Source organism: Barbus barbus, assembly GCF_936440315.1.
Source record: "Barbus barbus genome assembly, chromosome: 11".
Classification (NCBI taxonomy): Eukaryota; Metazoa; Chordata; class Actinopteri; order Cypriniformes; family Cyprinidae; genus Barbus; species Barbus barbus.
The window spans coordinates 9,498,106-9,570,194 of NC_136739.1; the positions used below are offsets into that span (position 1 = coordinate 9,498,106).

At 36.6% G+C, this 72,089-nt stretch overlaps 2 protein-coding genes across 3 annotated transcripts; both read left to right on the forward strand.

Moving 5' to 3' along the window:
- Nucleotides 1-1,270: 1,270 nt before the first annotated feature.
- On the forward strand, nt 1,271-23,242 carry LOC306877274 (histone acetyltransferase type B catalytic subunit-like). Of its 2 annotated transcripts, XM_079428932.1 has the most exons (11): nt 1,271-1,614; nt 2,493-2,564; nt 2,951-3,026; nt 3,149-3,269; nt 8,514-8,693; nt 9,124-9,245; nt 11,124-11,228; nt 12,753-12,859; nt 14,249-14,400; nt 16,358-16,474; nt 21,438-23,242. In XM_079428932.1, the coding sequence occupies exons 1-11, from the start codon at nt 1,608-1,610 to the stop codon at nt 21,603-21,605; spliced, it is 1,227 nt and encodes a 408-aa protein (XP_079285058.1). In that variant the 5' UTR covers nt 1,271-1,607; the 3' UTR covers nt 21,606-23,242. The 2 variants fall into 2 exon arrangements, with proteins under 2 accessions (XP_079285058.1, XP_079285059.1); XM_079428933.1 differs by lacking the exon at nt 2,493-2,564 and having other exon boundaries at nt 1,545-1,614; nt 21,438-22,384.
- Nucleotides 23,243-66,687: 43,445 nt separating this feature from the next.
- LOC306876772 (homeobox protein Dlx1a-like) lies at nt 66,688-69,656 on the forward strand. Its single transcript, XM_079428175.1, has 3 exons — nt 66,688-67,454; nt 67,711-67,910; nt 68,172-69,656. Exons 1-3 carry the CDS (start codon nt 67,142-67,144, stop codon nt 68,415-68,417), a joined length of 759 nt encoding a protein of 252 aa, XP_079284301.1. The 5' UTR covers nt 66,688-67,141; the 3' UTR covers nt 68,418-69,656.
- The last annotated feature ends 2,433 nt before the right edge of the window (nt 69,657-72,089 follow it).

Below are 72,089 nucleotides of genomic sequence, written 5' to 3' on the forward strand. Positions count from 1 at the left end.
AAAAAGTTTGAAATGTTTAAAAAGTCCAAGAAGTTTGATGGTTTTCAGTATGAAATAGTTTGAAGTTTAAAGTAGTTTTACAAGCTTAAGGCAATACAGTCTGTCAGAGATAGATAGATAGATAGATAGATAGATAGATAGATAGATAGATAGATAGATAGATAGATAGATAGATAGATAGATAGATAGATAGATAGATAGATAGATAGATAGATAGATAGATAGATAGATAAATATAGATAGATAGATAGATAGATAGATAGATAGATAGATAGATAGATAAATATAGATAGATAGATAGATAGATATAGATAGATAGATAGATAGATAGATAGATAGATAGATAGATAGATAGATAGACAGGTAAATATAGATAGATAGATAGATAGATAGATAGATAGATAGATAGATAGATAGATAGATAGATAGATAGATAGATAGATAGATAGATAGATAAATATAGATAGATAGATAGATAGATAGATAGACAGATAAATATAGATAGATAGATAGATAGATAGATAGATAGATAGATAGATAGATAGATAGATAGATAGATAGATAGATAGATAGATAGACAGGTAAATATATGATAGATAGATAGATAGACAGATAAATATAGATAGATAGATAGATAGATAAATATAGATAGATAGATAGATAGATAGATAGATAGATAGATAGATAAATATATGATAGATAGATAGATAGATAGATAGATAGATATAGATAGATAGATAGATAGATAGATAGATAGATAGATAGATAGATAGATAGATAGACAGATAAATATAGATAGATAGATAGATAGATAGATAGATAGATAGATAGATAGATAGATAGATAGATAGATAGATAGGTAAATATAGATAGATAGATAGATAGATAGATAGATAGATAGATAGATAGATAGATAGATAGATAGATAGATAGATAGATAGATAGACAGATAAATATAGATAGATAGATAGATAGATAGATAGATAGACAGATATAGATAGATAGATAGATAGATAGATAGATAGACAGATAAATATAGATAGATAGATAGATAGATAGACAGATAAATATAGATAGATAGATAGATAGATAGATAGATAGATAGATAGATAGATAGATAGATAGATAGACAGATAAATATATGATAGATAGATAGATAGATAGACAGATAAATATATGATAGATAGATAGATAGATAGATAGATAGATAGATAGATAGATAGATAGATAGATAGATAGATAGATAGATAGATAGATAGATAGATAGAAAATCAGTTAGAAAAGATATAGCACACTCGGTCAGATCAGTCTGAAGATCAGGGCTGAGTTTGTAGAGTTAAAGCTCTAGGAGGAGTTAGAGTTGATAGTTTAGCCTCAGAAGAATAATAATAAAAAGTTTAAATACAATTTCAGTATTCAGCTTTCTCAAGCCAACTTAATAAACGCCCCGAGGAGGTAACGTTGAGAGTACAGGGGTGCTGCTGTCAATCTGATGCTGCTTCGATGAGAAAAACAACGCGGTGAGATTTCTTCCAATGGCGGAAGCACATGGGTAAACAGGAAGTAGTTTCGGCATTTGGCGGATTGAGCGGAGAAGACGTGCAAAAATGGCGGGTGAGTGTGAACACCCTCTATAATAGCGACTGCGTTTTATTACTTCTGCTGTTACAAAGCGTGTGTGTTTGTGTGATGTTATTACTCGAGCGGTGCTGTGCGCTGATGTCTGGGAGCAGATAGATTAGAGAAGAGAGAGTTTTAGCTGCGGCTAAATGCTAATCATCACACAGATGAGCAGCACATGTTTGTTTACATGGTTATGTGTTTATGTTTAATGTCACATATACTAACACACACGAACTCACAATATCACACAGATAAAATATTGTACACTAGGATGATCAGACGGGTTGCAGCTGCAAGGTAACTCGCTGGATGCAGTGTAATAGTGCTGTGTCAATGTGAGCTGTCAGTGTGGCGAGCATTAGATATGTTCATGCCTGTATATCTGCCAAATAGAAGTAAATATGCATATGTTAAAAGATGTATTCATTACTAGATAGTGATATGCCTGCAGACACCGGGGTCCAATGTAGATGCTGCTATTTAGCATTTTGGTACATTTTTGTCATTGCAAATTATACAAATTATATCATCACTATAGCAAGTCTTAGTTGAACAACTCAATTGTGTAAAGCACTGAAAACCTGATGATCCTGTTTTCCAGCATGATTTGAGATGTTTCAAGCACTAGAAGAAAATTTCATTTTCTGTACAAAGAAGTTTAAATTTGTTACATTTGATTAGTTATGTTATTTTAGGCAGTAAGATTTAAACGCCACTACATTCATATTGTATTAATTTGTGAAATTGTAGTCCAGCAGCAGCCGCATTATTGTATTTTATCATATCGTATCTTCATGTCCGAGTTGTGTAACTAATGACAGAAATTTACGCTGTTTTGATAGACATGTTTCTCTGTGCCTTTCCTCCAGCTATGAATGACATGGAGAAGAAACTTGCAGAGTATAAATGTGACACTAATGAAGCTGTATGTCTGAAATTAGGTAAATCATTAATCATCACTTAAAAAGAAAAATGTCTAACATTATAAATAAAGCAGTAGGCTGAATCTTTTGTTGTATGATCATTTGTTTATATTCAGAATACTTTTATCCTGCAGAATAATAGATATCAACATTTATTTGATTTATTTATTATATTATTACATATTACTGGATGTAGTTGTGAACGATTCATCAATGAATGTTATTCCAAATCTTAAAAATGTTTGTCTTTGTCATCTTACATAAAAAAAATAATAAAACTTTTTTTTTACTTGTTTTTCATCTGAGACAACTTTCCTTTTCTTGTGAATGGATAATACTTTGGATCCATTTTATTATGTAATGTCCACCTTTTATTGATAAAATGATTATTTTGTCTGATGTAGTGCGGTTCCCGGAGGATATAGATGATGAAAGCACAACGTTTCACCCTGAGTACAGTCATCAGCTGTATGGAGATGAGTATGTATCACACACCATTGCATACTAGACTCTTATTATATATGTAACAATTGTGAGTGTTTTTTTTCGTGGCACCACTATTTTGACCCATTTCTTCAATCTTGTATTTTGTTTTTGCACAGTGAAGTGGCGTTTGGCTACAAAGGTCTTCAGATCCAGCTGTACTACAGTGCAGGGAACCTGAGCATCCTGTTCAAAGTCAAGTACACGGCCAGGGTCACAGACAAGTTTGACTGTGTGGAGGTACAACTCAGTCATTTTATGTCATACATGTCCATCTCACTGACTGTGTTGACATGCACAATTTTCATGTGCATGCAGTCTAGTGAAAATATACATTTGCATCACATTCTGAACAAAATCTGCACAGGTGGAGAGCAGCATTTAGTGTTGTAACGGAGAGGAATGCTGTCAGAGAAAGCCACTGTGTCAGCTGACTAGAATCAGGCAGTTATACATCGCACTCCATACATGCACACCATTTGCCTTTCCAGCATACGCAGGACTCAACAGTAAGCATTGGTAGGAGCCAGTCAATGCAGACTTTATGCAAACTCTAAATATTTTATTTCTGATCATTTAAACATGTCAAGTCGATAATGTTATCCAGCTGCCTAATATAGATTTAATGTATAGGTTAATATAGTTTTTATTTTATTTTTTTAATTGTGAGAATGATTTGTGGTAGTCTTGAATTAATTACAGCTGATTATTATGTTATAATTGTAAGCCAGTCAATAATGTTTTGCATTGTTTTTGTTATGTAGGAATTACAAATTAAAAATCCAGTTATTTTATGATACAAAAACAGTCCGTTATGCTGCTTTATTGCAAACAGGTATTTGTTTTTGTAACATTCAAATTTATTATATTTTTAATATTTATTATTTTTATTTATAATAATAAAAACACTGGTTTGTTGCACAAATAGGTTTGCAGTTTAGTTTATTTAATATTTCAAGTTGCGAAAGTTAGTAGAAACAGATATTTTTCTATATTGTGATGTACATCAGGGTTGTTATAGTTAATTACATCTAAAAGCTTTACTTAAAAAATTTTTCACTTTCATTAAAATAAATATTAACTGAAATAAAATATAAAAGAGTAAAACTTTTTTTTTTTTTTTTTTTTTACACATTTTGCCTGTAGTTGCCCAGGCAGCATTTCTCATTTAAATTTATTTACACTAAAATATCTACATCTGAAATAAAAATAAACAACAATATACAAACGCTAAAAAAGGTAAATGACAAAAACATACAACAAAATTACTGAAACTTTATTACTAAAAATAAAATGAAAAAGAAATTCTAAAAACAAAAAGTAATTAAAATATTCATAAAAACTATAACAGCATCTCAATGAATACTAATGAACTTCAGATTACAGAATATCAGAAAATAAAAAAAAACATTAGGATGGGACTCGGTTCTATCTAAATGTAACTTGCAGCCAATTGCAACAAAGGGGAATTAAAGAAGTCAAGCATTGTTATTATTGTTGTTATTATTATTAGACCTTGCATGTAACTATATTATATAGGCCTATTATGCTTTGTTGCCATTGGAAGCAAATTTAGGCTTGTTTTCTGTGGTCCTTTAGAAAAACACGTCACACCATGGTCCAAGTCTGGAGTGCTTGTACCTGTGCTGCGGTCAAGCGCACAGACAGCCAAGCAAAAGGCAAAACTGACATTTACATGGATTTATAATAAATATCCCTCATTAAATGAAAAGCTGTCTTTAGGATTTTTTTTTACAGGATTGGCATGGTGGGCATCTTTTATTAGCATTAGTTTTAGCAGTGCAGTGGTGAGTGTGTGTTCTTATTGTTTACATGTTGCTGACGTGTAGGCTTGCCATGCCAAGTTAAGCTCAGTACTCTCTTTGAGATATTAGTCCGATTTACAGAGAGGGAGTGATTTGATGAACCCATTTAAAAATGAGAAATTCTCTCCAAATGTTGCACAAAACCTGTTGTGGATACTCTTTCTAGTGCTTCTTAATTAGATTTTAAAATATCACAAATTCATCATGGTTCCAAACCCATACGACTTTTTCTTCTGTTATTTGACACGAGAAATGTTCTGGCTGCCCAAAATCATGCACTTCATTCCAAGTCATCTGTCATACTTCGTGGTAGGAATAGACCGAAATTTATGTTTTGGCACGTTGGTGCCATTTTATAGCAAAAATCATTGGTTTTTATTTGACGTCATGGCTTATTTCACTCTTAATTCAATCACAAAGGGGAAACTTTCAGTGAATAATGAAAATTTCATTATGTTCTTTACATAAAGCTGTCATATGACTTAGCAGTGGTTCTCAGCCTTTTTCACTCCAACGCCTCCCACAGCAATATTCGAAAGTCTGAGACTCCTAGTCTCTGGAAATTAAATTTCAGGATACAAAAAGCTTTAAGAGATTCTTCAAGGTTCTCATGCTTTTTAACCAATAAAGTTAAAATTATTTTCCAGTCATTTGTGAATAAGGTTTAAGAAAAATATTTTCTTAATTTACACTTTCAAAATTAGGCTAACTTCTATATCCAGGTTATTCTGCACAGTGGGAACAGTGTAAAAAAGGTTGTTGAGGGATGAATTTAAATAAGAAATATCTTGATTCTTAGTTGTTTTAGCTCTTATGTTAAGTCATGTAAGTAATCGAATAAGTTTGCTGAGGCTCCATTTTTGAGAACCGCTGGTTTAGACGCATGGAATATACATTTACGTTTATGCGTTTTGGCAGGTAGGTACACATTTTACATTTGATCAGTTTTTGCTCTCCTTGGGAATCAAACCCATGTCCTTGACGTTAGCGTCATGCTCTACTCTTTGAGTTACAGGAAAGCCCTTGTAGCACAAACCGGTTCGTTTTATTGTCAAGAGAATAATTAGAAAACACCTTTTGTATTCCACGGAAGAGAGGACGTTTGTATTTGTGTTTTTATGAGGACTATTCCCTTAAATTTCATTCACCTGTGTTGAGCAGGTGTATGATTTGCTAGATCTCTATTCTACTACTGCACACACACACAGTTTATAGCCCTAACTCGCACCATCCCAGACACTCATTCCAGCTAATAAAACCCTTTACAGAGAGCAAATGTGTTTAACAGACACACTGACCTATATTGCAGCTCATCCTTTCAACAGTATTAGAACAAGCTTGCTTGTCTGTGTGAATGATTTAGGTAGTTGAATAAAATCATACCTGAACTTATTAGTATTAGACCTAATTATATATTGTGTGCTGATCCCACGTGACTGTGTTTAGTGGCATTTCTGAATGTCTTCCACCTTTAAGCGTGGCATGTAGTTATAGCCGCTAAACATACTTAAGATGTTTATTGTTTGAGGATAGTTGATTTTATTGTCTTTTATTTACAGAGCTTCACCGTTGCTCATACTGTGTTCTTTTTTCATCTTTTTTCCTCGTAGATGAAGATGTCTTTGATTAAAAGGTTGTTTTTTTTTTCAGTGTAATTGGATTCAATGCTGTTGTTGAACCCCATCGTATAAAGAAGATGTATTCTCAAAACTCTGAAGAGTCTAGGATCCTTAAGCGGTGTTAGTTAATACGGTAACACCACAATGGTGTGCTTTCATTTGTGCGATTGAGCAATTTGCCTGAGAAACTGTCTGTTTTTACCATTTTCTGTCTGCTCCGTTCTTGTCGTCCTCTCTTCGCTCCCATAACGCAGTGGTACAATAGTGAGTGTTACTGAGCTGCAGGTGCACCGATCCCCTTCTGATATTAGCTGATGTCTGAATGAGCAGGAATTAGCGGCGTGTTGCATTAGCCTTTTGTCGTGTGTTTTGTGGCCGTTGTGAATGAAGAGTCCCGCGACACAAGCGAAGCCCATCACGCGGCCAAAGGGCCCTGCTTAGCAACTTAATACAAAGTGTTCTCATGTCAGCCCCGCTGGAAATGGATACAATGCAAACATGGGTGCACATTCTGCTGGGTAAAAAAATCCCAGAGAGGGGGAAGGAGGGGGGCGGTGCTATTGTCTGCCCCAGAGCCCGTGAATGGAGAGGGCAAACTCGTTTGATTGAGTTCGCTCACTAGCCTCAGAACACAGGGGCCTATTATACATGTCCGGGATTTTTTTTTTTTTTTTTTTTGTTAAGTCGAGATCAATTCATTAAATTTGATTGCCCGGTGAGAAGCTGGGACACATTACGGTGGGGGGAACTTCATCTGATATTCATGGTTTAAGATAAGTAGTAAATGTATTCAATTAAGTGGTCTTTCAGAGAAGGCACAGGAAGAGGGGGCTGGAAACTCCTCAGCTGACATTGCTAATTGCCTAATGGGTCTCCTTTTTGTGCCACAAAAATATGTATTTTTTTCCTTTAATTCCTTTTTGCGCTGTGCCAATCACAGCTGAAGTATAGCTTAATGACAGAACAATAGGGAATTACTCTGTTAGGGCTCTTTTGTGATTATATGTAAGGCCAAGCGCCAGGGGAATAGACGCATAACTCATAAATGTGCCACTTCAGTTTATATGATTAAATTCAGCTGCTTTCACTGTATACTAGACACAGGTGAGTTAACCGCTCTCGCTCTATGGGAGCTTGAAACGTGCTTTAGATTAAGATGAATGTGTGTTACCTCTTATAGAGATGCACACATTCTGTCTCGTGTGCTGATCTTTGCCTTTAAACGTGTAGTTTGGCGCAATATTCTGTGATCATTTAAGCCGCTTTTTTATGTGCATTGAAATCTGACAGTGACCAGTGGCTATTTAGCTCCTAAAAGGACAAAAGACACTATTAAAGTAACCCGTATTGACATATTCTTCATATGTAAGTGATATTTAAAATAGATGTACTTTATTCAACAAGGATGCATTAAATTGATCAAAATTGACAGTAAAAACATAATTTCTTAAGATTTTTCTTTTTTTTAATAAATGCTCAAACAAATCCTAATAAAATGCATCAGTTTCCAAAAAATATGAAGCAGCACAACTGTTTTCATTGTTAATAATCTGAAATATTTCTTGAGCAGCAAATTAGCATATTAGAGTAATATCTGAAGGATCATGTGTCACTGAAGACTGGAGTAATGATGCTGAAAATTCAGCTTTGCATCACAGAAATAAATGACATTTTACAATATATTTAAATAGAAATCGGTTATTTTGAACTGTAATAAAATTTCACAATATTGCAATTTTTATTTTTGATCAAATAAATGCAGCCTTGGAGGGCAAAAGAAATCAGTTAATGTTAACACAGTTGTTTTCCACATATACACTCTTTTTTCTTTAAACTGAGTAAATTCAGCGTGCCTTAAAATTCACACTGTTCTTTTCTTGTGATTCTTAGAAGTTTAAATATTGACTTTGCTTGGTTTCTTTTGTTTGAAGTGTAATATACACTCTGGTCTCTTGCATAAATGTAAGTTAGTCATTTGTTGAAATGCTGGTAGTTAGTCATTTAAAAGCAGCTCGCTCTTTCTCTGTGTTTGTTCTCAGCCAGATGATGTGGAGGGCAAGATCAGAGCGATCATTCCTGCTGGTTTCTGCTGTAACACAGATGACTTCATCTCTCTCCTGGAGAAACAGGCCAACTTCAAACCTTTCGGCAGCCTGCTGCACACCTACAAAGTTCACAATGTGGAGGCAGGAGAAGATCTCACCTACCAGATACACAAGGTACAGAGTTTCCCGCAGCATGTTGAGTCACCGCTTTGACAGCTGGCAATGTCATTCAACATTCAAACTGGAGTATGATCGAGCTCTCAGGCAATTGTACCAGCTTTGGCAGTGTGGATGGTGAATAGTGTAAAGTATTAGGCTATGGTTTTACTGATTCTTGTTATTTTTCTTGCTCACGTAAACTTTGTTACCTGCAGAAAATGAAACGTTTCAGAAATGGAGAAAGTTGAATGAAAGATTATTGTATTTATAGCTTTTTATTAATAAATTTTATTGCTGCATCTTATTAGACTGACTTTTTCAATGTACCATGTTATGCAAAAGTTTTGTTAGGAAATGTTGACTTTGCCACTGCACATTTTAATTATGTTCTAGCATATTTCCTTGTGAACACACCATGGAGTTCATCTGCTGTTTATCATTTCAGGTGGATATCTCGTGTCCAGGGTTCAGAGAGTACCATGAGCGCTTGCAGACATTTCTCATGTGGTTCATTGAGACAGCCAGTTTCATCGATGTGGATGATGATCGCTGGGATTTCTTCCTCGTGTGAGTGTCTAATCCAGATCAGATTCAAATTCAGGCTATATCAGCATTGAAGGATTCTTATATTTGTCACATTTCGTCATAATAAAAGAACAGTCTAGATTCAGGGGAGACTATTGACAGCATGTATGGCCTTCCGTTCATTACCACAGAAAATAATTCCTCATTTCTCAATTTGAGAACATTTGCAAAGACTGTTTTTTGTTTTGTTTAGTAATGCTCTTCCTGTCTAAAAGGCAAGACACAATCCGTTTAAAATACAGACCCTTTCAATAATATAACCGCAAGTCTTCATATGTTAAAAATACTTAAAAGTTTGCATCATACATGCAAGGATGTCAGAACATGTTTACATCTGCCCACAAAAATGTCTGTCTGTAACTCATAACCAGCTGTAAAGTCCCTCTAGATCAGTAATCCCACCACTAAACGGATCATTTGGACATCTGTACAGGTCAAATAACACATTTTTGAGTGGTGTATATGAATTAAAAAAAATTAAACAAACTTCACATTTCTGTTTTGAAACCTGCTGAAACGTCTTGCCCCATAGACATCCATTTTATGTCCATTATTGTATGTGCAATTTTTGCTTATTTTTACAGTCAACTAAAATCTAAATTATTAGCTGTGGTAATTGACATGTCACAGATACTGTCTCAGATACACAGTGTACTTTCCACTTACAGGGATAGTTTGTCTCAAAAAGAACATTTTGTCATTTGCTCATCATGTTGTTCCAAATGTATGACTGACTGACTTCTAATCCATATAAGTCACTGGTAACTGGAATGGTTTGGTTACCAACATTATTCAAAATATCTTTTGTGTTCTGCTGCAGAAAGTTTGCATACAGTTTTGGAAGGGCATGAGTACCAGTAAATGATGCCAAAATGTTCATTTTTGAGTGAACTATCCCTTGTATTGGACCCCAGATAATACTTTTAATTAGATATTATGTTATAAAATGCAACATTCCATTTTTTGGCTCAGTATCCAATGTATTTAACATATGGCATGTTAATAACATACTTTTTACATATTGTTAGTCCATGCAGATCATGGTAAGACTATTATACTATTGTTTTCCACTTCATTTGAATGTAAAATCGGTGTCCAGAAACAAAACCAATTGACAACCACTGACAGACAAATGCTAAATAAAGAGTCTCTCAGGTATTTCCCAGTGTTTGAACAAATGTAAATTGTTGGCAAAAACTCATGACTCGTGTTGATAACAAAAAAATAGAAATCAAGTGCTCTCACAAAGCCAGCGAGTGCAGATAAGAAGGTAGTGTCAATTAATAGTGAACAGTAACTTTCTGAACAGTCTCTCTCACACAGCACGCGTGTAAAGCGTCCGAACGGGACGTCTCTCCTGCCTTTGTGGGGCCTGTGGGGCCAATTATCAGGCTGCTTTAATTATTTTCTCCTGCATTGAGGCAAATTGTTGATCTGGCAAGAGTTTCCTTTGTGCTGTTTGTCTGGTTTCTTTGCTCTTGTGTTTCTTTCTTTCTTGAGTCAGGCCAAGAGGCTGAATTGAATGTTGTTGTCTTTTGAAACGCTGAATGAAGTCTCCAGCGGTAGTGAAGGGGACTCTGCCTGTGTTTTCTTTGCTTTGGCACCTATTAAAACAGACAATGGGCAAATGGACTGGAGTGATGTGAAGAGGCTAGATGCCTGCCTCTCTGCTCTAAGTTGCAGTGCACCAATTAAGTGCATAATGCATTCAGTGTCTCCAGCAGGTGCAGCGACAGGCCACTAGCCCTCCGCAGCGAGTTCGCAGTGATGGCGGGGGGGGGGGTCCGGTGCATGGGAGCGTGCCTACGATTGACCTGCCCGCTTTTGTCATCTCTCTCTATCTCTCTGTCTTTCTTACAGATTCGAGAAGTACAATAAGGATGGAGAGACCCTCTATGCGACGGTTGGCTACATGACAGTGTATAATTACTACGTATACCCAGACAAAACCAGACCACGTGTCAGGTAATTACTAAGGAAGCACGTGCCCACTATCTGCTTTATTCTACGAAAAAAGGAAAAGAAAATTACACATCTCTCTCTCCCTTGTCCCTAAAACTCCCAAATTACCGTCTTGCGTCTCTTGTGTGCCAGCCCCTCTCTGGGTATTATAAGACCCACAAATTCAGCATCACCCGCCCGAAAGCTCGTTTTGAAAATTAGTCTAATGTATTGATTGGCAAGACGTGCTAACGTTTCATTACATTGGCCACTGCTGAATGAACACGTATAACCTTTTGAAAACTGATGATATCATTGCTTACTGTATTTGAGAAATTTTTTTTCGCAGCTAAAACGAGGCGGATGGAATTGTGACGGTCTGTATTAGTAATTCTCAACTGGTGGGTCGCAACCCAAAATGAGTTCTGATAGCAGGGGAAAAACCTAAATGCTAAATGCAAATAATAAATTGCAACTAAGTGCATAATCGTGTGTAGAATGAATAGTAGAATAACTAGGCTTATCAACTTTTAACGGCAGGAAAAAACACTTCCATTTATTTTGTTGTTGATGTCAAAAGTAATGCATCCAGTCGCTCTTTCCCTTGGTAATATGACACATATAATGCAATATTTGGTAATAATGCAATATTTAGCCCTGTTTTATCATATCACACTTCTGCTGTTTATGCATTTATCAAATTGTCATAGCCTATTAACCCTTTAGAGCCAGCTTTTTCATATTACGCCAATTTCTAAGGTCTCTAAATTATCAACATGATCAGAACTTTGCTGTTGAACCTTTTTGTACACAATCTCTTACATGCCTTCTGTCATCTGATTGGTAGTATATCATTTTTTTAGCAAGTAAAAGTTCTTTTTAAATTGTAAAAACATGCCCCTTCGGGTTGATTTTTGTAAATTGAGCAGAAGATTAACTTTTATGTTGCTAGTAATATTTAAAGATGAGCACTTGCGGACTTGAACACCCTAAGCAGCTTAGGGTTGCTTGATTATTCATACAATCATTATATTGCATTGTATGTTTTGTACCGATAATAAAAACTACAGAGCTTTGATCATGAAACGCATTTAAATATCAAATTACTAAGACATTATTGTGAGATATCAAGTGACAATTTTATATGCATTAATAAAATTGTATTGATTTACATTACAAGCTGAATTGAATCTTTTTGGCCATGTAAATAGCAGAAACTGCACCAAAATGCATATATTTGCTAAGTTTAGGCCTCTGAATAAAATTAAGGTATTTTTTCCAGTGTTGTGCCCCACTTGATGTTCAATGTAAAATGTTGGTCTTTAAGCAAAACCTCTGGCCTGTAGTGTCAGTTTCAGTAGATTCTGTAAAGTCAGTAGTGTAGCATGTGTCTGAAGGGTGCTGGAGGTTTAACAGACCTCTGTTTTTGCAGAACCATTGCTCAAAGGCTCAAGAGCTCTAACCTTAAATTGGTATTGTGCCTACGCATCTTCTCTTCTGTGCAGCATCACTAAAGCTTTTGTACTCTCTCTCTCTCTGTGTGTGTAGCCAGATGCTGATCTTGCCACCGTTCCAGGGAGAAGGACACGGGGCTCAGCTCTTAGAGACAGTCCACCGATACTACTGCACTTCTGCTAAAGTACAGGACATCACAGGTATAAGCCGACACTGAGGCCTAGATTAAACAGTTAGGAGTCCTATTTGAGGTTTTTACTAGTAAGTTTTATTAGTAGTGGTATTTGTCAGGATCACTATTACTGTTTCTCATAATTAAAGGTTAAAGATTTGAACCTAACCATTAATGCTAAGTATTATCAGTTGGCTTGTAACTTGTCCCTCACGGTGATACCCCTGTAGGACAATAAATGTGCAATCAGTATATTGTTTAAAAACAGTCATTAACAATACAGTATAGATTTATAATATAAGCTATCAAATTAGTTTCTGGACCTAACATCATTTAAATATCCATTATATATATAATCTTATTTAATAATTATTACACGGCTCACTGGGTTATTAAAGTTCCAATACAGTCAATTATAATTTGGCTTGTTGCATTCTTGATTTTGATCTTGGAAATCCTTTTCAAATGGTTTTATCTGAATAAAACTAAATTAATTATAGCCTTTCACCATTAGAGTGTGTGTTCAGAAAGCCAACCTGTATGGTCACATATCCATTCTAGCGATATTCTGTGAAAGGGAGAGAGGGCAAAGTGTTGTGAATTTCCTTTGCTAAGGCAGTTGTTGCTGTTGCTGTTGAGTTGCTCTGCCTTCAGTTTTATGGAGGTGAAGGGATGTGATGTTAATTGCCGGCAGTTTGCTGCTGAAATGTGCTGGCCACATGCTGCCACTCACTCACCCCCTCAACAAAGACACAATTATTCATAGAGAGAGAGAGAGAGAGAGAGAGTGGGGGTGACTACACTACCAGATCTACCCAGCACTCGCTGTTTTACTATTTCTGTTTATTTCTCTCTCTCCCTCTCTCTCTTTCTCTCCGTGTATAGAGAAATAAATTAAAATGTATTTATTTATTTTACTGTGAAATAACTTTTAATCCCTTAAAGTGTGTAATTCAAGAAGTATTCAAGAACACCGTCAAAATGTAGTTACTGTGATAGTGAAATAAATCAAACTTAGCAATTCTATCAATTTGTTAAACTTTAGTATAATAGTGCAGTCTTTTTTAAGTGCATTAAAATAATTTGATCTTGTTGCCATTTTTTTATATCGCCAGCATCAGCAGCAATACATTGTAAATATTAAATGTATCACCCTGCCCCAAACTAGGTCTTTTCTTTTCTGTCTCTCTCTTCAGTCAGTGACTAAATACTAGTCAGTAGTTTAGTAAGTCTTTGTTTCCCCTGACTCCCAGAGTAAACTTGCATTTAGCTTAATTTCACCACTGATGCATTCAGCATATGTAATCAGTGTTTTTGTGAAGGTTTGTCTGGCGTCAGTGTCTTCATACTGTATTTTACCAATTGAAAACTTTCAAGAATCTCATGAGTTGACCTTTTGTAATTGTCTGCTCTGCAGCGGAGGACCCGTCTGAAAACTATGTGAAGCTGAGAGATTTTGTGCTGGTGAAGCTGTGCTTGACTCTGCCATCCTTCTCCAGTGAGAAACTCTCTCAGGGCTTCAGTGAAGAGATGGTGTCTGAGGCCAGAGAGAAACTCAAGATCAACAAGGTAACATCTCTTGCAGGTTTACTTGCTTTATTATTTCTGTCAAATTTTATTAATAGCTATAGTCAAGAAAATACATTAAGGAGAACAGATGGGAATTAAATTGTTGGGAGTTAAAAGTCACAAGCTGGATTCAAACCTGCATTGCCCACGTGAGCACCACAGCTCAGTGTGTTATACATTGAATAGATATTTTAGAGTTTTAATGATTTAATGTTTTATTTTGCCATTAAGTTTCCTGAAGACCATCCCAGTAGGCTAGCTTCACAAGAGTGTGACGACCAAGATATTTAAATAGCCCCTGTTTTCAAACCTCATTAAATAGTTTGATTAATTTCAATGAATTTTGAACTGTTTGTTTCAGTTAAAGTAGTGGTTTGTGATTATCACGAAAAATGTTCTCAAAACTTCCTGAAAGCATGTTTTTTTTTTTTTTTTTTTTTTTTTTTTTTTTTTTTACTTTTTGTATTTTTATTAGCTATTTTACCCAGCCCTATTTTTGAAGCTTTACTGTTGCTGTATACTGTAGATTAAAAGACAAGCAATTATACAGTTAATTCTTCAAAGAGTTTGTGCATTTATATATAGAGGTAATGACTTTGTTCTTATGGGTTTTCAACTTGTAATGCCCCTAAAGGTAGGAGTGTACATCCGTTTCCTCTGGGGGCCGCTGGCCATTAGCAGGTAGTGAGTGGGAGTGGGCCTAACAGTGACCCCTGGGGGACTCCTCTCTCTTGCCACTCCGGCCACTCTTTAACTGCTCCAATTATAACCCAGCATCTCCTTTTATGCCCCACAATCCCCTCTGTTCATGTTGTTTGTGAGTGATTTTCTCAGGGTGATGCCTATGGCATGGCCAGGCAAAATGCTTGGCTCTCCATACTACCCTAGTGGGAACTGCATGAGGTATGGTGGACCTCTCGGAGTCATGGTTACTGAAGGAGGCATGGTTACTGATTGAGAATAGCACGGGAATCCCAGAGCAAGATGCTTTTAACCCAGAAAAATGGACAAGGTTAAAGAGCCTGTAATTGCTGCTTTTTGCGGTTGCAAAACTGCATTATTCTCCACTGAGAGTTAGCATATGGACATTTAATTCATTACTTTTATATAGCGCTTTTCTAAGCACTCAAAGCGCTTTACATTGTGAGGGGGGAGCTCCTCATCCACCACCAAAAATTATTTGACGTTACACCTTATTGTAATGTGACATGCAACGTAAGATTTCATGTTCGATCCATTAGAAACAAATAATTTCTCATCAGTATAAAAAACACTTCCAACAAAACTTAAGGAAGTTACCTACATAACACAGTGAACATTATTTCATATGATTAATGATGCATGATGTTCTTCTTTTGATTCCGGGTTTGATTTTTGCATTTGTGATTGTCACAGCTTATGCTTTATGGATGGCATCTGGGGCACACTGACAGTTTTTACGCATTTCTTATGTAGCTGTGCTAGTTCTTAGGTCTTAGGTTTTATTTTCACATGAAATCATTTAAAACCAATTCAATACTTTGTCCATGTTTTATTTGTTTGGGAAAACAGCATAATTGAATGAATATTTCACAGTCAGCTGGTCATTATCATAAAATAAACCCCCTCAGGGTGATAGAAGACCCCTCAGCTTTGTCTCCTAATCGCCCTACCTATCTTTATTTTGCAAAAATGATGGGCTTCCTGAACTCTACTCACTGCAATTACATTGGTAACACATAACCAGACTTTCAACTGAAAGTAGTTCCACTTCTAAAGTACTGTATTGACAGTTCACAATTTGAATAAAACATTTTACTAAAGAATCCATGCAAGTGCAAGAAAATCTGAACCTCACATATTCTGCTCAAGATGTCTCACAGATGCTGTCTCCAAACTTTAACTTGAAAAAGCTAAAATATTTGTTAAAAGAAACAAAGCTTTACAATATGTCTCTTGTATGCTGTCTAACTTTCAGAAACATGCACGCCGTGTTTATGAAATTCTGCGTCTCAGAAACACAGACATGAGCGATGAAGAAAAAGCCAGAGAATTTCGTTTGGAGGTGAAAAAAAGACTCTATGGACCCTACAGAGTAAGTGTGTGTTTTATCTGCTCATGTTAGCTGTAGGTCCATCCCTGTTTGTCTGCATTGACTGACTGCTTTTAAGAAGCAGAATGATTGCAATCTGACTTAGTACACGGAGTGCATTACCCATTAGGCGTAACTGCTACAACTCCCATGCAATGATTAGCTAGTCATAAAGCACAGAGAGCAGAGCCTGAGCTTCATGTGCTGAACATGGATTTCAAGAAACAACAAAACAAGTAAAGTCTTGCCAAAACAAACCCTGGTCGCGACTGCCAAGATCAGCCTGCTTGTATAACGTTCTCCAAACCGCACAGCTCAAACTACAACATGTGAAATGAAGCATTTCTGAACTTCAAAGAGAGCTGCACATTTCTAGCTGTGTTTATATGTGCTGTATAAAAATGAACAGAAACAAAACTCTTTCAGTGCTGCTGTTCTGATATTCTGCAGTCTTTGTCTGGTATAATTTATTCATTGAGTGGCGTGAATAGTTTGCGCCGTTTCCTGTGTGATCCTCTCACGCGGTGTTAAGAGCGAGAGGGACCCGAGGCCTCGGTCTGGGTTTGTTTGAGGGTATAATGGCTCACACCGGGCGGCAGCCGCAGTCTCCACATCCACACCACGAGCTCCATTCACAACAAGTGTCATTATTACAGATTTGCATCTGATTTAAGCGGAGCCATTTAGCAGGGAGAATGCAGCACCCAGTCACCTGCACACGGACAGACTCTCTCTAATCCGCTCTCTCTGCATGAAGACACGCTACAGTTGGGTATCTCCGGACTGGAGCTGTGGAGTATCACTAAATACTTTTGACCTCAATAGTCATCTTTCTGCAGGCTTGTGTATGTGTTATAGTTATAATTATCTTTAAGCTCGCACAGCCTCTGCACTGAATATCGGAGCAACAAAATCTATGCATTATCATACTGGCCAAAATATTTAAAGAAATACACTACTGTTTAAAAGTTTGGGCTCAGTAAGATTTTTTTTTTATAAATTAAAACTTTTATTCAGAAACAATGCATTAATTAATCCGACGTGACAGTGTAATGACTTTTGTAATGTTACAAAATATTTCAAATAAATGCTGTTTTTATATTTTTTTATAAAAAGAAGTTTGTGTTGCTGTAGTAAAAAAGAGAATTATCATTTCAAATATCATTGTTTTGTTCAATGTTTGAATTTTTCTTCTTTGAAACACAAAAGGAATTATTTTTCAGAATTTTTCTATTCTGAAAGCATATTGTGGCTAATAACTGTCATGTAAAAAAAAAATTGCAATTTATTAAATTTTCTACTGTGGAACTCAAAATGAGAATTTTTTTTTTATCATAATCCTCACACAAGACTTGTGTATCATGTTTCTTCAGAAGTCTTGGAATATAGTATATGACGTAGGGGTGTGCGATATGACGATTTTTGATCGTGGACGATAAAAATGTCTCCACGATCTGCTTTTTAAGAAATATCGTAGTATCGTGCTACAGCACACATTCTGTCAAATACAGTTCTGGCGCCGCCGTCTCTATATACTGTACAACAGGACATACAGCAGTAGAGTTACTCTGACAGGACACTGCACTTATTCGCGATCGCAAAAGTACATTATTTGCATACAAGCCTTGCTGGTTAAATGTTTCATTCGCGCGCTGGTCTGACGTGCGCTTGTTCTGAGCACATATAACGTACACCTGAAGCACGCGCACTAAAACGCCTGTCTAACAGCGCCTGATTACTCAACTAAGTTATATTTTGCGCTAATACTGTCAAAACACACAAGGTTTACATACAGACTGAGTTGGTTATCTCTAAAATGAAAGTAAATAGTTAAGAGAGAAACGGATGCGTGCCTGTACTGTATATTAGATGCGTGCAGCTCTTAAAGGGACAGGACACTAAACATGCTGTCGACTGTCATTAAAGGGATAGTTCACCCTAAAATTGAATTTCTGTCATTATTTACTCAGTGGAAAACCAAACAGTTGCTGGTCTACATTGACTTTGATAGTAGGAAAGAAAAATCCTATGGAAGTCACTGAGGACCAGCAACTGTTTGGTTTTCCACCTTCTTCAAAATGGCATTTATAAATGTTCAGCAGAAGAAAGAAACTCATTCCGGTTTAAAACAACTTTTGAGTAAATGATGATATAAAAATACAACATTATGACAGAATTGACAGACAGATGACAGAATATTAATTTGTGGGGGAACTATTCATTTAACGTTAACAAAACAACAAAACACAAAGAGAAAAATCACTCACTATTCTTGACTGAAAAACTTTAATACAGTTGCTTTAGGAATCAGTCTATATAGTGTTTTATTTTTATATTTGTTCATTCAATTTCATTGAATGCTCTGCTAAATACACCTATTGTACCTGGAAATAAAGCACTGTTTGTTTTATTTGTATATTATGTGTATTTGTAATGTGTATCTTTGTTCTTATTTTTTAATAAGAAAAATAAAATAATGACAAAGATTTTTTATCTTCACCCACTTTGGCCTAAATATCTGCCATGCATCTTTGTCTTTCTAGTTTGGCTGTAATGCTCAGACAACTTGTAAAACCAAAATAGTAAAACTAACAAAGAATCGGGATAAAAATCGTGAATCGTGATATTTCTATAAAAAATCGTGATATGATATTTTTCCCATATCGCCCACCCCTAATATGACGTACTTCTAGAATTCTTTTATGACATTTTATTGTTATTATTTTAAGATGTTGTAGCTACAGTATGTTTTCATTGTATGGAAAAGTGCAGAATGAACATGCTGCTGAATTTCTTTTTTTGAGTTTCACAGTGGAATGAATGTCAAACGGGTTTTGGAACTTTCCAGTTCTCTGGAGGTTTTTGCTAAATTCTGTTGCCAAAGATTTTGTGCAATGGTCTTTATCTTATTTCACTTGTATTTTAACTCTATTAGCTGTTTCTTTTCGCTGCATGTGTCTTAATTCTTCTTGGAGGTTGTGGTGATATAAGTTGATATGTTGCAGATAATATGGTTTGATATGATATGTGCTTTGGTGCTGGTAATGTGTTGGAATCAGAACCACTCTCATGATGACACTGTCCAGGACAGAGAACTCTGACAGCAGAATAACCACATACACACCAGATGAAAGAGACAGAGCCAAAGAAAGAGTGAAAAACATGAGGCAGAAAAGGAAATAGAGCAGGATCTGCAGACCACATGCCTCTTTCTCTCTTCTAGAGGTCTCTTTACTCCGAATGTGTTGCAGATTTTCCTGTCTTCACAACATCTTGTCTGTGTGTATGTAGGTAGGGATGTAGGAGGTGATCCATTAATAATGAACTTTGCCCAACATTTCAATACACACTTGCTTGAAGGTCTCACAATATCAGTAAATTGTTGTTTGATTAATATTATTGATAAAGATGGATTAACATTGCGAGACCTAATGCACAGATCTGATATTTTGCCTGTTTGCCTTAACTTTAGACATTCATATCTCTTAAATAGGCATTTAGACCAAGAACATTGATGGTCACACTCATTGTGTAGACCGCACACACATAGTGTGAAGGCAGATGCTTGTGGCAGGTAGACGTAGTTTTATTTTTAAGTACAATTGTATGTATCCATTTAGCACTAAAGTACTAGATTCATTAAAATCCTCTTGAGACGTTTAAAATAAATTCTGAGAAGTTTAGAAGAATGTGTAATTCCTGAAAAATATATTTTCATTTATATATTTTATATAATTTTTTTAATATCTCCTTTGTTATTATCTAAATGTATAGCGGTTCTTTCTAAAGACATGCTGAATAACTCAGTGTAGAAAAGACTGTCTTTTTGTAGTCCCTGCTTCCAGTAAATTCATTAAACACCTTACATTTTTGGATATTCAAGACAAGTTGGAGGCTATCATAACTTTAAAAGGTTATATATATGATGATTTTTAATAACTTTTATCATTTTTTTTCAGGATTTTAAATTCTGTTTTTAAACCAATCTTGAAAAACATTCTCTTTAAAACATTCTTGAAAAATGTTTTGGGGACACAAATATTCTTAACTTAATTAATCTTAAAAGAAAAATGAAGAAGAATTTTGTTCTGAAGAATGTTGTGAATCCAGCCTCAATACTTTTGACATCTCTAGATTTGCACACAGTCTCACTAAAGAAATTGCACAACAGAGCTGTTCAGTCGTGATATCAGTTTGTAGACCAATCCGACAGGCTGATTCACCATGGCTTCTCTCTGGAATTTCCCATAGGTTTTCAATAGTGGTTTTCGATTTATGAGTAAAATAAGGTCTGTGGCAACATTTTGACATTTGTGTATCATAAATGACACACAGAAATACCTCAGATGCAATATTAAAAAAAAAAAAAATGTAAATGCAAGTTGTTATATAAGGACAACAGTGGTCGGCTGATTTGTCATACATATAAACTCCCTGTGGAAGCTGTGCCTCTGTTAGCAAATTGTGTTTTAGAAGAAGTAGATTAAGAGGGAAATCAGCTGATTGATGGCTTGCTTATAGTTGTCACTGCTTTTGAAGCTGAAATAGAAGTATTTTAATAGAAGTTTAGAAACAATACATGCAGAAAAAATAATGTTTTTCAACTGTTTAGTATATATTTAATATATTATATTTAGCGAATGTGTTTGAATGCTAAATCGGTATACGTTCTATGTGTGTGTGCGCTTTCTTTTGAATTCATGTTTCATGAGTCTTGGTTCGGTGCCAAAGCCTCTCAACAACCTTACAGACTCAAATTTTGTTCACAGCTCTTTTCTTTCTGCTCTCTTTCTCTCACTGTGTTTTTATACATGAAGTTTAGTTGTGATGAAATCAGATTTGCCCTGGGGTTTCTGTTCAATGGCAGGTTTTGGATGGGATTGGGTGAGCTGCTTTGCATCTTATTTTCTCCTGCGCCATACTGACACCTGCGTATTTTCTCCCAACGCTTTTGCCTTGTGTGTAGAAAAACCAGCGTGAGCTGACTAAGATGCAGAAATGTTTGAGGCCAGAGGAGTTGGCGTCCCACATCAGCCAGATGGACACGAGACTGCAACACGAGGAGCTGGAGAAAAGCTACCAGGATGTGCTGGCGGAGTATCGAAGAGTCCTGGAGCGACTGGCTCAGGCGTGAACACATGGAGACTTCTGCTGGAAAGATTTGGAAAAGACTGTCCCAGACACACTCACACACACACACACTGTTCTATTGCATTGTATCCAGTGTTATTAAGGGTTTAAACCTGACACATCTGCATTTGTTACTTGTGTGATAGACAGATGATGGGCAGTTATTCACATAATGAGAGATGAGTGCATTGGTCTACTGTAAAGATGAACTCTGAAGATTTTTGAGTTGTTATTGTTTTTTCCATCAAACATTTTCCTTAAAATGTACAAATGTAGATTTTGAAGCACTTCCTATGAAAAACAAATAAAATGTTTTGTATATTGCTCAAATGTATCTCTTTGGTGATGTGTCTAAAATAAAAACACCTTCATTTTACTTCATTTGACTAACCCTGCACTGCTTGATGTTACGGTGTTTAAAACTTGTATAATACATTGTGTTTGAAGTACACAGCTAAAAGTTTGGGGTACGTTTTTTTTTTGGTAATTTATTTTAAGCTGTCCTTGTTACACATATGTAATTACTATTATAATAACTAACTATGCATAATTATATACAAGTGACCCTAAGCAAAATCCTAACCATATAGTAAGTAGTTAATTTATATGACTCAGTACTTAAATGTATAACTACACTAACAAGGAACACCTTAAAATAGTGTAACTTTTTTTTTAAAGAAATTTTTTTTCTTCAGAAAAGATGCATTAAATTGATCAAAATTTACAGTAAAAAACAAATTGTAAAGATTTTTTATTTGAAAATAAATGCTATTTTGAACCTTCTATTCCAAGAAATTAAATTCTTATTTATTTATTATTTTTACACTTTGGTTTCATAAGAAAAGCTTGTTAAAGGCTGCTTCATTTGTGGGTGTCTCTGAAACTCCCAAGTGTGCTAAGCTAATGTGCAGACAGTCGCTGATCTATGGGCTGAGATCTGAAGATTAGCTGGTGATACACTGGATGAAATGCATAGAAGAGTTTTAGCTGACAATACTGCACAATGATACAGAATTTAAACCTCTGATCATTCACTCATTTCAAGTCAAATCAATTTGCACACAGAAATGTGCTGTAAAATTTCCTCCCTCACTTTTGCAGCTAATGCATCTTCTGATTGCATTTAGCATTGAGTGCTTCACTAATGACCGTAACGCTGAAGCCCTTCCTGTCGCCACACCCCGACCACTCACACTGATTCCATGGATGAATTACCATCTCTTCCCTTTTACTCGACACAGTTAAAATATGAAGGTCTGGAGGTTAATTTTCATTTGTCATCCTCTTCAAATGTGAGAAGTTGAGCACAGAACTCTTGACCATGTCAGATATTAATTGTATCCTCTCATGTTCCTCTGGCTCCTGAGTTCATATCAAGGCCTCTCGTTTAAATCCAAATAGAGAGGAATAATTAATGTGGCTGGAGTATCTGGAGTGTTAAAGAGGATTTCCATTGTAGGATGGAAAGATTTTGACAGTAGATATTGTGGTGGAACTATTGATACTAATGGTGCTCCTCCTTTGGGATTTTGAGAAAGATTTGACCCAGATAACTGCTAACCCTTGTATCTCAAGTATTCTAAAGACATTTGCTTTTCAGCTGGTGACCAGATTAAATAACAAATTAAAATGATATACACTTAAAAATAAATGTTCTTTCTTGGCGTCTATAGTTCAATGAATCTTTAACATACATGGAACCTTTCCATTCTTTATAGACCTTATGCTTCAGAGAAACAAACGTGCTGCCATCTTTAGAATTCTGTCTTTGAACTTGAATGTTTTTGCCGTAGTTCTGTTGCATTACATTGGGTTTATTTATTGTTAACAAATATTTTTATGTGCATTGTAATGTTCAACGCGAATGTCATAACAAACGAGAAGATTTTAAAATGAGCGGTTCATTCATAAATTAGCGTGACTTCACTCTTTGGAAATACAAACGGAAGACAGAAGGCAAGAGCAGTGCTGAAAATGGGTAGAGCTATACATAAGATCTGTAGAGATAAAACGGAAGTTCAAGGACACAATTCTAAAGATGGCTGCATGCTTTTTTCTTTGGGGCCTAAGGTATAGTGGAAAATATGGTGGCCCAGTAGTGTGGAACCCAACGAAATCTCCACAACACAATGGAAACAAGTCGCAACATAATGGAAACAAGCCACAACGAAATTAGCACAACTCAATGGAAACAAGATGCAACACAACGGTAATTAGTCGCAACATAATGAAAACAAGTTGCAACATAATGAAAACAAGTCGCAACACAACGGAAACAAGCCACCACGAAACAAGCACAACACAACGGAAACAAGTCGCAACATAATGGTAACAAGCCACAACGAAATTAGCACAACACAATGGAAACAAGTAGCAACACAACAGAAACAAGTCGCAACACAACGGAAACAAGCCACCACGAAACAAGCACAACACAACGGAAACAAGTCGCAACATAATGGTAACAAGCCACAACGAAATTAGCACAACACAACGGAAACAAGTCGCAACACAACGGAAAACAACAAAAACAACACAACAAAATTAGTCCTTTGCGTTTTGTTGTGGAGAGTTTGTTGTGTTGTGGAGAGTTCGTTGTGTTGTGGAGAGTTCATTGTGTTGTAGCGATTTTGTTGTGTTGTGGACTACTGGGCCACCGTAGGAAAAAGGTTCTTTAGATTATTAAAATGTTCTTCACACTAAGAAATAATGGTTCTTTGAAGAATTTTTACTGAAACTTTCTTTGAGGAACCAAATTGCTGCAAAGAACCCCCTTGAACCTTTCATTTTTAAGAGTAATTGACCATAATATTTGGGCACTTTCACCCAGGGGCGTCGGACAGGGGGTAATAGTGAAACAGAGTAACAGGGGCCCTTGGCAAGGGGAAGCCCATTGCGACAAACTGAACATTATTTTGCGATTGCGGGGGGCCCCATGGCAAGGTCAGTGCACAGGGCCCAGAATTCCCAGCGCCGCCCCTGCTTTCTCCCATCTTGTCTACACTGCTTGGGCTGGTTTTGCTGCAGCAATAAATAGCTTAACTATAGCTTTATAAGCTTTGCAGAGCCGCATTTCCCATATAAACTAGTTAAGACCATCTTGGACTTGAAAGTGGTCTAAACTTACCTAAGCAGGTTTTTCATTAAGTATCTTGGTTCCTCAAGGATTTCTTTCTTGCTTCTGTGTATTCGTTGCTTTTTATTTAACCCACAGCCATTTATTTCCACTGGCCTGCTTGTCATATTTTTAATGTGTGTTATAAAACACGCCACTAAAATTCTTACATTAGTACATAACGCTCACAGGTGAAATGTCTTAAAGCAGCTGACGGTCTATGTATGTGTGTTTTGGGGAAAATAACTGTGTTCTTGGCGGCACCACTCAGAGAGCTGTGTAAACTGTAATATGTGCTTGTATTGCAGGGTTTCCCCCGACTGCAGTCACTCAAACCGCTGAGCCCCTGAGAGCCGAGCACAGGCATCAGAGCTAACGCACACTGCAGACAGAGCCTTTTGTGTTTTATTCTAGAGGATCCATCATCATCACCATCAGAATGGCTGTCAGTCAGTGATCTGAGTTCAGTGCTGTGTGTAGAAAAGGTTAGATTATAGGAATCTCACTGTCTGCACCTCTTTTTTGAGATTAGCAGGGTTTAGCTTTTGATATCCTTGCTTCCCTAAACTGAGACAGCTATAAATGCTTCCATGAATTGGATTGTAAATGTTCAGTATCAATGCTGTAAAAATGAAGGTTCTTTATTGGCATCTATATGTTTCAGTGAAGAAACTTTTTAACATTCATAGAACCTTTCCATTATTTAAAATGTTCTTCACTCACACAAAATGGTTATTTTAAAGAACTGTTCACTGAAAGGTTCTTTGGGGAACTTAAAATGGTTCTTCTGAGGCATCCCCCCCCCCCCCCCCGTTTGGAGCCTTTATTTTTAAGAATGTGAGCTAGATGTCTGATCCAGATCAAATACAAATTAAGGGGACAGTTCATCCAAAATTATGTCGTCAGTACTCACCCTCATAACAATTCAAACCCCATTTCTGGACACTGTAAAAGTAATCCATATGATTTGAGTGTTTTAATCACTTTATATAATGAATTTCAATGTCTTTTAGGCTTTTATTCACATATAAACACTGATTAATGCACACATAGAGCACATCAAATATGGTCAACAGAATCTGTGAGAACAAACCTCTTTTTTTATTCTATTATTATTTTTTATTTTATTTATTTTTTGTCAAGGAAGTCACAGTTCAGCTTCCTTTACCATATTTGATTTGCTCTGTGTGTTGAGCAATGTTTATATTGAAATAAAAGCCTAAATTAAATCTGTTTATCATAAAATGTATCATACAATAAATTATACGATATGTTTTATGAACTGTTATGAAATGTGATTTTTTTATGGCATTTATATTTAATGGAGGAACAAAAAGGTCTCTGATTTCTACAAACCGTGTGAATATAGATCTGGAGTTTTCCTAAAGGAAGGTGTTTTGTGCAGTAGAGTTCTGGATACTGTATATGTTGAGTTGGATGAAACCAGCGAAAGCAGTGTTTCCCTCTGTAATTATGATGGACTGGAGGTTTCAATCTGGGTTTTTGGATCTCTGGTTACGCTTGTTGGCACGTCAACTCCGCGCCTCTCGTTACCTGGTGGCGCCTCCGTATCCCTGGCTTTGGAACTCATCCCAGCCGTCCGCAGCAGCCTTACAAACCTGATACCTCTCCTTCGGAATCCCAGCGTCTCAGTCCCAGAATTCCCAGGGGGCGGGAGAGACAGACATGCCGTCCTTATCGTGTTCCCGGACCATTGTCTCTCTGTGCGTCGTCTCATGCCTGAGGGACAGCAGTTCTCCTCAAACTCACTTTTCCAGACCTCTCTTATTCTGCCTTAATTGAGACCTTCTTTAGATACCCTTTGACATGCTGACAAGTCAAACCCAAACACGGTTAAAGAAACCAGGTTTGACATCTTTTAATTGCGTGTGCCAACAGAAGACTGATTACGGTGGGGAGGATCAGGTGGGCAGGTTGGGCTGTAAACCTGAGCGCTCTGATGTTTGTGTGTGTGTGTGTGTGTAACAGAGCAAGGTTTTCTAGGAGCATGTGGCAAAGCATCACGCTATGCAAACACACACACACCTCTTTCTACTTCAGACAGGTGTTTCTCCTGCTTGAGATTCACTTTAGATTTAAAGATCTACCTGTTTTTATCACAGCTGGAATTTCTAAACCAGATCATCCTTGAGATGATATTTAACCTTATACAGGATCGATGTCACAAAAAGGTCTTTATTTCATTGAAGAATTTCTTCGGAATTCAATCATTAACCTATATTTCGATTATTAGTGGTGTTATAAGACAAGCATCATTATTACTGTTGCTCATATGTGAACAAAGCCATAATCCTACTAACCTATAAACGTCCTATATATCAGACTTTGAGTGACTTTTCTAAGTGATCTAATTTCTAAGTATTTTAGCCTTCTGGACTTTAAAATGGATGCGAGAAATCCCATAGACTTAATTATGTTGAAGGAGAAGCCAGATAGGGGTACAGTAAAAAAATTAAAATAAAAAAAAGCATGCCTTGACCAACTTAGAAACTGCACAAAAAGCACTTAAATAAAGATGGACTTATTGGGAGACACCAACCTCTGCAGCTCTACAACTGAAGAAAGTGTAACGGTCAACCTGAATGTGCTTTGTCACTGAATTTCTGTCAGAGTTGTGTTACTGTTTGTAGATATCATTAGAAATAAATGAGAATTGTCATTAACTGAATCCTACCTGTTGCAAAATTCTTCTTGACTTTTCTATAAAACAGCAGTTTTTTTTTTTTTATAGATCAATCCGATACAATTGTTTTATGACAAACATGGTGAAGATTAGCCGATTGGCTGCTGGTTCATTAAATGATAAGTTGTTTTCACACAAAAGCAGTTTATGTAGCGTAGTGAAGCCAGCTCCATTCAAATCTATTTTTAAAAAACAGCATCTGGTCTTTTTCCTTGTGTACCACATATACTTTTTTGCTAACCTTGGAGTCTTGCCTAGTCTTGAGGCCAGAATACACTATGCAACTCGTCTAGATTGTTGCCTCAATTTGCAATCTGGTTTACTCTGCTGATCTGCAGATTTTGAGCAGTCAGAATTGACAGATCTCACACAAAGTCTTGTAGTGTATGATGAGCTTCAGACTATGATTCCAGTCAGATGATATCAGACATAGTTGATATTTCAGTTGATTCTAGAACACATAATTTCTCATATGTCTCCTAGCAACGAGGTGCATGTTTCTGTGTGAGTTTGTTGCTTTCGGGAATGACTTGAAAGTCAAGTAAAAGTCAATTACAAAAAGGTAGTGTGCAATCCTCAGTTGTTTAGTGTATGGTCCCTAGTGTTTTCAAATCTGTAGCCTTTAGCAACCACCAATAATAACCAAGCTTAATGTTTGCAGCATTTGCACAGGCAAACATCACTCACATTGTTTCAGAAAAAGTGAGCGTTATTTTAGGCTACATACACCAAGGATGAAACAAATATATTGGCCTACACACAGGTGATTTTAGAGTTGCGATGAAACTGAAGTAGCGACAGACCTGTACTTCCTTATTGTGACGTACATGCAAGTGTAACAGAAAAAATGGAGACTTAGTTCTCTGCATCATTTGTTGATTGGATTTTGAGATGTGGCCACTGGAGTCAAAATGAAATTAGTTTTTACCTGAATATTTGAAAAACTTAAACATCAGCTAATTAAAAGCCATTCACATTCAAATCTAGATTGTACTTTAAACAATCTTTATTTTTATTTTTTTGCAAAAGATTTGTTTTCAGTGTTCCAGAATATTGTTTTGAATCATTTTGATGAGACTTCAGTTGTCCTAATATCTAATGGCTTAGCTCAGGCAAAGTCATAGTGAATTGAAATTCTAAATTGTGATTTTGATTTGTTCGATTTTTGCAATTAATATGCATTTGAAAGCAGTAAGAAAGCACTTGTTCGCTGTGCATCTGGTTATAATGATTGACACTGATTGAAAAGTTCCAGTCCTGTGCTTGTTGTTTTTTGTCACTGGTGATGTATGTAAGTAGAGCTGAGACTATAAACAGTTCATCCTGAATGGTGGTTCGGTAACCCCTTCCTGCCAGAGCCGCGTAGCAAAACATTTCAACTTTTTTGTCACCCTCATCTGATGAGCTCATTTGTTACATTGTATTTCTTTCACTCGCTTGTTTAACATTTAGTTTTTTTAATTGACTTGAACAAATGCTAATGGACAGATGCCATTAGGCTGAACGAGCCGTGCTGAGTGGCCTCCTCTCATGGCGACTTTTGTTTCTCCTTCACAGAAAGTGAACATGTCACACTTTCCTAGTTCAGAGTCAGAAAGTGGGAGAGAAAGATTTCTGTTTGAGCTCCTCAGGAGGGGGCTGTCTCGCTACACAGAGCACAATTCAAACAGCAGCACAATGCCAATGTGCTGAAACAAAACCAGTTTCCTTTTAACACCAATTAAGTCGTGAGGCCGGCTTCGCTATAAATTCATAGCTGAGATTCACTCACTGTGCAGCAAACCTACATTTGCATAATTTTTAAACAAGTGACTTTCTTTCTGAAAAGAAAAAGAAACATTTGAAGGAAACTGGAGCTGCTTGGAGAGATTGTTTGTAACTAGCGCAAAGGAATAAATCAGCGCTGTGGTCCAGAGTGGAGACATTAATCTCTGAATCTAATGAGCGGCGGGTGCAGATGACGTCTGGCGTATAGTGCAATTAAGATCAGGAGTGTGACCAAACACACACACACACACAGAGAGAGAGAGAGAGATGAGGGGCTGGACAGAAGCTGTATGGTCAAATGAAGATGGAAACAGAAAGAAAGAGAGATCAGTATCAGGGCATGCAGACAGGAAGTCTATGATGTTGTGAGGTGATGGACCTGTTCTGAGTCTGACTCTTCCACTAATTCAGTTTAAACCCCCAACATACACTATACTGCTAAAAGTAGGGTGAAGTCAGCTAAAATGGGCCACGTTTTGGTAAATGACTTATAATACCATCAAATAAGCTATGCATGAGATCTAATGATATTCTTATAGGCTAAATTGGCATGGGTCTCTTAAATATATTTATATTTTTTAAATGTGAACAAGTATAAAAGTTTGAAAAATTATGAGAGTTAGAGTATCAGCAGGTACCTTCTTGAGCACAACATTCATGTAAAATGGGGCAATATAAAAAGAGTACAACACAGGTAATTTCAGTTTAAATCATTTTATTTTTAACAGTAAATTGAAACTATTGTCTTTAGTGTGCCATAGCAACACTGTAAATGTATTTCATTAAATAGAAAGTTGAATAAATATTTAATTAATCAATGCAATTAAAAATGAACTGATCATGTTGTATAGGTGTGCGTTTCTGTGCATTGCTGTCTTTTGTGTGCATGTATGTGTGTATGCTTGTATTTTTTTAAAGACCGTTAAGATTTTGTATGGATACATATCTACAGTAGGCCTATAATCCTATATTCACCCTCAATTTCTGTGTAAAAGTGTGTGTGTGCGTGTGTGTGTATGCAGCCCATTTTACTGACATCTTCCTTTCTCTCCCTTTCTCTTCTCGTCTCTCTGTTTCCTTTCTTTGCTTGTCCTCCTGCCATAACGTCTGCAATGCATTTTTTTTAAAAGACTGTTAAGATTTTGTATGGATACATATCTAGGCCTATAAACCTATCTGTCTAAAAGTGTGTGTGTATGCAGCCCATGCATTTTAGCTGAAAATTGTGGCCCATTTTAGTTTAACCAGCCATTTCTACCAAAAATGACCTTTTTTCATTTGAAAGAGCATGTCAAAACATTGTTCATAAACCTTTGCTTTGTTGGTAAGCTTACTTATAATTGCTTTCGTACCCTTATTAGTGATTAATGAAATTTTCTATGTCAGGCTCAGTAACCTTACAATTTCTCTGACAAGCTTCATGTTACACCCTGCCCTGCCCGCCTTAAAAAACTCAGACCAATAAGAATTATTGTTACATGTCAACAAGTGTTGAAGAAACCATGCAAGATCAGTTATTGTGATTTTCTGTAAAAATGTAAAGAGATATGATGCTACAACCTTATTTGGCCCATTTGACCTGATAGGCCATCTTAGCTGACTTCACCCTATTGGGACTCACCCCCTTCTAATGAACAGGTTTGACTACTTTAGTCATTTCCTTGAGTATAAATCTTAATGTTTAAGCATATAATGATATTCTTGGGAATTGTGTGCTTTTAATTTGATAAAAAGTCGAAAAATTATGCTAAAGGTTACCTTGAGCGTCAAAATGTGACGGCAAGTGGTCCTGACCAAGCTTCAATATGTGATGAGTAGGGAGTGAGAAGAACGTGTTGGACTTTGAGCCAAAAACTCAACACCAAACACCAATGACTTGTACAAATGGGTACAGTCATTTTAGACACTTCCAAATCTGTTGCAACAGAGATCTAGGTTCTAAAGAAGGGCAGGGCTCAATTGCTAGGCTCAATTGCCCGACCGGACAAGTAACCTGATTAAAACATCAATAACAAACAATAACTAGGGCAGCACCAAAATTTTGGTGAGAATGATTCTGATTTAAAAAAAAAATAAAAAAAAATAAACCAAATTATGTTAAAATACTCAACAGATGTTTACTTCATCCTAATTACAAGCAATATAAACAGCACGATATTTTCCCTTAACCTTTGTTAGATCACATTTATGAATAAAAGTGCTACAGTCATGTGCAGGAATGGCAGGGGCTGAAACACAAAACTCACACTTGCACTCACACTCTCACAGACTCTTTATCTCTCTCTCTCTCTCACACACACACACACACACACACATAAACACACATACACATACTAATAGTAGGCCCAGACAATAGGAGGACAGAGTGAAGGTACACAGGACCTAAAATGTCCACACTTTTATTATCCCCGGGTCCCCAGTGGACACGAACACCCTGTATCTAGCCTAATATAAGTGTGTAGGGGGGGTGTACAGTGTGTGGTCATTGAAAATTTATTCTGATATATGTTCTTCACAGAAAATGAGCCAAGACCAATGAGTATGAGTTTGAAAAAATAATTAATCGTATAATTTTTCTTCTGACAAAAAGTGAAAACGGGTCCCAGAGACCCGAACACCATGCAAGGATTAAGGCAAATATCACAAATATGCAGATTAAAGTAAGACCTCATAGAGCAATGATAAGACTATTGCTTCAGAATGGATTACATTTACGCCAAACAAAAAAAGGCTTTTTTTTTGCCTCGGACAACTAACTTTTTACTCGGATAAGTGAATGACTGATTTACTTGTCAGGAAGGACAAGGACAAGCACATGTCAAGGCTTAATGTCGATCCCAATACTTTTGTCCCAAAAGTGTATGTACAAGTCATTGGTGTTTAGTAAAGAGTTTTATACAGATAGCATTAGGGCAGGCAGACAGGAATTCGGATGGATTTGTTCTGACTCTTCCACTAATTCAGTTTAAACCCGAAACGTACGTCTGCGTTTATTGACGAGCCCTTATTTAATTAATCATCGTGTCATGCAGTGCAGTGGCATGGTTGCAAAAGTTATTATTTTCATATTTATTTTGTTTTATTTGGGAGACTTATCTATAATATTCTCTTTATGGCACAACTTGACCCATTAACTGGGTATGTTGTCACATCACAATATGGGTTAAATTGTCGCAATGTAACTTGGCATTAAAAAGTCTATTTTAGGCTTTACAGCAACCATGAACCATCTGTAATGAATGAATTATGAATGAATGGGGAAAGCGAGCCCTTGTGAAAAATTAAATATACTTAAATATTAAATATTTGACTTGAGCCAGTAAACAACCACCTAGAATACCCTAGCAACCACAATGCATTTAAGTGGCAGCTTTGGCAAGGCGCAAACACATTTTACTCATGCAATCTAACATTTTTGTTGATTGCACTTGTAGTAAGAGAACATCCCCACAAATAGCAGTTTAAATAATCATATATGCATGAAAATAAATAAATAAATAAAGAGTGAATGTCTCCCTGTACGTGCAGCTAATACAGGATCAGGCTTGAATATTTCTAGTCATTCAGTGGTAAAGTCATTCTGTGGAGATGTCTCATCTCGTTCAGGGGCCTGTGGGTCATGACCCTGATTACAGATTGATTTTTAATGTGTTTGTGTTTTTGTTGCAGAGGCCATGTATACATCTGTTTAACAGTTAGCTTGAATTTGTAAAACAATACATACACATTAGTAAGCCCAAATAAGACTTTTCAAATGATCTATTATATTGCATTATATTAGATTAAACATGTTTATTTGTATTATACTGTATACAAAATAATCGAATATACAAGAGATAATACAATGCAGTTCTACAAATCCTCCACCCTGTACATGTTTATTAACTGATTAATATGTACATATTCTACCAGTCAAAAGTTTGAGCACTTGACTCAATTTGTTTATCGTCATTTCTTGTTAAAAAAAAAATAATAAAATAAAATAGTAATTATAGTAATAAATCTAAAACCTGTTTAAATGTTTGAAATTTGGCAGAATACATATGAATTATGGATGCACAATATTATTTCAAAAGCATCCCAGGATGCACCTCATAAAGACTGATTAGCGAATGAGCGAGAAGGAGAAGCAAATGTACAACTAGTTATGATTTGTTAAACTTTATTTGGTCACTACATAAATGTCATACTTCTATTTTTTTGATGACTATTATTTCATAATGTGGAAAATAGCAATAATAAAGAACAAATATGTGTGTGCAAACTTTTGACTGGTAGTTACACTACTAATTTACACTACTACAATTAAAATCACATTGGTTTTCATTTCACATGTATTTTTTGTTCTGGATTTTCATTTCATTTGCCAGCAGAATGTACATTTTATACTTTCACCCTGCAGGATATTTGTGAAAACGAATAATCATATCATGCAGCAATTTCTGGGGTTTCCTTTTTAGTATGGTAATTAAAAAAAAAAATTCATAAGTGATTTTGTAATGAACAGATTTGAAGCATTAATTATTGGGTATTTTTTCAATTATTTACAGAGAAGTTTTAGGGTTTTAGGCAGCATGATCCTACTAAGGGAATAGGAATGTTGCCAATGCCGCGAGGAGACAAGCTGAAGTTTCCCAGATGCAGAGAGCTAATTAAGCCTTGAGTATTCCCATGATGTCGAGTGTGTGAGAAACCAGAGGAGTGTGTGTCCGTGAGAGGAAAACACTAGCAGTACACTCCTGCACCTCAACCTTTAGGACCTGCCTTACAGGCGCAGCGATGTTTACATAATGCAGACACTCCCACTGCAAACAGCTTTTCGGTATTTGCTTTACGACCCATCAGGGAGTTATTTCAGAGAATGAGAAACTGTCATGCTATAATAGGGTTATTCCAGAAAGATGGTTTGTGAAAAGAAAAGTGAGATGAATGCCATGGGAACCTGTTCTCGATGTGAGTCTGTGTGTCTATTCTGTGGGAGTTTCATGTTTTTAATTGACATTTGTCAGACTTTTTTACAGTTACATTTAAATTTCTCTCTGTCCACTTAGGTCTTTTTTCCGCCATCCTCCCTCTCTAAACCTTATGCTGTTTTTCTGAGGGACTGTACTGTAATTACAGGTCTGTACGCTCTGGCATACACGCTCTCTCTCTCCCACACACCTCTCTCTGCCACTCTCCCTGCTGGGCTTTTGTGTTCTCCACAAACCCTACAGTATACACACAACTTTATTTACGAGCCATGGAAGACTCCATCCATCCCGAGCTGTTTGGCTGTAGAGAGCAGTCCAGTCCCTCTGTATTGTGCTCCAGCTGTTTAGAGCGACATCCTGCATCTGTACTCTACTCAACACAAGCTTGAAATGACATAGGCTACCACCACAATATGCATATTTGTTATGCATGAAAAAACCTGAATAGCAATAGTAACAAATTATTCATAATTCCTCTTTTTCATCTTTTAAATTTCCTTTAGCCTACTGCTTATATACATTCAGAAAGTCTTCCAGTTTGCGGACATTCACACAAGGACCAGTCTCTAGTCAGGTGACTGTAATTACACAGACAATTTGGAAGGCTTTTGTCTTTCAAAGACATTTCTTTTTTTGCTTGTAATGCAGGGATTGCCAAACTTATTTTGTCAGCCACAAGATTCCAGTACAAGATTATCCTATTTAAATCAATTTGATAAACCAGTTAGGTCAAAAGTAATCTAAAAGTAATCAAAATGTAGTCTGATTATATTATCTAAAATATGTAATGTAATTGACAATGTTACTAATATGTTATATGCATACTACAATTTTTGTCATGTAATTTGCCATCAGTAATAGACTACAATTTATAAGTAATCCACCCTGCTCTGTTAGCATGATTTCTGAAGGATCATGACAATGATAACCGGTGTTATGATGCTGATTCATCTTTACCATCAATAAATAAATAAATTACATTTTAATATATATTCAAATAGAAAACAGTTATTTTAAATTGTTGTAATATTTCACAATGTTAATGTTTTACTGATTTTTTAACAAAATAAATGCAGCTTTGGTGAGCATAAGGCTTTTTACATTATACGTTATACAAATACATTAAAACTATATTAAACATGCATGCAAGATAATAAGCTAATGTGACACTAATGTAGAATACTACCATTTGAATACTTTATTGATGTATAATACATATTGAAGTTTCAGACTGATGAAGAGTCTTCAGAGTAACATTACTAAAATTTCCAAAATTACATCATCAGCACCAATTCAAGTTGTGTTGGGAGGGTTATTGCTTGGGATCCGTGTAAGGTCTCCTAGCAACAATCCCATCAGTTTAGCACTACAAAAATGTGATATTTGTGCATAAAGACATAGTTTAGAAAAAATCTTTTTAAAAATGCAGCAAGAATCATTGTCTCATAATTACCTCTTGGTATTTATCAGACAGTGATTCTTGCTGCATTTTTATTGGATTTTCTATATTCGCATCTTTAAAAAAGAAAACTAAAACCAAAAAAAACCTCAGAGTTTGTTAAAGCCCATGTACCTTGCCTAAAACCGACTGTAATGAGTGCCTCTCATTAGAAGGTGTCGTTGTTGAGGCCCTTTGGGCTGTTTGTTCGGTTTATTTATAACAGGAAGGACAACAGAGAACAGGAAGGGATGTGAAGCCCTTGTGTTCGTGCTTTGACTGTGGTAACATTTCCTCTCTCTCTCTCTCTCTCTCTCTCTCCAGGCTCTGGCTCCTGTCCAGACCTCATTGCTCTGATGGCGGGTCAAGGCAGTGCTGACCTGCTCTCTGTACGCTGAATGTTGTTATTATTGGTGCGCTGTGCCCTCCGGGCAGCCTGTCGTCCCGAGCAGGGGAGGAAATGCAGAGGGCCGCTGGATCTCATTGCTGGCGAGCAGCTGTGCTGGTCTGGTGGTCTCTACTTTCTGCTCCGCTCTCGAGGGAGAGACCTACTCCAACCGAATCAGGCAGGAAATACTCTAATCCTTAAAACATCTCACTCTGCTTTGAGCTCAAAGAGTCTCAACACATGCTACTATTTTGACCAGCAATTAAGAATAATCATATTTTAAAGGAATAGTTCACCCAAAAATAAAAATTGCCTGCAAATGTACTTGGCCTCATGCCATCCAAGATGTAGATTAGTTTGTATCTTCATCAGAAAAGATTTGAAGAAATGAATCATTCCATCACTTGCTCACCAATGCATCCTCTGCAGTGAATGGGTACCATCAGAATGAGAGTCCAAACAGCTGATAAAAAATATCACAATAATCCACAAGTAATCCACACCACTCCAGTCCATCAATTAATGTCTTGTGAAGTGAAAAGCTGCAAGTTTGTAAGAAACAAATTCATCATTAAGAGGTTTTTAACTTCAATCCGTTGCTTTAAAATATGACTCTTCATGACATAATATTGCTTTTTCCAGGGAAAAAGCTGTCACGTCTGAATCAGGAAAGAAATATACACAGATTAAACACTGTTTACAAATCAAAACAGTCCAAAATAGTTCTAAACAAATATTAGGGTGGATTTTGATGTGAAACTTTTCATTATTATGGATTGCGAGCTACTATTTTGGACAGAAGCAATGGTTCAAATGCCTTAATGATGGATTTGTTTCTTACAAATACACAGCTTTTCGCTTCACAAGACATTAATTGATGGACTGGTGTGGTGTGGATTATTGTGATGTTTTTATCAGCTGTTTAGACTCTCATTCTGACGGCACCCATTCACTGCAGAGGATCCATTGCTGAGAAAGTGATGTTTTACTACATTTATACACATCTGATGAAGACACAAACTCATGTCCATCTTGAATGGCCTGAGGATGAGTAAATTTTCAGCAAATTTCCATTTTTAGATGAGCTATTTCTATGAACTGTGAAACTCCACAAATGTAACGAAACGTAGAAATGAGAAAATACTCTGATTTAAAACTTTGAGTGGTGCACTGAAAGCCCACACGACTGCCTTAGACAGGTGTTGGAAGGATATTATACAGCAGGGGAAGCCTGTTTGCTGTTTAGGTGCCCTCATATGGATTCATTTGGAGGAACGTGCGTGGCGACACCTGTGACTCATGTGTGTTTGTCAACCCAAGCACAGTCACAGGTGTCAGAGAGTCACCACAGTCACCTCTCCACTAACGACACTCACCAGATCCGAATCCCCTGATTTCTGATCACCGCCACCTGTCAGCACTAATCAGCAGCACTATATCCCTGCACTCCTCCCATTCACTCACTGTCTGGTCTCAAACTTTCCATGTTGACTAACCTGACCCACTTACCTTTTGTCTACTTACCAGTTGCTCCAGTTTTCCTAGTCCTGTTCTCTACCGCTCCAGTTCTCCATCGTCTCCACACTTCACTGTTACCTCCGGATCCCCTGGATAAGGAAAAAGGACATTCATACTCCGATAAGCTCCTAGAGACATTTCCATTCCCTGCCTGCTTACCTGGACATTCTGCTCATCTCATTCCCCTCTGCTACTACTCAATAAACCTGTTGATTGTATTGCACTTACCTCTGTGTCCTGTGTCTATGTACTGACAACAGGAGCTCTGTAGCTGAACTCATCTGAGCTCCTGCTGTGACCACATCTTCAGAATATCACATGAAACTGAGTCCTCCGACTGATGTACATTACCACATCATTTGCATGTTCTTCAACCGTTAAAGGGGTCAAGAACTACCTTTTTTATTATTATTTTGTACTGTTCTCTGAGGTCCACTTATGTCATCAATATTTGTACATCAAAAACATCATAAATAAGAAGTTATCGGCTATTTTCTGTCCTGTTTTTGACCCCCTCATCAGAACGCTCTGTTTGAACAGACGTGGAGGCTTGTAGACTCGGAGGTAAATGCTCACTGCTATGATTGGCTAACATTAAAAATAAAGATCATTCACTCTTTCCTAACTTTGAAAACACAGTACTGTTTTTCCACAACTTGGTACTGCATAGCGTCTTGTCTTCAGAGCATCTTTATCAGTTATTTTCTGTGTAGACCTGCATTTGCTTCTCTTTATTTACACCACTTCCGTGAATTGGTGGACAGGGCTAAACAGTCAGAGATGTAGAATCGGCGGTGCTTATCGACACTATTACATCATAGAGTTGAACATTCTAAAAGCTATTGTTTTGGCAGACTGCCTTCATTACAAGCTGTTTTTAGACTAACGACAAAGTTTTAAATTCTGAAACTTACAGAATAATTTACTGGTACAATGACATCTTATGTGTCAACAACAACAACAACAACAAAACCCTTTAATATTTCTTCAACCTTATTCAATCTAATTTTCCCCACTTCTCAAAAGAGTCTTCTGTTTGAGGACTTTTGACTTCCACTGAAACCGAGCCTGTGTTCATTTGGGAGCGTCTGCATCGTCCGATCTCGATTTGTTCTATTCCTGGCAGGGTGGGAGGTACGTACTCCGCTGTGTAAATAGTCTTGCAAATTGTGCATGCCCTTTGACTGAGACTGTAATTGCATGCGTCTTGGAGTATTTTGCTTGGCGGACGGGTGGGTCAGCCCTTGAACTAGCCTTGCTCTCGGGGCCTTCAAACACCTCAAATATCTTCTTCATCTTGGTTTGGTCCAGTGATGGAAACTGGCCGTCCTGACAACTTGATCTTCACGTCATGTAGACATCTAGAAAGATAAGCTCAAATAATGCTTTGCACATGGCACCGCACAGAGTCAATACACGTTTTCCAATATTATTTGATGGCATTGGGAGCTCAAACCTTAGCACTTTCTAAATGCTTCTCATCAGCGAATTCCGCCTTTGACTTCTCAGCTCAGCTACTTTTACAGCCATGGTGCCCGTCTCAAGACTTGAGCCAGTCCTTTTCGCATCTGCATGTGCAGGATTCAGATGTTAATGTTGCAGCTGTATGATGAAATGTGGTTATTTTCAAAATGTTTGGATATATCGAATTTAGGAAAATCTGTCCTAAGATCTCCGTTGCCATATTTTGAGTTTGAGAGGCTAGACCAAAAATGGTTTGCTATTTAAGGGACCCATTCTCAAGAAACAGTCACATGTCACTTGAAAAGGTTATTGCTGATGTTTTAAAAATCATATCTCCAATTTCAATTTCTTTTGGAACCTGTGATACTTTTTTCAGGATTCTCTGATGAATAAAATAGGTTAAAAAAAAAATTTTTTTGATTTATTTATTCACCTAAAACAGAAATCTTTTGTAACAATACCTTTTTTATTATTATTTTGTACTGTTCTCTGAGGTCCACTTATGTCATCAATATTTTTACATCAAAAACATCATAAATAAGAAGTAATCGGCTATTTTCTGTCCTGTTTTTGACCCACGCTCAAAAGTTTGGGGGCAGTTTTTTTTTTTTTTTGAAAGAAATTACTATTATTCAGCTAGGTTGTGTTAAATAGATTTTTTTTAAAAGGTGATAGTAAAGACTTTATTGTTAGAAAAGATTAATATTTTTAATAAATGTTGTTTTATTTATTTATTTATTTTGTATTATTATTATTTTACTTTTTTGTCACAGGTAAAAAAAATTTATAATAATAAAATTATCAATTAAGCAGCACAACTGTTTTTTTTTTTTTTTAAATTTAGGTGTCACAGGACTAAATCAAACTTTTAAATATATTTTAAAAGAAAACTATTATTTTAAATTGTAATAATATATCACACTTTTTTGATCAAATAAATGCAGCATTGATGAGCAGAATTAATTAAAAATAAATTTGCAGTGTGTGTATGTACAGTATATCTAGTGTGTGTGTGTGTGTGTGTATGCCTATATATTTGTAGTTCATAAACTTGAATATAAAATAAACTTATTATATCACCAAAAAAAAAAAAAGATCACAGTGATTTATTTTCCATGACAGAGCTGAAATACTGAAATTGACAAAAGACTGCAAAAGACTTTTACATAATGATTTTTTTCAACTGTAACTTTTACACAATAAAAATAAGCATCCATAACATCATAAACATCCAAAAATGACTTAATATCTAACCGTCCTTTCCTATCAGAGCAAAACAGTAGTTTTTTGTGACTATAATCAGAGCTGTGTGTAGGTGTGGTTGATGGAGAGGCAAGCGTGATTGTGTAAGTGTTCTGCAGATAGGCTGTCCAGCCCACCCTATCTGATGGTGCAGCTCTATGAAATGGTCTGTGAAGATGATGTTTGTTCTGGAATCATGGCAAAAACAGAAAAAACACACACAAAAGAAAAAAGCAAGAGAGCAACATGTGCTTTTCTCTCTGCTCTCTCTACGCTGACTCTTGCAGACCACTTACTAACCTCTCAATTGACTCCACACAGAGAGAAATCACGATTTCAATCCAGTCCTTTGTGTATGAGGAGAAAGTTTTATTTTAACAATGTCCATCCTTTCTGAAGCTTATTTGGAGATGAAAGCTTGCTTAGTTCTCCACGTTAAGTGAGGTAGAAGGCTAAACACCTTCAATGCTGAACAACATCTTTCAAGTCACATCTATGAGTAACGCAATTACTGCATCCTGTATTACAGGAAAAACCATGAATCAAATGCTCTGAACTAGAAAAAGAAAAAAAAACAATCGTGATCTTTGATTTCTATCAATATATATATATATATATATAGAGAGAGAGAGAGAGTAAAATGCCCATTTTCTTTCTCTTGACCAAAGATGGCACAAAATCTCATCTCAGTCCTTTTGTGAAATTTAGCCAATCAAAACTGTTTTGAGGTTAATCTAATTTTGTGTCTTTGGAAAATAGTGATCTATGACATTCGATTACGTTCAGTATAAAAGCGTTTTGTGCCTGTTTGTTATGAGGAATCTGTGGCACATTAATGTTTTTACAATTGTGTAGTAAAAATTATTCAGTTTTATTTTGAAGTAAAAAGATTAAATTAGACCTTTGGAGTGAGATGACCTATTAAACTGGCACAGTAGGCCCCACATATACCTGCATAGCATAGGATGCATTGCAACTAATGCTATTATGTTTAACTTAAATAATTACAATAATTTGTTTATTTTTTTTTAATACTAAAATAATACTTAAGATTACTGTAAGTTATTTTTTTAACATTTCCATGAATTAGATCTACATTTGTACATCTATCTTTGCTTTAATTTAAAACCTATAGGTTAATTGAGTGAAATCATAAAATTTGCATTCATAGTTGCTATTATGATATATCATTCATTAAAATATGGTCATTTATATATATGTAAAGTGATAGAATAATTTTACTTTTAAGATGAATACTTTTTACTGGGATTCTGTTATGTCTGCCATCGGTTATTCAGTAATTGTCAAAATCCAATTTTTTAAAAAGAATAGTTGATTAAGTATTTTACATTAATAACACACGCACACATATATCTACATACAGTCATTGCCAAAAATATTGGCACCCTTGGTAAATATGATCAAAGAAGGCTGTGAACATTAATCTGCATTATTAAAAATGATTAAAAATTCATCATTAATAAATTAAAAAATTATAAAAAAAAATCACAAAAATCTAACCTTTCATTGGATAATAAGAATTTAAAATGGGGGGAAATATCTTTATGAAATAAATGTTTTTCTCTAATATACATTGGCCACAATTAACGGCACCCTTTTATTCAAAACTTTTTGAAACCTCCATTTGCCAGTTTAACAGCTCTAAATTGTCTGCTATAATGCCTGATGAGGTTAGAGAACACGTGCCAAGAGATCAGAGACCATTCCTTCATCCAGAATCACTCCAGACCCTTTAGATTTACAGCTCCATGACGGTGCTTCTTCTCTTCAGTTCACCTCACTCATTTTCTACAGAGTTCAGGTCAGAGGACTGGAATGGCCATAGCATAATCTTGGTTTTGTGCTCAGTGACCCATTTGTGTGTTGTTTTTGAGGTTTGTGTTTGGATTATTGTACGGTTGGAAGATCCAAACATGGCCCATTATAAGATTTCTAACGGAGTCAGTCACTTATTGATTTTTATCTGTTGGTATTTGATAGAATCCATGATGCCATGTGTCTAAACATGATGTCCAGGACCTCCAGCAGAAATATAGGCCCACAACATCAAAAATACAGCAGTATATTTCATTGTACACATGGGGTACTTGTTATCCCTGTGTTCACTAAACCCATCTTGATTGTTTGCTGCTAAAAAGCTAATTTTTTAGTTTCATCTGACCATAGAAGCCAGTCCCATTTGAAGTTCCAGTCGTGTCTGATAACTGAATATGCTGGAGTTTGTTTTTGGATAAGCTAGGAGAATTTTTCTTGAAATCCTCCCAAACAACATGTGGTGATGTAGGTGCTGTTTGACAATTTTGTTTTTAAGGTTTCTGACCCCAAGACTCAACTATTTTCTGCAATTCTCCAGCTGTGGTCCTTGGAGAGTCTTTAGCCACTCAAACTCTCCTTCTCACTGTGCATTTGGACGATATAGACACACGTCCTCTTCCAGGTAGTTTCGTAACATTTTCTGTTGATTGGAAATTCTTAATTATTGCCCTGATGGTGGAAATGGGCATTTTCACTGCTCTAGATCTTTTCTTAAAGCCACTTCACTAATTTGTGAAGCTCAATTATCTTTTGCTGCACATCAGAAATATATTCTTTGTTTTTTCTCATTGTGATGGATGATTAAGGGAATTTGGGCTTTGTTTTCCCTCCTATTTATATTTCTGTGAAAAAGGAAGCCATGGCTGGATAATTTCAGGTTCATAATCACCCTGGAGTGCTCAAAATTGTGAATATGAATGGGAATATACTTCAGAGATATTTTACTCATAAGAATTTCTAGGGGTGCCAATAATTGTGTCCAACGTGTTTTTGAGACAAACATTTATTTCATAATGATATTTCCCCCCATTTTAAATTCTTATTATCCAATGAAAGGTTAGATTTTTGTGAATTTTTTAAATAAAAGATCAAAAGGTTTAACACAGCAATGAATTTTCACAGCCTTCTTTGATCATATTTACCAAGGGTGCCGATATTTTTGGCCATGACTGTATATGTATATATACACACCAACATACAAACATTAAAAAAGTACTTTCCCATAGGGCCGACTGATGGTTACTTGAAACTTTAGGTTCCGAGTTTGATAGGACATATGCAATTTTTATAATATATATTTGACGTATCTGGCATGCTTGACATTAAAAAACTGATTTAAGACGTTTAAATAAGCAATCCTGTTAAATTTGACAAAACGTGACCATTTCTTAGGGTTTTAAAAGAATAGTCCATACCGAATTTCAAATCCGGACATATTTTACTCTCGTTTATGCCGTTACAGACTTTAATTCCTCCGTGAAACACACGGATTGTGAAGGTGATCTTTCTATTTATTGAAAATATTCTTACATAGTTCTCAATATTCATTCACTTATTTTGACTTCAATGACAAGACGTGCAGAACCAATGACATCTCACATTACTGATGCAATGCATTTGACATATCATTTCTTGAACTGAACAAAATAGTGAATGAGATCTGAGAGTGAGTAAAGTGTAACCGTATTTTGGAGTTAATTTAAGATGTCTTTGCAAATGGGTGGAACTTTTCTTACTGATGTGATTGTAGCACAGCTAACTGGCAAAACAGACTGGTTTAGTCTTTCTTCCTAGACAATGGTCTACTGAACGAGGGAGACTGGCTAGATAGATGTGGGTCATGGCCCTTGTCAGCAGTGTAGTAACAGCTGCACAATCAAGGATTCAGTCTTCCCTCCACCTGGACGGAAGAGGTTCATCACATCTTTCTAGATATTGATGAGCTGCTTGCATGTGCAGTCATAAAGGAGTGACCTGATTGGTTGAAAGGGTGGGCCGCACAGGTGTTGGTAATCACAGAGGTTTTAAAAGACACACTCAGCACTGTCTGGAGGACTGCACACACACACACACACACACACACACACACACACAAACCCATCAGATCTAGATATACACGTGCCCTCATCAGTAGGTCTGCATACACACACTTTTTATGTTCTGCTAATCAGTGAAGATGCACGGGGGAGATTTACAGTATTAGATTTAGATTTACCTCTAATGACCTCTTGACCTCAGGGCACCTTAACCTTTAATTCAGGACAGTTTAATTTCTATCAGGCTGTTCTTTAATAGCTCAGGAGACTTAAAGATGTAGTTCAGCCAAAAAAAAATTCTGTCAACAGAATTTCTTCTGTGGAACTTGATATTTTAAAAAAAGAGTCACTCACTCATTCATTCATACATTTATCCATACAATAGAAGTCAATGGTAAGCAAACTAGTTGCTTACCCCAATTCTCCAATTCTTCAAAATATCTTCTTTTGTATTGCACAGAAGAAAGAAAGTCAAACAGATTTGGACTGACATGAGGGTGAATTCCTTTAATAAATTTCCCAGATATGTTTCATTCAGGTAACCAGGGGTTAAATTGGGATTTGTAATGCGAGGGGCTCTGTGGTATCGAACTTGTGTGTGTATATATATATATATATATATATATATATTTACATTTAGTAATTTAGCAGACATGAGGCCATGACATGAGTGAGTCATTGAGTCGTTCATTCAAATGATTCGTTCAAACGGCAGATTCATCAGATGTTTATGCATGGGCTAATGAAACTTTGACTCAACCGATTCGTTCAAAACACTGAATCATTCAGCAATGAATCGGATAGTTGCTTTGGGATGTGCTGTGATTCCGCCAATATTAGTGACCTAATATTATTGTATTTGCTCATTGAACTGTTTATAAAACTATTATGGTGAAAACTAACTGTATTTTAAATATAAAAACTTTCAATTTTGAATTTTTACCTCAGTGTGCTGAGTTTCTTAGTGTTGCTGCTGCATGTTTTGATTTCTCCTGGAGAGGCTGCGTGAACTTATACTGCCAATAGATGCATTATATACAGCTATATCCACTATTCGACACTTATTCTGAATGTAATAAAATCAGAATAGTACTTGCATTTTGGTGTTTACATAGTTATTTTTGGTTAGTGATGTTTTAATCATGTTAATTGTCTGGCATTAATGAAGCGTTAATGTGGAGCCCTGGAGTCTATGTGCCGGGGCCGAGCCCCGGACGACCCCGGCCCAATTGGAGAAATAAAAATAGTATGAAAGTATATATTTTTTTACTTTTTCTGCCGAAAATTTTAGTGGTGCTTGAAACATCTCGATTAAAGTAATTCCTACAATTATTGGTCAAACCTGTTTGGTAAAGGCAAATCATGACCAAAAACAAACAAACAAACAAACAAAAATGGTCTTAAAGGGATAATTCACCCAAAACAATAAAAATTTTGTCATTAGATATAAAAGATTTCCGAATCTCAAAAATATCTGGAGAAATGGGTTTTTTTATCCATACAATGGAAGTCAAAGGGGCTACAACTCTTGTGAAAAAGGTAGCATGCTATTAAAAAGAGTACTGAATACGACAATAAGATACTTTAAAATTATATACTTCAGTGTGAATTTAATGTAATGTTTTCTGACACTTCTGACACTTTTTTATGTTTATTGCAATTAAATGAGTATTATAGTTTAAATTAAATACCTGAACTTCAGAGCCATTTTGACCCCCTTAAGTGCAACTTTATAAGTAATTTCATAAATTAATTGTTAAAGATTTTCTTCAGATCTCTTTAAATCGAATTTTTCAATTAAAAATGTTCACCATCAGTTCTCTATGACATTTTACTGGGAAAGTTGTCAGGCCTCAAACAGTGCCAGTGTGTTTTGATGGCCAAGTGCCACGCATATTTCTCGAGAATGCAATTTCTATCACTGCATTTTTGTCTAGGAAAAACAATTGAGATATCATTTGCGTGCCTCTAAGACTTGAACAAATGACATAAATAATGTGTGTGTGTGTGTGAGTGTGTGAGAGTATAGGAGATTCAATGATAATTGCAGAATTTGTCTGTAAGAGAGAGAAAAAAGGATATGAGATTGTGTGAGAGAAAGTGTGTGTGTGTTTGTGTGTTGAGGTATCTTACTGTGAATGAAGAATGTGAATTTGTGAGTGTATCTGAGAAAGAAAGAGTGTTCTCTATTGGAGGCCCTGCTGAGGCTTGTGGAAGAATATGCCTGTGTGTGTGAGTGATTGTATATTCAGTGACCCACTGATGGCTTTTGAAATGCATGTGAGTGTGTTTTGGGACTCATGCTGTTCTCTCCCAGGAGATGTCTGTGTCGAAGAGCGTTTGTGTGTGTGTGTGTCTTCCCGCTGGGTGCAGTGTGTTGAGAGTGGCTCTAGTGCTGTTCTCTGATTGGTGGGTGATGAAGATGATGAGGAGAAGGACAGTGTTGAACCCCACAGCGCCACTCTGCAGAGCTCCACGGGACCCTCTGGGCTCTCCGCTCGGGGCCTGATTGGCCCATGAGATCACGGGGCCCCCCGTTCACACTCTTACATACACGCCAGAGAATCTGTACCCACAGACTCCCACTGATTACCGGAGCGGGGAAACAGGTCACCAGCCGGTCCAGCTGCAGTGTGTGTGTAGGATTTTAAACAGGCAGCATTTTCAGGGAAACACATGTAAACGCCTCATCATGAGTGAGCATCTTCACATGAGGTGGCCTGATTACATTGACCAAACTGTCCAGAAATGCTAAAAAAAAACTATTCAAGTCTAATGAATCACTCGTGACAGAGTGGAGAAGTCTGATTTTTAAGTACAGTGAAGATCTGAAAGTTTGTTAAAATTTCCCAACATAATATGACATCACACTTTCCGGTGTCTTTAAAAAAAAAAAACATAATTCAACATGCAGCCAGTCTGAGAGGTCATGTCGTTATGTATCAATCTTCTAATGGTCACCCTTCTATTCAGTCTTCTGTTGGTCACACATCTTCATGTGAGTTCAAAGGACAAGGTTCACCAAACTTGTACACCAAAATGTTGAACCTCACACGAGCTTGCATTTCCAGTCTCCTGCGTTTACGAATGGAAGTCAATGGAACGAAAAGTGTGACCCTCCTTTTATGAAGCCATATGATAGCATTTTGTGAAGAACAGACTGAAATTAAAGATTTATTTCACTCAAAAATTTTCATTTACTTACCATCACGGTGTTCCAAACTCATAAGACTTTGGTTCATTTTCAAAACACAAATTAAGATGTATGAAACCTGAGAGATTTCTGTCCTTTCATTAAAAATTTGGTCACACTTTATTTTAAGTTCAATTCTCGCTATTAACAACCCATTAACTATGACTTTTGCCTCAATAAACTCCTAATTTGCAGTTTATTAATAGTTAATAAGGTATAGTTGTTAAGTTTACTGGGTAGGATTAGGAATATAGAATATGGTCATGCAGAATATGTACTTTATAAGTGCTAATAAACAGCCAACATGTTAATAATTGTCATGCTAATAAGCATCTAGTGGTGAGAATTGGTCCCTATACTAGGCATTTCACCAATAGTTAGGCATTTCATCAAAATTGCATAAAAGTAATCCATAAGATCCAAGAGGTTCAATCCAAATACATAAAAAAGACATAATCATTTAATATGACCAAATTAAATTTAGCATTTTATTCACATTTTACACAACTGAAATGGAAAGATATTAAAAGCAGTATAAGGTAGTTAATGTAGTATTTAAGCTATGACAAGCTATGGCACCCATGCTCTAAAGGTGAGCACCTCTCCTTTATTTTGCAGGACAGTCCTGAAATGTGGAGCTTTGTCCCGCATCCCGCAAGACATCCTGCAATTATGTTTTATTTTCTTCCTTGAAATTACAATACAACAATAAGAAATATGATAATAAAAATGTGAATGTTTAAAAATCCATTTGCGCAGCTGTCATGTTCTTGCTAGAGTGGGAAAATAACCAACCAATGCAGTTGTAGAGAGTTTTTATTTATTTTATTTTTTTTATTTGCATGGACAGAGCAAAGGAATCAGTGTGGACCTTATGAAATGTTGTTATAGTCATGCATAGTCTAATAAAGGAAAATACCTACTAGCCTGTTATTCAGTTTATTAGCATATATTTAGTAGATTGAATAGGTCCTGTAGTGTAAATTACATTGTATCACTCAAACCTGCGCAAACTGAGTGCCAACCACAGAGCAGCTCTCAATTAACAAAGCTTACTGGTGATTTAAAACATGTTATCATCCAACATGATGGCTTTTCAGCTAATGCAAGTCAATATTTACATAGTATAATAGCAGTAAATGTATCTCTTAGATGTGTCCTGCATTGTCCCACAAAATCATATCTATGTCCTGCAACAGAGCAGTAACAAGTGGCCACCCTATATGATCCTGGTGCTCTTGTAGGTGGTGCACGGTCAAGTCCAGCTAGTCTCATGTAGCCAGACATTTGACTGTCAACAGTCTGGTCCACTTTGCAAACTATTTAGGCAAGGAACCGCCCCCAATACAGTGCTATTTAGAAGTAAGGTTATATGAAATAATTGGATTGTATTGGAACTCAACCAATGCTGTCACCAATACTAACTAATTAAATAAATAAACAAATAAATGAATAGAAAATGTAGATTTTTTTTTGTAAACAATTATTTCAAAACCGATATATATATATATATATATATATATATATATATATATATATATATATATATACACGTATACGTTTGTGTGTCTATACACACATATATATATATATATATACATATAGTTTACTTGCTATTAATCCTATTCATTGCAAAAACTCAAACATTGAAAAGTTAGGCAAATCCAGTCGTTTTGCTTCCAGAACTGGTAAAAAGAGTCTGGAAAGTTGTTTAAAATCTCCCAATCACATTAGAGCTTGCTGGATCAAGACAGTGCTTGCCAGTTTAATTGTGCAGAATGTATCAAATGAAAATGAGACTCCCTGTGTCTTTCACTTTAGATGTCAAAATAAAGAGAAAATGCCTGGAAAGTACTGGATCATTTTTTCTTGATTTTGATGTGCAATGTTAATTTAAGCATACCACTGAATGCTGTATTTGGAGGTCCTCATTTTAGGTTAGCTCTTATCTGACTCTGTTTGCCCTGAGCATGTTTTTGGAGGACTGAAAGTGTCAGTGTGTGATTCATGTGTGGAGAGGGGGCGTCAGCAGTCTGTCTGTCCCCAGGGTGGAGATCCGGTCCTGGGGCTGAGGCTTGGAGACAGAAGGGCTGACGGCCTGTGAGCCTGAAAGGCTCAGCGCTCTAAATGAGAGTATTGTAAGAGTCAACCTGCTCTCATCTTCATGTACAATCTCTTTTTTTCCCTTCTCTCTCAGCAAATTTCTAGCCCAGACTATGTGACGACAACCATGCTGAAGATAAAGACTGCAGTGAGATATCAGAGTCCAAAAACCTGGGAATCCCCTGCCGCAGACACACACACACACACACACACACACACACACACTGTCTCTCTTTATATGTAATAAAAAGCTATTTGCACATTTTGTTTGGGTTAATTAACATAAGTCATTCGTTGTCAAATAACATAAGCATAAACTTTTTTTCAAAATTTTCCAAAATTTTATACATCCAATTTTAAAATACACAGTGTGAAAAAAAAAAAATCAGGGACCATATTGAAATGTAAGCATTTCTTTTTATTTAAAATTGTAAATAAATAAAAGATTTTGGAAAATGTGAAAAGTAAAACAAAGAAAGATTTCTCACTAATCAAATCAAAGCAAAACATTATATGTTCTTATGTCCGTTGAAGCACAAGATGATCTGTAGAATATCTTAAAATCAGACAGAAGAACATGATCATCAGGTTTGTTTGCTCTAGTACTGCTGTTAAAGAAAAGAAAAAAGAAAGAAAAGAAAGAAAGAAAGAAAATCCCTGTTTTAGGAATTAAAAAGAATAAATAAAATAACTTATAACACTATTGTTACTTGTATTTTTTAAATGAATAATTATTAAAGAGGTCATAAAAATTGCATATAGGCCCTATAACTAGATTTTTCTAGAGATATTTTCTAAAGATATGCTAATGCCACAATGAAACAGTGGTTTCCAAGGTTTTTGTATGCTGTTGACCACTGGCCAAAGAGAGCTCATATATCGTTTTCTGGATCCTTGATATTGGTTATGTGTGATGTTTAAAAGATATCCATGCATTCATTCATTCATTCTTTTTGGATTTATTTTTGGATTTCATTTAATTTTTGATACTTTACCTTTACATCACCTACATAAAACTTAATATGTTTAGTCCCCTGGTATACAAGCAAAATCCAAAAACTCCATTTGATTATCTCTACGCTTTGGTTTAAACTTTCTTGGACAATTTCAGGTTACACTTTATTTTATGGTGTCCTTGTTACAGTGTAATTATACATTTAAGTACTGAATAATATTAATTAACAACCTGTACTATAGGGTTAGGGTTTGATTTAGGGTTATTGCATGCAATTTTGCATAATTTAGTGCTAATACTAAGTACATGTAAGGTGTTCACTTAGCAGTATCACCACCTTTGCAAAGAATAGTCTAGCACCAATCACCAGTTTAACTGAAACCAGATCTATTTATCTGCAGCGATGTTATGATTGTGGTATTACAGAATTCATTTTGAAAGACGGGGATGGAGAAGTGCATATAACCAGAAGTGCAGTCGAGTGCCAGTCACAGTAAAGTATGTCAGATTGTGTTAGTGTGCAGCATCCTCCATAACCCAGTGCTCAAAACCAGGCTGCAAGATAAAGAACTGAACTTTGTAAATTGCATTCAGAACACATTTTGGGTTGTGTTTGCACCATTAACTGATTTGCATAATTTCTTGGTAGAAATGATTACTTCACCTTTATATATGTAAGCATTTCTTTTTATTTAAAATTGTAAATAAATAAAGGAATTTAGAAAATGTGAAAAGTAAAACAAAGAAAGATTTCTCACTAATCGAATAGGCAAAACATGATATTGTGAACTCATTTTAAAGATATTGTCTGCGAGAATATAGTCTGATCTCTTTGAAAAAGGTTTTGGCTTTAAGGTGTAGTTGTTGCGGAGTAATTTCACAAATAAGTACTGCAATTTATTGTTTTATTATTGCAATATTAATTATCAGCATGTATGGTTAGGATTTGGTTTAGGGTTAGTTGCTTGTAATTATGCATAATCTACTCTTTTTGCTGTAATACATAACTTGTATAATAAAGACCCTGTAAAATGAACTGTTACCATTTAAGTCTTATATTACATTAAAGCCTACCTCTCCTTAAGCTTATGATTTGGTATTCATAGCTCAAAAGGTGTGGGGCAAATGACATGCCGCATTTAATATGGTTTTGTTTAAATCCTTACCCTAAGTAGAAGCAATTTTAATCCAGAATCCAAAATAGCAACAGTGCTGTCCTTAACCAAATGTTTGATTGCTGCTTTCATGCACACAGCACATACCAACAATTCATTAAATAAATGGTTAACACCAGATACGGTGGCTCCATCTCTATAACACGCAGTGCTTTGTAAAGTGATGCTTCCCTTCTTCTTTGGCTGCCCCAATATAAAAGTCTCATTGTGGAGCTTTTGCTTCCATAATGACCCTCAGTGACAAAGACAGAATCTGATGTAGTTACATATTGATGGAAACCGTTCACTGCGATATGTTCAGGAGAGCGCATTTTCTGAGGCGGCGGCGCAGGCGATCACACACACACAAACACACACACACACATGCATGGCCGAGTCCATTTGCTCAAATGGCGAGATAATTGTACTGAAGCCATTAGCATCTCAATATCAGTAGCACACTTCTCACATCTAGAGAGAGGGAGAGGACACAGTGCACCTCACACAGGCACGGCCCGTAATGGAGGCTAGTTAATGGACCTCACTCTCCACACGCTCCAGTTGTGATTGTGACACTTCTCTGCCAAGATTTGCGTCTCTTTATAGATTAGTTAAAAGAATTCTCTGGGAACCAATTTAGTCTGTTATTTCTTACTTAATCTACCCAAGATTCCTTATTCTGTCTCTCCTGGTCAAGTCAATTTATCTGTATAGCTTTTGACAACCACATTGTCTCAAAGCAGCTTTACAGAAAATCATGATGGTAATGTTTAATATCTTGAAATCTTCATGTCTTATAGTCACATTTATCAGATTAGAACTGGACAATGATACAGTTTACATTTGGCAGTGATACAAGCAATCAAGCAGCTTAGATTTGCTGTATAGTATTTAAGTACAAAATACTAAACTAAATGGTTAAACTAAAGGATAAAGGATAAAGTTTTATGTATAATACAGAGCTGTGTAATTTTATAATTTACATTTTGTAATGATATATAACACACACAGACACACGCACAGACACACGCACACACACACACACACACACACACGCGCGCACACACACACGTACTATATATTGTTACAAAACCCAATGGTCAAATACTGTGTTGCCACCTGGCTAATGACTGAACTTTGTATGAATGTCCACAAAACTGGTAAACTTTTTGAATGTATATAAACAGTAGGCTATTTTAGAAAGGAATTAGGAATTAGGGAGAAGGAATAAATTATGAATAATTTATTGCAGTGTTTTTCAAACCAGTCCTGTGAGCACCCCCAACTCTGCACATTTTCTGTGTCTCCCTCATCTATCACACTTGATTCAACTCATCAGCTCATTAGTAGAGACAGCAAGACCTGAAATGGGTCAGATATGAGATATCCTCACACTTATGTCCTCACATAAGTACTTTAACTAAGGAGTTAAAGGCAAAGTTTACCCAAAAATGAGCATTTGCTGGTAGCATTGACTTCCACAGCAAAAATTCCAAATTAGGAACAACATGAGGATGAGTAAATGATGACAATGTTCATTTTTGAGTGAACTATAGCTTTAATTGAAAGTCATAGGATTTTACATATATATAACACACAGTACATAATAATGTTTCGTTCCCTAATATACAAGCCAAAGCCAAAAACTCAGTTTGATTAATCCTATACTTGGCTTTAAATGTTCAAATTCACTAAACAGTTTAGCCACCTTTGCAAACGATAGCTCAGCGCTAACTACCGGTTTGTTAGGAGGTCAGAGCTATTTGTCTGTGCCAGTTGCAGTAATGTATGCCACATTGTGTTAGTCTGCAGCATCGTCCATAGCTCACAACCAGGCTGCATGATGAAGAACTGAATTTTTAAAATTGCAATCAGAACACGTTTTTGGGCCGTGTATACAGCATTAACTGATTTGCATAATTCCTTTATTGAGTCAGGTTCTAAAACAACACAAACAGCAAATACACAATACTATCAGCAATCATCAGTCATTTGTGGTGACTTCCCCCATCTTTCAGTTCTGCGTGTCACTTTTCATTTTATTTTCCTCTTTTCTCCTCCATCCAGGTTGGCATGACAACAGGTGAAACAAATGGCTTTATTCAGAGATCCAGCAATCACACAATACACATCAGCCCTCTCTGCTCAGGCCAGGCTATCCGAAATCAATCTGAACCTCCCCAAACAATGTTGCCATGTCACCGTACACCTGACAGGTATTAAGGTATTCAGCTCATGTCCTGTATCACGCTGGGACGCCCCCTCCGTCCCATTACCCACCCATTCAGAGCAGTCAAAGCCCAGGGCTCAAGCAGGCAAAACTGTTATGATCCTCTGGGTTTGAGCTCAGATAAAGCGCAATTGAGGAAACACACTGAAGTCTGTGTTTGGCCGATATACAGATACAGAGCCATTAGGAGACCTCAGTTGACATGAGATAGGGAGGTCTTGTATAGAGACTGTACAAGACTGAAAAAATTCATTGATGCCCCATCTCACTAATGAAAGAGACAAATTACACACGGACCGGTGTAATGACTGGTCTGAGATGGGAAAGTGTGGTTTTATATTACTGAGATGATTAAAGCTATTGTTGTTCAAAGTGCTAAAAGTCACATGGTACTTTGTGTTGGTGCACTCTGGAGAAGTTTGACAACTGGACGCAGTCACATTTTCACAAACTGTTGCTTTGAAATTTGTCCTTAGAGGCCTGTGAGAGCGTATGACTTCATTAATCTGCGGTTACAGTTAATCGGTCGCCCCATTGCTAAACAGGCACATACAAAGCACTTCACAGTGCACTAATCGTGGACACAGTCACCTGGAATGAAGTCATCCTTCGTTTCACTATATGTTTCATGTGATGTTTATGTTTATAAAACTTTTAAATCTTAAAAGCTGTTCATTGTTTGTCCATGTTGGCTCAAGTTAACATTAGCTCATTAGTATATGCTGAAATTAACATAATTACTAAAAGTCAGTAAGATTATGAAATGATTTAGAAGCATTTTTCATTGTTAGTTCATGTTAGCTAATGTACCTGTGTTAAAAAATGGAACTTTTTTATAAAGTGTTACTGTTTTTTGATATAGAAATTGTCTGGGTTATGTGTTTATGCACTTTGAAAATGATACATCCAGGATGTCATCTGTCATCTATTAAAATTTTAAGTATGGGAATTCGGTAGCACATATTCACTTTTAACTATTATAAATGAATAAACTTTAGTTACTGCTTTTGTTGTAATTGTTGAAGTAGTTATGGGGGTATGGTATGGGGTGGATCAAGGGATCTATAATATGGCCAGGCAGAATACGGCATTAATATGTGCTTTATAATACTAATAAACAGCCAATATGTTAGTGATATGCATGTTAATAAGCAACAAGTTAGTAGTGTTAATTGGTCCTTAATATAAAGTGTTACAGTGAATTCTACTTACTGTGACAGTTCAAATAAGGTTATTATTAAGACATAAAACTTTTGGTACTTATAAATGGTATTGGTAAAACCACATGTTTGAGATCTGATAGAATCAGTCACTGAAAACAGATAATAGTTGACTAAAATCTGAATATTAGATATTCCCTAATGTCTATGGCAGTATTTTGCACTGGTGCTTTGGGCCTTTAGGTATTGGAAAATATGTTTTTTTTTTTTTTTTAAATGGTCAGCAGTAACTTTTTCAAATGAAATCATATAAATAAACATTGTGATATATTAAGGCACAAACAGCACCTCCTCCATTTAGGCAACTCAGATCTTTGACCATTAAGTGAAAATCTAAAAATCTATTTCTTCTTTTCTGCATCCTGCTGATCGCACACCGGGTGATCAGTTTATGCCTGATCAGGTGAGAATTCAGCATTTGATATTATTTCAACTAGAAATAATCAGATGCTTGTGTTGGTAATAATAGTTTTTGGGTTTCCTGTTGTTGACTTAGCCTTTTTAGACAGCTAAATGTTTAGAACTGTAGATCAAATCATGTCCCAAAGGACAATTAACCAGAAATTTACCCAAATTGCAACTAATTTTATGTTTTCCACTCTTATTTTTTTCTGTCTGTTTGTCTTTTGAGCTCTTTCTCAGAAACTCCTTCCTTTTTTCATTCACAGTGTTGTTGATGTGTTTGTACGCCCCTGTAGCTGCAGATTTCCTCTTTGGAAGGGAGATGTTATCAATGGCCAATGTGAGTATGAGTGGTAGCCTGCAATTGTTACCTTAAAGATTATATTTCTGCCTAATGTAACTCATAAAATTTTTTGTTGGTATATTATGTATATATGTTGGTGATTTAGTGATATTAAACAATATTATTCACTTAAAACTTAAAACCAGTGGTAACCATTTTTAGGCATGAGTCTGCAGTCTGTTTATAGATGGGTGATCAGTCGGGTCCTTTAAAAGTATTGAAAGTTTGACCTTCTCTTATAAATTAACAGATTTTTTTTTTTCATTACAAATTTGCAGCATATCGTTTCCAATAAAAAGTTGGCATTGGGAAAATCTCAGATGTTCTATGTGCTTTTTGCCCCCACTGTATGCAGACTTTTGATATCTTTTGATGGGCCTAGTTTTATGTTTTGTTTTGATTTTTTTGCATGACCGGTAGTGCCAGGAAAAACAGCAGACTGAGAATGAGGAATGTGTGTTGTTTGCTCAGGCAGCTGGTTAGTAACTCCCGTCTCGTTTCATTTCACCCCTCTCGTTATTCTGTTCTTCCTTCCCTACGATTCTCAATTCCCACTGACCCCAGGCGCGGTCCCATCAGCCGGCGAGCCGGGCCAGTGTCATGGACAGAGAGAAATGGAGAAAGAAGCAGGAATGAAGGGAGAGACACACGTGAGCGGTGTGACCCCGCCGAGGAGTGTTAATAGTTATTGATCCGCTGTGTTTTTAATGTGCAGCGTGGGCCGACTGCCACAGCGAGGCGGGGGAGGCAGACGAGCTCACGGAAAAGCTAACACACAAAGGGCCGATGTAATAGAAATCTCGCTCCCCTGTTTTTTGCACCACATCCCTCCCCTCTCTTCCATCTCTCTATCTCGGTCTGTAGATTGATCTTCCTCTTCCTGCTGTTTGGGGCTCTGTCATTACCCTCTCTGTCATTAGAGTGGAGTCAGCGGCAGGGCCGCCCTGCCTGCATCACTCTACACAGACAGCTCGACTCATCCCTCACACTGACTCTACATTTATAACAGCAGCTGACACACATGCACACACACACACACACACACTCATGCATCCAGACCAGAGGATCTTGAACCCTTCACTTGTGCTCCAGGGGTCTGAGGGTTTTACCAGCACACTGATAGCACTGTGATCTTCAAAACACAGATGAACTAAAACACACCTATTGATTTTTTCTTTAACATTTACATTTTGCACGCTTGTTTTAACTGTATTCAAAAACCTTGCTGTTTAAAAACTAGTATCAGCTCTTATGACATTTGCTTCATTAAACATATACTATTACCAATGCTTTTTGTTTGACAAGGTATAGGCCTGCTTTGGTTGTTGGCAATACCATTATATTTATTTAAATGAATACAGCATGATTTTTATTTTTTAAATATGGCACTTAGTAAAATGACTTTCACTGAAGGGAAGTAGTAGTTTTGATTTGAATAAAACAAAGCAATTTTACCAATATCACATGAAGCACATTTTTAATCTGCCTGACTTAAACAAAATATATATTAAAGTAATATAGCAGTACTACCTAATACCACAGCATATTTTTTATTTAGGATGCAGATGTACTATTATTGTGTAGTACATATAGAACACACAATAATATTGGAATTAACAGCCATTCAGTCTTATAATATCTGAACACTATTCACTATTAACTAGTTTCAACCAGTGCTTATTAGTGTGCATACTGGCTGTTTATTAGTACTTATAAGGCACATATTATTCTGCCTTATTCTGCATGATCATGTTTTAGATGTCTTAATTCTAACTAAATGTAACTACTACCTTACAAACCATTAATAAGCAGTAATTAGGAGTCTATTGAGGGAAAACTGTTAATTAATGCGTGTTTCCTTAGTTTCCATTTTCCATTTTAATGATTTAATTATTTGTTATCTTTTCATAAACTAATAAACCCGCAGAAGTTCCCTTATGTTCCACCCATTATGGCCTCCATTTTTGGTAAATGTGAAAACAAAGAATACTGCATTCAGTAAGATCCACGGTCTATTCAAAAACATTGTTTGCACCTGCACAATGTTTGAAAAACATTGTTTGTACTGTATGATTTCCATAATGCAAATCTGTTTATTTGAGTTGATTTCTAACTTGAATGCTCTTTGACCCCAGTTAAAAGTATTGTTGTTGTTTTTATCCTTCTCAAGTGAATTGTAAGACAATGCTATAAATCTCATAAACAGGCTGTCTGCAGCGCAGGGACTGAAAACCTGCACAATCAGCATAATTTTATTATTGACAGGACATTCACTGCAGAAATACAGGGTACTGTGTTTTTATTTTAGCACTTTTGCACATAAAATATGACTCTTTAGAAATGCCAGTAAATCAACCATTTGATTATTGCTCTGTTGATTTATTCATACATTTAAGGCTATATTTGCAGGTGTTTTGTACTGTTGTGTCTTCTTTTGTTATGCTTATTAAGGTCTTTATTAAGCTGACAGATGCAATGCAAATTAAGTTATTACTTATAATAATTGTTGTTTTGTGGGTGTTAGCAACTGAAGGGCAGTGATAGCTGTCTGTTTGTTTCTTTTGGATGGAGATTGTTAAATGTTTCAGATGAAAACACGTTCAATAGCAATAACAACTGGTCAGCCATTACTGCTCCACATAGTAGGAGTGTGTTTCACTGAGGGATATGCATGTACGAAAGAAGGGGGCAAATAATTGTAATAGAAAGCCTAGAAGCATCTGATGGGAATCCGAAATCCATCGACTGATTCTAGTGGCCTAGATTTCTCTAGATGTCTGTGGACCCCCACACCGGGGGTCATACCCCCTACATGTGGGAGCAGTTTGGGGATAAAGAGAGAAAAGGAGTAAGAAAGTACCTGAGGATGCCACTGTGTGATTCACATGGAAGCCATCCAGGTGCCATCCGGTGAAGAAAATCTTGAGGGACAGTGACACATATGACGGTCCCTAAGTGCTTTATTTGTTGAATCATGAGGGTTCAACAGATCTCAGTCTCAGTCTGTGTATATTTCGGCTTTAAGCGTAAATATTTGACTACTTTCGCCATCTCCCTTTCCACTTTGCCCCCCGTTAGAAGCAAATTTCATTGCAGACCTATTAAAATGGAGTCTCAGGTTATGAATATGAATTGCTCGGCATTTACATGTATCATTTGTGAAATGACGCAGAATGAATTTTCAGAGAGCGAGATAAATTATAGCCTGAGCTCTTTCTTCGAGAAGAGTCCTGAATATATTTTAGCATTGTGAGGAAATGTTTAATCTGTCTCCCGCTGGGAAACAGAAGCCTAATGCAGTATTTCGGTGCCTCTGCTGTCTGCCTGCAGAATGGCGGAGACATTTTAATGCATTTCAGAGTTCTTCTCTAGGTACGTGATGATGGACGGAAGAACCTTATATTTGCGAACACCCAGGGTTTAATGCACTCAGCGCCACTCGCCGCCTTGTCTTCCAGCCAACAAAACATGTTCCGTGGAATAAAAGAAAAAGCAAAGCACAAAATTATTCTCCCTGCCTTCTATCAAGCTCCTGCATTCAGCAGCGCGTCTGAAGGGCGCGTCAGTCTCTCAGAGAGGTAATTATCCTTTTTCCTGTCACAGGGCTCCAAATGATCTCTAACCACTGGGGAGCTTTTTTAGGGGCTCAGCTTTGTCAATAGGAAGTCGAAAGAGCTTTAATTTTCAGACAGCTGCACATGTACTTTCATCTCGGCATTATTCCCCTATAGCGGTCATCTATCCGAGCGCAAGCGCGCTCCTTTTGTTTGTGACGTGGGGCCGCGCGCGTGTGCACGGCCTAGCCGCATTAACATATTTATTTATAGACTTACACTTTTCTTACAGTCATTTTTGTGTAACAATTTTCACACTCGACATTGTCTGTGTAATTTCCCTTTCAGTGTCTCTCTGTTTTCTCCTCTCTTTCCTTCCTTTTCAGAAAGAGCCATGAATGGATCGAAAATTATCACAATTACTCACATAATTGAGCCGTCTTTGTGGCAAGTGCGGCTCGAGGAGCCCTTTTTCCATCAGCCAAAATGGTTTCATTATAGGGGTTTTCATATTCCCTGACACAGGGCACGGAGGGGGGAGGCGGGCGGCGAGGGGCTGAGGAGCGCTGTAGAAGTCGCTGGGGGAGAAGGGCGGATCATTAAGGTCACAGTGGGGATAATTATCTTGACTATGGAAAGAGCATCCAGCACCTTTTTCCTCGTCCTCACCACAAAAGCACCGTCCCTGGCCTTTCGGCACAAAGAACTTTGAAATAAATGGAGCTTCCACCTACAACTTGTTCACAGAGAGAGAGACTTGTATCAACATAACAATTTTCTATTATTAAGACTAATGGTGGGCTGCCTTGGGAGATCAAGGGGAGAGGGGAACGTGTTCAGGTGTGCTGGAGTACTGACCTCTCCCCCGTCTTTGTTTGGGACTTAACTCCGAACAAAACCCCAAAAGGGGATGGAGAACCCCCTCCGCCATGTCTCATTATTTCATTACAGAATTTGCATGTTGCCCGTCTTTGTGGGGCCATTAATTGGACAATGGGAAGTGCATTTGCGACGGTGTAATCAAACCTTGTTTCAATATGCGTAAGGGAGCAGCTTAAACAAAGCAATGCTGCACATGATGCAGGCAGGCGGCTGTAGACACAGCTGTTTGAAATCATCATCCGCAGGCCTCGGCGGGTCCGAATGGTTCTGCTTTGCCAGGCTATGACTTTTATTGATTTTAATTTGCTGGTTAGTTTGAAGATTTGATGACTGCCTGTCTCGAGCCTGGAGACACAACAAGCACAAATACCACGAGACAATTCTGCAGTCGTTTCTTTTCCTCCTCGTCGATGCGTTAAGTAACCGTCTGTCGGGCGGATTTTTCTATTTCTCCCAGTAGCACCTAACTCAGGTAATTGGTCATTTTGGGAGGGCAATTTTGGGGCATGTGGGGGGATGTTGGGCAGACTGTTCCGACCCCTGCTGCTGTCGTAATGATGGAGAGAGGCTGGCGGTCTTCGCTCACCCTCACCTGCGGCCCAGGTGAGTGATAGGTGTAGATTAGCAGGTAGCAGAGGATTCCGAGCTGATCCCATCCAATCGCCCACAAAACCGCTGCTGAATCACAACCGTGCGTTTTGGTAATTGTGTGACATGCACACCTGTCATTTGCTGCTAGATTTCATATTTTAGAGAATGAATGGTCTTTTAAAGGCCCTGTGATCTTTCACTAAATGAAGCCTGCCCAGGAAACCTTAATGATGGGTAGATTTAACAGCAGTTTATTCATTTACTTCAGCAAACATGACATCAAAATGATTCAAAGTTTTGCATACTATTATGTGTTGTAATAATAATGTAGGCTAATATTATACCGTCCATAAAATAGCAGAGACCTGCAAACAGAACCCATGTGATGGTGTATGCATGTCTGTCAGCAGGTGAGAACCACTGGCCAGCTCTGCAGACATTTTTGTTTGTATGTTCTCCCAAAACAGAACAAGAAGCGATAAGACACAACAGCTGAAGCTGGAAAAAAAATCAGCAAATTAACTATAAGAATAGGACTGAAAAATGACCAAAGGAATCCATGGGCTTAATACATATGGTATGCAAAAATAAACTCTTTTTTATTAGAGGTGAAATATCTAAAATTCTCCACACTTAAAATCAATTTAAAACAAAATTCAACTGAATCTGTTCTGAATTGATCTCCAAAGAGTTATATCTGCCGTTTCAAAGGTTATTTTTAGAGATTTACACAATAATAATGGTTAAGAGCACAAAATCCTAAAGGGTTTTAATTATTTTTATATAACTGAGTGAAACAGAAAAAGAACCTGTCAAAGAACTGGAATTCTGAGAATATGAGAAGAGTTGTGCATTTATTATTTACAAAATTTGGTAACAATTTATTCTTTTTTACTACCCTTGTTACACGTTATATGTAATTACTATTATAATAACAATTATTTATGCATAATCGCATGCAAATAACCCTGAGCCAAACCCTAACTCTATATTAAGTACATGTAGTTAATTAATATTATTCAGTACTTCAATGTTTAATTACACTTTAACAAGAACACCTTAAAATAAAGTGTAAAGCAAAATATTTTAATTCACAATTCAGAAAAAAGGAACACAAGTGATGAAATTGTGTTTAATTCTGTCCAAAAAACTTCTTGTTCTCAGTCTTTGATGTTCTAATGGAAACAAAACCTTACAAACCCAGCAACTGCATTATTTTAACATCACACTTAACCATTCCATACTGATTGACACAGTAATCTGTGGTTACACCTCAGAGTGTCCTCTCTCTCTCACACACACACACACACACACACACATGTTGCTCTCAGTCTCAACAAATACTCTCACAGTGTCTCTTTGTCCATTGGAATTCAGTGGAGCAGCAAATTGAAGGTGCTGCCTGCTTAAAACCCTCCAAGAGAAACCCTGAAAACACACAGCTGTTTTATCATCAGGATTGATCAGATACTCTGAAATTGGATCATTACGTCTGATCGAATCTGGCGCTGTGTGTCTTTGCTGCTGCTAGGAAAGCACAGGGTTGAATTCATATGAGCGGGTGTGTGTCACTTTGTAAATAAGCTGTAATTGTAAGTCCGTGGGTAAATACTGGACCAATGTACATCCCCAAACACAGAGCACAGACGTATTCGGTTGAGATGTCAATGTTAATGCTCTCTTAATAACATTTTAAACAGCTCCACTTAAACCTGATTTGTTCAGTCCAAATATGTGGTGGAGGAAATATAAATTGAGTCTAGGGCTTTTTTACACTGTCATTTTCAGTGTGAATGTGTGTGTGTGTTGTTCTAATATGATAATAGGATCATATTCTGTTTCATAAGTGCTCTGTCTCTTTAATTTGAAATATCCCTCCATCATAATACAGGGTCTGTCAGTAGGATGCACTTTCACATGAGGCAAACACATGAAGTGTATATTGAATTAGAGATTATATAGTGCACTACAACTCATTTTTGTCGTAACTTAGCTACTGCACACCAAATGCCAGCTTTACTTTGTTAAATTTGAAAGCTAATGTAAACAAATTGAGTTCACATTTGATTCCATTAAACAACTGTATCTGCATTGACCCTGTTTAGAAAGCCAGAACATAGACCATGAGTGTTATTAACAGATCCGAACACAAAACTGTGCTCTTCTGACAATAAATAAACATCCAGTTACATATTCTGTAATATCTTATAACACTACATCCACCCTGTAAAAAATTACTGTGATTTTAATGGTAAAAAACTGTGGAAATGCTACAGTAAAAACCTGTTAAATATTTAACGATAAATTCCTGTAAAATTTACAGGGAAAACCCGTAAACTGATGTTCCCAGAATTCCCTGCATTGCATTTCAAATTTAGTTTGAATTTGATGTTTTTTCTTCGACAAAAAAAAAAATTCTTAGTTTTTTCTTATCAGTTGTGTTTATTAGGGTTGTATGTTACATCTAATGTTGTTAAATGAATGTTTATTGCATATTTCAGTTTAATGAATCTCACCATGATGGTGTTTAGTGCTTGTGTGAATGACACTGTGAACCTTCTATATATATATTATTAATATTTAAAAGCTGCTTGTGACGGGCTTTGGTTCATCATGTGACTTTCTCATCACCACCTGCATTTGGTGGTTATCAGTGAATTTCAAAGGTACAAAATAGATTTCAATACTTCAATAGGTTGGCATATTAACGATATATCAGTTAATGATATTACGACATTTAAAATGTTGTTACCGTATTTTTTATGGTAGAATTCCGGCAACCACAGCTGCCAGTTTTTTTTACCGTAAATTTTACAGGATTTTTTTTTTACAGTGCATGAAACTCTATGAAATTCATTGTGATTGATTCTCAGTTCCATTGTGATGTTGTCTTACAATCTGTTAACAATTTTTTAAATCATTAGACATCTGTCCGGATTTGAGCTTTGGTTCTCAGGAACACTTTATCAACAGGATATCTCATGGGTCACACTAAACAGAGAGCTGGTAGGAGAGCTTCATATTGAAACAATTAAAAAAGAATCCTGTGCCACCAAAAACAGAAACTAATCAGGGACTTTGCCTTAAATTTACTCCGGACACAAATTCGGAAGTCCCTTTACAGTCGAGAATCAGACCCTGCTGAAAGGACGGATGAGGCCATAAACTCAATTGTCTCTATTTGAAGCAGTTTGTCAGCTCATGTCTGGATCAGAAGCACACACACACACACACTGAGTGGGCCTGAACTGGTGTGGTGCACTAAATCAGGGCAGCATAGCAGGTGTTTGACTCTCATTCTTGATGATCCTCTTCTCTGGAAAGCTCTAGCTAGTCATCTCACATGCTGCTTTATTTGAGTTGCGTCTAAACAGAAAACTGCTGTGGTATCATCCTGACACGGTGGGCAGTTGGACTGAGCTGTGTAATTACTATGGGACTGACCACATGGATGGCAAAATACTGTTCTGTGATGTCAATATTTCGTTTAAGAGAGATCAACGTTTTTCTGTCGTCCTTTTAAATTAAAACCACTCTTGAAAACGATTCTAAATATATCAGATTTGGTTTTTGTCAGATTTTTGTATGAATAGCCAACGCAACCTTTTGGTTCTAAATAGATTTTTCAAAGATTCTACAATAAAATAGAAGCCTAGTGCAGGAGAAAAAGCAATTCAGTTTAGGGAAATATGATTCTAAAGTTAACTTCTATTAATATCGTTAAATAATTCGGAAGAGAACCTTTCTTTTTAGAGTTTTATTAAAATATCATTTTGATTAGTTCTCACGAAGATTCTGTCTTTAGATCTGGAGATCAAATAAATGTATTATTGTTGCTATGCTAAAATGTTACAAATCATATTCAATAATAACAATAATGTCATTGCATTAAAATAAATCATTGATAAAATGAGAGCATTTGCTAAATAAATAATTTTACACGTTTGAGTATACGAGTAATTAACGAATTTGAAGCTAGAATTGTTACATGAAATTTGCTGTCCTTATTTCATATAACACTTTATATATGTGTATCTCACAAATTCAGAATAATCGAAGACAAACACGAGTAACTTGTTCAGTTTGTTCTGAATGGTGATAATTATTGGCTGTAATACTGTCATTATTTTCGCTAATGATGAGGATCCCCGAGGTTGATTGCGAATGTCATTTGAAATACAAATTACTTTAAATTGGACAATTTTGAGGATGGTGGATATCTAACAGGTATTTGTCAAATGTGGTAGTCAGTCCATATCATCTGGGCATCGTGTTGGAGCCAGTGACATTTTTGTGCAATATTCTGGAGTTTTTTTTTTTTTATTTCACTGTATTTTATTATGACGGAATGTAAGTGAACACATGTGGAGATTCTGATCATTTCGAGGAAGACTGTGGAAAAGACAGCCGCAGAGACTGCGAAAGAGAGATAGAAATGAGAGGAGGATGTGGAGGTGTGATCCGCGTCGGCAGTCGCACACAAACGGTACGACCAGTCTCATTCTCTTCTGCGTCTTGTGAAAATGAGCGTTTTTATTTTTCTCTTCTCTTGGTATGTCAGTTATCTTGAAATGAGATTCAGCGTCAGCTCACATTGTTATCGAATATCTAAACAATGTTTTCTGAAAAGCTATACACATGGGAAAAAAGTTACAATCGGTTAGAGTTTCTTCATACGTCGCCGTTTATAGCCTAATTTTACACCAATATTTTAACGTCACAGTTATCCAAACCGCAACAAAATGCTGCTTGTTCTTTGAAAATGTTTGACAGATTATAAATGAGTAATACTATTTAAATAATGAATTCTGTCTGCAAAGAGTAAGGCCCAGTTTAATGGCAGACAGATAACTCTGCGCCAGTTTCTGGTGGTCAAATTTATTTTAATTCATTATTAATCAAAATAATTAATATAAATACGATTGCATGATTTTTAACTTTGGTGGTTTCTTATTCTGCTTCCTTAATCTTGGATGCAGAATCATTAATAATTATACAAACATAATATTTTTGTCTTTTTCTGTATTTAGAAAAAAGGCATTTAAAGGTTTTTTTAACGGATCAGTAAGTAGATCATATTTTTGAGTTTATTCGATCTAAACTGCAAGTGTGTGCAATTTTTGTGATAATAATAGCTGACGTGGTGCTGTGTAAACATGTAACATGTGGACAATATATTGCTTTGGTGTAGATGTGTTATTTGTTGATTTGTTTTAATGTTTCCTATTTAACTTTTCCTGCATAATTGGGCCTGCCACATGTGGATTAATCGCACTTTATTGATTCTCTGATTCACATCTAAAAACTAAAACCTGCAGACTATTTTAAAATAACCGCAATATTAACCAAAACACTGCAACATCAACCAAACTCAGATCTGATAGGAATTCGCCAGATAACAGGAGCTGTTACCAACACCGACCTTTTCCTCTGATCCTCAAGCGCAAAAAAAAATGAACCCACGCGCGCGCGAGTGATGTGGATCTGCACAACGCTGCAAGTGTTAAATACACAGCTAATTATGCGTATGAAAATTAAACAACAGTGTTATGCTAATTTAGCTGGTTTCAGCTGTCTTCAAGCACTCGACACTAGCATTTTAACCAAATGAATCATCAAAGTAATTCATCTTTGCTTGGAGACACACATTTATACCTGTACTTAATCATATTTGTTAGGTGTTAAATGCTTTGTTCACGAACCAGCAGAAAATTCAAGAGCATGCTAAATTTGTTCATCATATCGAACGTTTTTTCTATTTTTATGTCAAATTTTTTTCTTTGCTTTTGTTAGTACTTATTTATATTATATTTGTAATTTAATATTAATAATAATTATAATAATAATGTCATGGCATTATTATTATCCACTGATCATGTGAAAATTGTTAGTGAAAGAACATGTTAATGATTCATTTTAATGTGTAGTAGGCTTATTATGTGTTAATGAACACTGTTTGAAACCAAATATCAAAACCAAACATCAAAATTTGATGATATTTTTAATGTTGTGTGTTGTAAATGTTGTGGCTCGGCAGGAAGGTGTTTGAGCCCTCCACGCACGGCCTATGCGTCTCGGCCCATTCCCTAAATTTCTACATTAGCATTGCACAATAGAGTCACAGGTTGGTTTTATTTCTTGAGTTTATCAGGTCCGTCGGACCCGACCCTCGGATTACCAATCCGCGTTGCTCTTGGAGGGAGTGGACCAATCAGAGAGCACCTTGGATAAATATTCATGATTCCCTGATTCAAACCTTTGAGCGAGTTTGTGTGGATCCACAGCATCATACCTAGACTTTTCACAGAGACAAACTACATTTTCTTATGAATGGAAAGTGAAAAAATCAGTTGAGCTTAAATTGGGATCCATCCTTCACTCAGATCATAGAAGAAAACAAAAAAGCAGGGAGAGAGAGAGAGAGCGAGAGACATGACCATGTCTACAATACCAGAGAGTCTAAACAGCCCAGTCTCAGGAAAGAACGTGTTCATGGAATTTGGGCCACCAAGTCAGCAAATGTCGCCTTCATCTATGACCCACGGACATTATTCAATGCACTGTTTACACTCCTCTGGACACCCGCAGCACGACAGCGCATACAGCCCGGCTCCGTCCTTCCCCAGATCTCTGCCTTATCCATACGTCAACTCGGTCGGTAGCCATTCCACCAGTCCGTACCTCAGCACCGTGCAGACTTACCCAAACAACTCGGCTTTGGCGCAGACCAGACTGGAGGAGCCAGGTAAGAAATGTTGCGTGCATGTCTTTGGTCTTCGCTGGTCGTTGCGTTTGTCGGCACGCTGCGAGAATGTTGGACTGGAGTAGCCCAGATGTGCTGTTATTAGGCTTGGTAATTATTTATTGCGTAATGCTATAAACAATGTATGCAATTAAGGCTAATTATACCTAAAGTGCCGCCTGTAAAACTTGTGCACAGTGATGTGAGCCGCGCTGCATGAACAGTCGGTGAGACAGCTTCTTTTCTTTCTCCTTCCCAGCGCCGGAGTCAGAGAAAAACACCGTGGTGGAAGGAGGAGAGGTTCGTTTCAACGGGAAAGGCAAAAAGATCCGCAAACCCCGGACCATCTACTCCAGCCTCCAGCTGCAGGCTCTGAACAGGAGGTTCCAGCAAACTCAGTATCTGGCTCTGCCGGAGAGAGCCGAGCTCGCCGCGTCTCTGGGGCTCACGCAAACACAGGCATGTGCTCGGCTTTTGCGCCTTTTCAATAAACGAATTAGATTTTGTGAACAAATTTACACAAATTCAAGGTTTTATTAATTGCATCTTCTCATGTCCGTTTTGCAATCTCTATATAACACGGGCCTGTAATTAAGGTTTGCATCTGTTTGAGGGAAATATTTAAAGAGAATTAAAGTCATGCGTAAAACGATTCGATTGCATGCGATATAGATAACAGAAACAGATGCTCGCTCTGACTTCCCTCGCCTTTTTTTCTAGGTTAAGATCTGGTTTCAGAATAAACGCTCCAAGTTTAAGAAACTGATGAAGCAAGGCGGAGGAACAATAGACACGAACGCTTTGGCTAACGGGCGCGGACTGTCCACCGGATCTCCATCCATAGCGCCCGTCTGGAACTCAACAGCCAGCGTCAAAACATCCACACCGACCTCGTATATTCCCAGTTACACCTCATGGTATCCCACAACACACCAGGACACTATGCAGCAGCCGCAACTCATGTGAACCAGCACTGTTAACACAACCCCGCCCCTCTATCCACCAGTGGCCCAGTTCAGGGGACCCAACACAGGCCAGTCACTCTGCGGCCTTACACACACACTGGCCCTCCGCAGCCCAGACCAGATGCGATCCGGAGACGCTCTCTAAAAGACACATGCTGACACACTGGCCAGAGTGGACTGAGCGAGGGTCGTCTGCACCGGAGAGGAAACGCGTCTCTTTTTGAATTAAAGGGAATGCCGGGAAAGTGGGTAAAATCAAAGCTGCTGCTCTCCCCCTTTCCGTTACTTTTTTTGATGTGTAAAAAAAAAAAAAAAAAAAAAAAAAATCACGAAAATGTACCTAGTCAGAAATGTATTTCATTTTCTTCAAATTTGTAATTTTCCGTAAGAAAATTGGAATTTCCGGTTTGTCCATCCACAACAAAGTGCTGGGCTGTGAGTGAGAGCGACATGTACATCACACAGAAATGCGCTTTTTCCAAAAGCTCTTGTGAAACGCCGGGCTCATACAGTCGCTTCAGGCTTCGCCGTGGCGCGGTGAATGTGTAAAAACAGGGATAAATCACACCGTGAGCAAGTACAGTATGAAAGTCTCAAGATTTTCCCCATTTTAAAGGGAACAAAGAAATCTTTAAACAAAGTTATTTGTATGTATGGCGTTTTGTGTTTATTTAAATATAACTTATTTAGATTTTTTTTATCTGTTTGTATGTTTTATTTAAAACAAATGTTCTTTAAATTATGATGTGAGGCTGCACTATAAAACAGAAACACTTCCCTCGGATTTGAACCCAATTTGTAAAACTGAGTGTTTTTTTTTTTTTTTTTTTTTTGCATCCTACAAAGAGAAGCTGAGTGCAGATAAACGCGTCTATCATCACCGTTAGATGGGAAGTGTTGACAGCTCTAATGTACAGAAATAGTCGTTTTTGTTGTGTGCTGAATAATTTGTGCAAACGGATCTAAACATGATTGTGTTGATTAAAATTCATGTGTCTTTTCGTTTCACATTGAAAAATAGTTTTATAGCTGATACCGGTCACATTAATTTATTGTTTTTGTTCCATGGAGTCTTGTATAATGTGTAAACTCGAACAGTAAAAATCTGCTTATGAAAGAAGTTACAAAATGTCATCGCAACGTTTATTGCTTTGCCAAAAAATGAATGAAACTCAGGTAATTGATGACACAACTGATGTGGATTAAACACAACTGTTTTGTAAATAAATAGGCCTATTTCAATATTTAGCCAACTTGTCTTAATATCCAAAAGGATTTGTTGTCTACAGATACCGCGTTTTCAAACAAAATAAAAAAGCATTTTGATCACAAAAAAGAGTTTAGCCATTACAGCCCATACTGATATAGCGTAAACTAATTTACAAAAATCTTCATATTTGTCTTGCTCAATTTGGCCGTTTTGTGTCTTTTTTAAATGACACCTCTAGCTTTTCATTGCAATCTGAACCACCGATTAATCTTGTGGTGGTTTCTGTAACACAGCCATTCCTCCGACAATAAGGGCACTTCGTTTCTTTTCACTTTCGTTTAGCCGCTATAAGCTCTTTTCTGCTCTTGTGGGGTTGCTTTTGAAGGCCGTGTGTTAAGTGAATAATCGGGCAGGTGCCGCTCATAGAGGGGCAGATGAAGAAAGACTGAGGCTGGAAGGGGGGCAAATGCAGATAGGTAAAGCATGACATGTTCAAAGTGTCTTTTGTTTGGGGCTGATGGTTTAACTGCGCATTTTAAGAAAATTCTGATGCAGAGATGCCGGCAAGCAATAATAGAAGAATATTTCCTGTAATATTAGCTATTATTTTGTGCTTTCGTGCATATATTCGTTTGATTCTATTCTTAATAGTGTAATTTGCTTTTTTAAATATTACTATTATTATTAATTATTATTATTATTATTATAAACCTATTATTATTTATTAAATGAATAATGATAAAAAAAATTAAGGTCTAAAATTGGATTTGAACAATAAGATTTGAATACATCTGCAGCCTAATATATATATATATATATATATATATATATATATATATATATATATATATATATATATATATATATACACACAAAGATAAACTAAGATATTAGAAATACTGTGAATTCAGTTGGCCTTGCATCTGCTGTTTGAGTATTCAGTGCTTACCATTGCAGTAGGTGCTGGGGGTGCAGCAATTATTGTGACAAATTTTGACACTCTTCATGTGTGGTCTTTAAAAATGGCCTGGTCAAAGCAGGAAATGGCCCCGTGCGCTCTGATCACAAGATCAATGCTCCAGCAGTTCTTTCTGATTTAAGATTAATACGACTCCAGATTAATATATATGTATGATTTCATATTATTATTATTTTTAAAATATTATTATTATGCTATCGTTGTTTAAACAATATAGTGGTCCTTTATTATTATTCTTTACAGCCTCTGTCGTGATATCAGGTTATAGATCACAATGCTTATTAATTCGTTTTATGCTTTTGATGCTGTGTCCATTTGACCGGTTTCCAGATTAAATTGCACTTAACTGTTTATAATTCTCTCGGGGATTTCCAGCCGTCTAGTTAATTTTCAGAATACGGATAAATAACACCTATATTTTCTCGATGAACATTTGTTAAAGACTGGCTAATACTGATATGAATCAATACAACAACTTGTACCGCAGATTTGACGAGTGTTACAAAAATATAAATGTAAAATATATCTTATCTTTTTTTTTTCCTAAAAATATTCCAAACACAACTCTTGGGAAGGAATAAAAGAAGAAGCCCGTCTCTTTCTCCGACATGCAGCTGTGGAGCAGAGAGGGTCAGCGTTATTTCACTCTATTCTCCTCTTGATTACGCGCCGGGCCCATCAAACCAGACATAATTACAGTCATTCCCTCCTTACTTATTCTAATGCAGCTTCCCATCTACGGGATAATTATGAGCAATTTTTTTCGCACGTGGAATCTTTTGTTAACAAAAGAGATAGCGCGCTGAAAGAAAATTTGCTGTGCGATGGGGGGAAAAGAAAAGGAAAAAAAGAGAGTGAAATAGGTGCGCAGCGGTAGTTATAAGTAAGGCTGGCAAATTGCTTGCAGGTGTATACCGAGAGATTTGTCAATGGGAAGAGGGATCAAAATGAGCAAACGCACAATGTCGGAGTGATGAAGGCAGAGGTGAAATTATAGAACAAGGGCTCCTTTATTTTCGACTGGATTCTATAGACAAACTATCTCGCAATTTCAGACAGCTTTATTAATGAGGTAGACCACTCTAGTCTGATTCAAAGCAGCAAATAGTGTAGGCTACTATATTTTATTTCCTCCACTTAACCGAATAAGATTTTTCCAGCGAACGGCACTTTTTAGCCGCCAAATTCGTTCAAATTAGCCAATAGTAGGCTATTATTCGCTTAGTGACAATGTTTTTATTATTGTTACTTTTTGAAGAATGCTCCGGCTATATTAGAAGCTCCATTAATGCTATAACAAAATTTCAAAATTGCTCAGAGGCTTTAGATGCAAAGCGCGCATTTCAAACCACATAGTTTGACTTATCATAATACCTAAGTGTAAAAAAAAAAATGTTAATAAAATGTGTGTAAAATGAATGCGCATCCTCCTTACCTTAATCTGCAATAAACGAGAACGCAAAGATTGGCAGATCGTCTATAGT

Coding starts and splice junctions, on each gene's coding strand:
- LOC306876772 (XM_079428175.1), top strand. CDS start 67,142: ATGACCATGTCTACAATACCAGAGAGTCTAAACAGCCCAGTCTCAGGA. Junction 67,455..67,710: donor GACCAGACTGGAGGAGCCAG/GTAAGAAATGTT, acceptor TCTCCTTCCCAG/CGCCGGAGTCAGAGAAAAAC. Junction 67,911..68,171: donor TGGGGCTCACGCAAACACAG/GCATGTGCTCGG, acceptor CTTTTTTTCTAG/GTTAAGATCTGGTTTCAGAA.
- LOC306877274 (XM_079428932.1), top strand. Junction 2,565..2,950: donor AGCTGTATGTCTGAAATTAG/GTAAATCATTAA, acceptor TGTCTGATGTAG/TGCGGTTCCCGGAGGATATA. Junction 9,246..11,123: donor CGCTGGGATTTCTTCCTCGT/GTGAGTGTCTAA, acceptor TCTTTCTTACAG/ATTCGAGAAGTACAATAAGG.